The 50,886-nt window shown below is 47.1% G+C and overlaps 1 protein-coding gene across 3 annotated transcripts; it reads right to left on the reverse strand.

Annotated features, from left to right (window-relative positions):
• Positions 1 to 18,374: 18,374 nt before the first annotated feature.
• On the reverse strand, positions 18,375 to 44,078 carry CHST10 (carbohydrate sulfotransferase 10). 3 transcript variants are annotated; one of them, XM_017847806.1, is made up of 7 exons: positions 43,903 to 44,078; positions 41,601 to 41,671; positions 32,579 to 32,710; positions 28,519 to 28,610; positions 24,160 to 24,394; positions 21,749 to 21,854; positions 18,375 to 20,032 (listed from the first exon to the last, which is right to left on the reverse strand). In XM_017847806.1, the coding sequence occupies exons 3-7, from the start codon at positions 32,676 to 32,678 to the stop codon at positions 19,495 to 19,497; spliced, it is 1,071 nt and encodes a 356-aa protein (XP_017703295.1). In that variant the 5' UTR covers positions 32,679 to 32,710; positions 41,601 to 41,671; positions 43,903 to 44,078; the 3' UTR covers positions 18,375 to 19,494. The 3 variants fall into 3 exon arrangements, with proteins under 3 accessions (XP_017703295.1, XP_017703293.1, XP_017703294.1); XM_017847804.1 differs by lacking the exon at positions 43,903 to 44,078 and adding an exon at positions 43,617 to 43,894; XM_017847805.1 differs by lacking the exons at positions 32,579 to 32,710; positions 43,903 to 44,078 and adding an exon at positions 43,617 to 43,894.
• Between the last annotated feature and the right edge of the window lie 6,808 nt (positions 44,079 to 50,886).

Raw genomic sequence — 50,886 nt, forward strand, 5'->3', positions numbered from 1 at the left:
AAAAAAAAAAAAAAAACTAGTAAAATGTAGTGTTACATGTGTGACATTAGTATATGTATAAAAACAATGCCCCAGAAAGTGAGGAAGTGAATAGAGCTATAGTAGTGACATTTTTATATCTCATTGGAATGAAGTTAGTATGAACAAAGTTGTCAAAGCTTTAACTAGAATCGCCAAGAAAAAAAGAGGAAGACAGAAAATACTAGACTCAGAAATAAAAGGACATCACAGAAATAGAAAAGATTATCAAAATATATAATTGTGTCAGTAAATTGGATAATTTAGATGAAAGGGACAAATTCATTATAAACTCATAAACTACAAAAACTGAGAACAAATAGGCAATGTGAAGAGACCTATGAAAAAGAGATTGAATTAGTAACAAAGAACTCTCTACAAAGATAACCACAGGACCAGATGGATTCACTAGTGAATTTAACCAAACATTTAAAGAAGAATTAATTCCAATGATTAATAAATGCTTCCCAAACATTTAGAAAAAGAGAAAACACTTCCCAACTCATTCGACGAGGTAGGTGCTTCCCTGATACCAAACCAAACAAAGACATCATGAGAAATTGATAGACCACTATTTCTTATGAATATAGACATAAAAATCCTCAACAAAATATTGAAAAATCAAATCCAGAATTGAATAAAAAGGATCATATATCATGACCAAGTGGGAATTTTCCCAGGAACCCAATGTTTGTTTAACACTGGAACATCCATTAAATTAATATACCGTATTAATAGAATAAAGGAGAAAACCATTGATTATCTCAATTGATGCAGAGAAATCACGCGATAAAATCTGACAGCCTCTTATGATAAAAAGCATTAAACAAACTAGAAATGGAATAACTTCCTCCATCTGACAAAGGACATCTACAAAAAGTTCATAATTAATATCATACTTTATGGTGAAAGACTGGATGCTGTCTCCCTAAAATCAGGAACAAGGAAGGAACGTTGTCTCTTACCACTTCTACTTGATGTTGATTGCTACATGCTACAACATGGGTGAACACTTTGAACACTTAGTCACAAAAGCCAGACATAAAATACCACATATTGTATGATCTCATTTATATCAAATGTCCACAATAAGCAAATCTATAGAGTCAGAAAGTAAATTAGTCATTTCTCGGTGAGGGAAAAGGGGGAGAAGAAACAGGATAATAGCGAAAGAGTATGGTGCTTCTTTTTGACTTGATAAAAATGTTCTAAAATTGGCTAGGTAGATGGGTGCACATACCAATTATACTCAAAACCACTTAAACTGATGAATTTTATGATATATGAAATATATCTCAATAGAGATATTATAAAATTAGCAAACGCTTTTCAAACAACTTGACATTTCCCTAATCCACGAAGGAAATCTCAGCAAAAAATTAAAAATTTTGTCTACAGTCTGAATTCACTACCACAGTTTAGTGATACGGTAATCATTAAAAGGACTTAACAAGCAAACAAAATTTGAATTTCTAGCAATTATACATATTTATGCTAAAGGTATTTTAAAACATACATCTAAAAAGAAAAAGTAGAAATTCTTTAGGACTAAATAGCAAAAAGACCTACAACTCAAACACTGTGCTGAGAGAAAATTAGAGCCTTAAAGAAAATCTAAAATTTTAAATTTCTCTCAGGAAAAAAAAAAAAGAAAAAAAAGCAAGAAAATAAACTTAAAGAAAGAAGACTAAAGTAATCATAAAGGAATGAACAAAAATTAATAATAGAAAATAAATCAGATTTGACTAATAAAAGTCAAAAGTGCCAGGCATGGTGGCTCACTCTTGTAATCTCAGCACTTTGGGAGGCCGAGGTGGGTGGATCATCTAAGGTCAGGAGTTCGAGACCAGCCTGGCCAACATGATGAAACCCTCCTGTCTCTACTAAAAATACAAAAATTAGCCAGGCATGGTGGTGGGCACCTGTAGTCCCAACTTCTCAGGAGGCTGAGGCAAGAGAATTGCTTGAATCTGGGAGTTGGAGGTTGCAGTGACCCAAGATTGCACCATTGTACTCCAGCCTGAATGATGGAGTGAGACTCCGTCTCAAAAAAATAAAACATAAAAATAAGTCAAAAGACCAACATCATAAGACCAACATTTGAGAAGACCAACATCATAGACAAATATTTAGAAGTATAAGACAAAAACCAGAAAGAAGATAGTAATAAAAACAGAAGGAATGAAGGGAGGCTTAACTACAGATACAAAAGAGTTTTTTAAAATTAGAAAGTAATATTACTTTATTTCATTGAATTTGCAAACTTAGATGACATAGGCAACTCATAGGATTATAAAAATTCCAAAGTTGGTCCAAAGTAGAGTAGAAAGCTTGTGCAAACCAACAACCATAGAAATAAATGAAATAACATTTGAAGAGCTATTCTGTCTGCCAAAGGTTCAAGGCCCATATGGTGGTTTGGGATGTATTTTCTAAAACCTCCAGGGAACAAATAACTCATAGCTTATGCAAACTGTTCCAGGGCACAGGAAAAAAAGTAGGGGGACAGGTGGGTGACACTAACCAGCTCATTAGGAGTCCCGTATAATCCTGTGCTCAAATGAGAAGGACAAAAGAAGGACAAGAGAATTTCATCTTTCTCACTTTCAAACACTGGTTCAAAACTATGGTTAGTGATACTTCTAGTAATTGTCCTATTCTGTCTGCTCTGTTTATGATGCTCCCTCCTGTAGGTTCCTTGTTTTGTGGGGCTTTTGCTGCCCCTGTTTTTAGTGCTGTTTCCCTCCAAATGTCTCATGCTCCTTGATTGTGAGGTTTGAGGTTCCCTGCTCCCACATCATTAACTGCTGTCTCTTTGCAGTGCCCTGCCTCCAGTGTTTGAGGAGAAGGAGGAGACATGTCTCTGGGAGGAAGGTGTGCAGCAGCTCATCTCCTGAGTCTGAGGCTCCCTGTTCCTCTTTTTTTTTCTTTGAGATGGAATCTCGCTCTGTTCCCCAGGCTAGAGTACAGTGGTGCAATCTTGGCTCACTGCAACCTCTGCCTCCTGGGGTCAAGTGAGTCTCCTGCCTCAGCCTCCCCAGTAGCTGGAATTACAAGCGCCCGCCACCACATCCAGCTAATTTTTGTATTTTTAGTAGAGGTGGAGTTTCACCATGTTGGTCAGCTGGTCTCGAACTCCTGACCTCATATGATCCACCCACCTTGGCCTCCCAAAGTGCTGGGATTACAGGTGTGAGCCACCATGCCTGGCCTCCCTGTTCCTTTTGAGTTGTGTGGAATCTCCAGCCCCAGCACACATCCACTTATTAGTTTGAGCTGAGGGCAAACACCTCTGTTGTTACCTACTTGGCACAAGCTTGGCAAAGGACCAGACCTAACTGGGTACTCTGAATGTAGTTCTCGACCCAATCGCTTTTCAGGTTCCCCAGGTTCCCTGCTGTTCCCCATGTCCAATGTCCCTGAACTTGCAATATTCCCAGAGTAGTGGCCACTCTGTGCTGCCACAGCCCTTTCTGGGTGTACTTTGAGGCTATGATTGTCTTCATTAATCGTCTTCTGTCTGTTTTCTGTTTCTCAGGGATTACCTAAAATTTGCCTTCAATTGATGACCCTTTTTTCTTTTTCTGGTACTAACAGCATTGCTATTAATTTGCTTTACTAGAAGGATACTTGGTCACTTCTTCTCCAGCTTGGCCTTTGTTCGATGGGGACCCACACGGGTTCCACATGCTATCGAGAAGTGTTATTTCTGTTCGGGGCCCATCTACCCTGGCCACGGCATGATGTTTGTCTGCAACAATTCCAAGGTGTTCAGATTTTGTAAATCTAAATGTCATAGAAAGACATTCTTCTGCTACTGCTAGGGAATGTTCTTTCTGCTTCACTGTGCTGCTTTGCCCCCAAGTGTCTGATGTTTCTTGATTGCGCATCACCCATTATTGGGACTGAGATTCCCTGTTTGCTTGTTGGTAGCTGCTGCTCGTTTGCTGTCTCCTGTCCCCAGTGTTTTAGGGGAAGGAGGAGGACTTGTTGCCTGGGTAGGTGGGCAAAAAGAAAGTTGCAAAGAAATAAAGCAGAGGGAAGGAGAGGTAGGTGTGTGCGCTCAGCCAGCCTTCTTGATCCAATCTTTACATCTATACTAATTGCAAGGTGCTTTTTAGTTACAAACTACATGTTGTTCTGCCACTGAAATAGTGAACTGCCTTTCTTAGATTGGTAAAATAGGTAGTTATACCAATGTTACTTAAACAATAGTAATACAAGTAATATTATGACTGCTTATCTGGCAGCACAGCTGTCAACTGGTTTCACCTTACCCTCTTAAAGCCTACCTCTTTCTGCTTCTCCCTCTTTTATGTGGCACATTCAGGGCTCCTGGCCTCCTCAGTGAAATCAGCTCTTTGCACATCCAACACATCAAGATTCTCAACTGAAGGAGAAGAGCATCCTGAAATGACTTCCTACAAGAGGTCCAACTTCTCCACAATTGTATTTGCTTAAATTTACATTTTTCTCATTTACCAAGAGGATATACTAAATGATTAGTTGATTTTAGAATGTACATTCTTAAGGGCCAGAGAGTTCCTATAACTAGATAATTAGCTCTTTGTGGATCATATATTATTGAACTCTACAAAGGGGTGTTATTTGATGGTGATGATGACAGGGATGATGCTCTATGCAATGTATCCTTCTGAAAGAGACCCTGGTAGTGTCCATTTATCAACCTCAAAGTGATGAGTAAAACCAAAATATTCTACTCTCATCATTAAATTCTATACTTTATTATTTACTACAGCATCTAAGATCTTATTGATCTTAAGCACATTTTTAGCCTGTATCACCTCCTAAACACAAACATTCAAGGAAATATAATTAGTTTTTATAGCATAATATCCCAGGATGGTAGCTGGCGTTATTGTGTCTACTGAAAAGTACTAAGGAACACAAAGGTGAAGTAATCAATCATATGCCAAGGCAGCGAGAGAACTGCAATGACATGTTTTAGATGTAGAAACCCCTGTCCTACCTAGTAGACTCGGTGCCAGCCCCTCGGCAAACACTGAGCATGCCTGTTCCTCATTTTCACAATTGAACTTACCTACCATTGCATCAAAAAGACATGCTGGACTGAGCGCAGTGACTCATGCCTGTAATCCCAGCGCTTTGGGAGGCCGAGGCAGGCGGATCACGAGGTCAGGAGTTCGAGACCATCCTGGCTAACATGGTGAAACCCTATCTCTACTAAAAATACAAAAAAATTAATTGGACGTGGTGGCGGGCACCTGTAGTCCCAGCCACTTGGGAGGCTGAGGCAGGAGAAGGGCATGAACCAGGGAGGCGGAGCTTGCAGTGAACTGAGATTGCACCACTGCACTCCAGCCTGGGCAAAAGTATGAGACTCTGTCTCAAAATTAATTAATTAATTAATTAATTAAAAAAGAAGACATGCTGATTCCCAAATGAGTAGGACTGGCTGAACGTTAAAGCTGAATGATGGATGAGGAGTCCCTGTGGGATGGTGCTATGGACATGGGCCACCACAGTTAACATCATGATCACTGTCTTTACATACTGGCCCGTGGCAGACAAATTTTTACCATCAGGCCCAGATTTACATGATTCAAAGAGTATAAAAATAAACTATGAACAACATTCCACCTGCCTGGGACACATGCACATTGAACAGGAGATGGCATGGATTTCTGTACGAAGTGGCCATTAGTCATTCTACAAGTACAGACCTTGTTGCCAGGAGTGGAAACAAGCCATCACTAGTGTTGGTGGAGTTATTGGCTGAGTGGGTAATGAGGCTATTGATTGGACAAAAGCCCTGTGGTCTTTTTTCCCTTTTGGAAGTCCCTGAACCTGAGCATGTGCAGCATTACAATGGAAATTTCTCCCACCAAATCCTTCGCACGTGTCCTGGTAAATCTTCTTCACAAAGTAGATCTGAGACGTATCACTCAGTTTCACCTATCTCCTAGATATCAGTTTGCATTCTCCAGAATTGTGTGGCAAAAAAAAAGAAGCAAGCAGGCTAAAAAGAAATTAGACATAGGCCGGGCGCAGTGGCTCACGCCTGTAATCCCAGCACTTTGGGAGGCTGAGGCGGGTGGGTCACAAGGTCAAGAGATGGAGACCATCCTGTCCAACATGGTAAAACCCTGTCTCTACTAAAAATATAAAAATTAGCCGGGCATGGTGGCGTGCACCTATAGTTCCAGCTATCTGGGAGGCTGAGGCAGGAGAATTGCTTGAACCTGGGAGGCAGAGGTTGCAGTGAGGCAAGATTGCGCCACTGCACTCCAGCCTGGGAGACAGAGTGAAACTCCGTCTCAAAAAAAAATCAAAGACGTAAAGCAAGCCTACCCATTTCTACTTCATAGTCACAGCTCTTTCCACACCTGGTGCCCATTTCTCAGATTCCCTCACTATACACCTTCCTGCCCTTTATTCCTGGCATTAAACGATTGTATCTGCCAGGGTGTTCCTGGGTAGGCAGGTTCACATGCAGATTCCCACAAGTAATTGTCACCCAGGCTGGAGTGCAGTGGTGCAATCTTGGCTCATTGTAACCTCTGCCTCCTGGGCTCAAGCGATTCTCCTGCCTCAGTCTCCCAAGTAGCTGGGATTACAGGTGCCTCCCAGCATGTCCAAGTTTTAGTATTTTTAGTAGAGATGGTTTCACCATGCTGTCCAAGCTGGTCTTGAACTACTGACCTCAAGTGATCCACCTCAGCATCCCACCTAGGCATCCCAAAGTGCTGGGATTACAGGTGTGAGCCACTGCACCTGGCCCCTACAAGCATCTTTAAAGCCATCTGCCATTAATACCACAAAGACGGAATCAGCAGGATGCTGTGTCTGTGTGCAGGAGAAACATATCTCAGGTGATACAGGCTGAAAGTGGTCAGTGAAGTGTGTACATGATAACATGGGAAGCAAGAAAGCAGTCAATGTGTGGAGCAGAAGGCTTTCAAAGGAAGAAAAACCCCGCTGCATTACATAAAAGCAAAGTATACATTTTATATCTCTTTGCCCAGAATGGAAGCTATAGCTGTAGGCTTACTGAAACCAACCTGAGTTATATGGGTATGTATATACATGTACACACACATATAAAGCTTTTTCTGCATATCTTGATTTTACTGTTTGCTGGGTTCTCATCAAGCAAGAACATCTTTCTGGAGAATAATCTGCAACTTTGAGCAATCATTGAATAGAAAAACTGCCCACAAATGCTCCGTGCATTTAGTTAGATGGTTTTGTTGAAGCTGATGAACACCATTCTGCCAGGCACGGAGAGGCCTCTTTTTCTAAAACTCCCTCCAAAGCCCTGAGGAGCCTCTACTCAGGCCAAGGTGGGCTAAACCCCCTGTGGCTGACAGTTGCTTTCTTCACTGCAGGCGAAGATGCCCCTTTGTAACTGGAACAGCTGCTCTGGGCCCACCACAGGTCACCATTCCTTTCAGAGGAAGACATACATAATTAGAATGACTTGTCCCAACTATTGCTGGGGCAGGCTCCAGGATGGGTAAAATCATGGTGAAACTGTACTAAGACCAAAGCAAGGCATTCCAGATTTCAAACACATCACCACCACCGCCACGACCACCACCAACAAAACCACCACCGCCACTACCAACAACAACGAAACCACCACCGCCACTACCAAAACAACAAAACCCTCCGGGTTTTAGCAGCCTTTTACCAGGAATTACCTTTTAGGGAAGGAAGCTTTGCACTGTTTTTAGAACTTACGATTTAATAAAACAAGACACAATTTCCGTTCCCACAGTTCTGAGATTTTTGGCGATCTCTGTACACTTGTTTTCCCATTCTCTACCTGCTCTTCACCAGAGAAAAATCTGACCACATATGTCCTAGGCCTAATCTCCGAACAGTGGTGTCTTGTAACTGTCATCGTTGTAGCTCCGGAGAGTACCTTCCTGAGTTTCCCCAAGTGAGTTTACAGAAAAGGGAATCTGGATTTAGCAGGAGCTAGAATGGGAAGCAGCGCCCCCTGGAGGAACATGGGGAAACGAACCTGGCAGAGAAACTTCCATGAGGATAGCTTTGAACGGTAGCCCAAGAACCTCCTTCACTTGTTGCCGTTCCTGTTCTTCGATGCCCCTCACTGTAAAATGGGTACTCTCACTTCTGCCATTCTGTTCATCTTCTTATGCTTGGAAGTGTGTAAAATACTAGGCAGTCAGAGGTTCTCGACACTTTCCTCCTCAGGAACCACTTTGGATTTATCCAAAATTATATACATCTTCGTATTTGCCTCTTTTTAGGATCAATGGGAGGTAACATTAACGAGAATGCTGGCATGGTGAGACATCAGTACTTGGTGAAAGTGAATCACAAGGCTTCACGCAGACATGCTGGGGAGGATTGTCAGCCTCTTCCCGCTCTCCATATCAGCTGTCATGGCGCTACCCAGGGCAAGCATGGCCACACCCTTCCAGACTCTGGTCTAGAAGTCTACAGCTTTTGGTCATAATTACCATATATATATATATATTTTTTTCTTTTCTTTTCTTTTCTTTTCTTTTCTTTGAGACGGAGTCTTGTTCTGTCGCCCAGGCTGGAGTGCAGTGGCACAATCTCCGCTCACTGCAACCTCCGCCTCCTGGGTTCAAATTATTCTCCTGCCTCGGCGTCCCAAAGTGCTGGGATTACAGGATTGAACCAGCGTGCCCGGCCATAATTATCTAATATTTAAGGATCAACTGGAGACCAGAAAATATGTTGTTGCTATTTTTATAATTAACCTTTTAGTTTTCAGATAATTCATCAGTGTAATTTGCCTATGGCTAATTCTTTAGTTCTATTCTCTCTGTAACATGGAAGTCGGACTTGGTTTTGCCCTTTGGAAAAGCCATACATTGATCTGATTTTTCTTTTCATTAGAAAAAAAAAAATCTGTTTATTACCAGCAATTCCATGTCTCAATATCCCATGGAAATGAAAACATATACCTATACCAAGACTTGTATGCAAGTGTTCATAGCAGCATTATTTATAAGAGCCAAACCTGGGAAACAACCCAAATGTCCATCAAATGGTGAAGAGATAAAATTGGTATCTCCATATAATGGAATTCCCACAGCAGTAAAAATGATTTTTTTTTTTTTTTTTTTTTTTTTTTTTGAGACAGGGTCTCACTCTGTCACCCAGGCTGGAGTGCAGTGGTGCAATGTTGGCTTACCACAGCTTCTGCCTCCTGGGTTCAAGCAATTCTCCTGCCACAGCCTCCTGAGTAGCTGGGGTTACAGGCACCCACCACCATACCTGGCTAATTTCTGTATTTTTAGTAGAGACGGGGTTTCATCATGTTGACCAGGCTGGTCTTGAACTCCTGACCTCAATGATCCACCCGCCTTGGCCTCCCAAAGTGCTGGGATTACAGGTGTGAGCCACCACACCCAGTCTACGAACTAAATATTGATACGTGCAGCAATACAGATGGATCTAAAAGACTATACTAAGGGAAAAAACCATACTCAAGCATTTTCACATTGTATGAATTCATTTATGTGAAATTTCTAATAAAGGCAAAAACAGAAACAGAAAGAAGATCAGTGGTTGCCTGGGCCTAAAACTGGACCTCAAATGGGTATTCAGAAGCTTTTTTGGGTAACAAATGTGTTCTAAAACTAGACTGTAGTAATAGTCGCAAAAGTACATTTACTAAAACATAGAACTGCATAGTTATAAAAGGTAAAATTTATGTTTGTAAATTGCATGTCAGTTAAGCTGAAGAATGAAAACTAATTTTTAAAAAATCTATCTTTCCAGCTTATTAAGATTTTGTCCCTAAAATAATATAAGTTTTGATAACTGAACTTCACAGTTATTAAGCTGACTTACTGACTTTTAGGAATTTATTTTTGGCATGCTAGTTTAAATCAATCGTGACAAAATTTGGGTAGCAAAAGCATCGTATTGTTCGGGGTCTGTGAGACAGGGCTCAGCCTAGGGGAAGGGAGTGGCAGAGTATGGCAGGCGCTACTAAGCCCCAGAGAAAGTAGCAAAGTCCGAGGTGGCAGAAAGCCAGAGCCCAGGAAAGATAGCTAAGGCCAGTTCTACATTATCACCTGTGACCAGGGATGGAGGCAGATAATGAGTTTCCAGGTCTCTCTGGGGTTCTGGAAAATGCAGAGGCCAGAGCCCATGTCAGTGTCCAAACAGTAAGGAGTCTGGGGCTCGGCCACAGAGCCTCCAAAAGTCTGGCAGCAACAGCGAGAGAGGAATAATCAGCTTATGGAGACCCTGTACCCAAATCCCACAAGTTCTGGTCTGTTCCTTTCTGTCACTGAGAAAGGAAGAGCACTTAAAACACATGACGCAAAATTAAAGATGGGTGCATATATTTCAGATTTCAACATTAGTGTCAAAAATACACGCTCTGATTTTACATTAGAACACCAGAGACGAACATCATGGGTATGAAGGAAAATAAAATGTTAAATAACTGAGAAATAAAATGAGCAAACACTAAGCTAACCGGGGTTTTTACTGTTGCAGCATGTCTAATGAAGTGGTTTCAACCATACCAAAAGGATCAGGACGTGAGTATCTCCAGTCTACTTGGAATAAATGGATCTCATTCTATGAATCATTTAATCATTTAATAAAAACTGTCCTGGATAACAGGACAGGATCCACTTCCCTGGTTGTTAACTTCGTACATTCTGTTCTATGTTAATTTTTACTTTCAAACTTGAGTACTGAGCAACATCTTGGTGAAAACTGAGGATTTGTGGGCAATTCACTTTCTGAAAAATGCAAGGCCCAGAGCTCATTCACTTATTCGTGTAGGGTCATGGGTACTAGTTCTGAATTTAGAAAATGGAGCAAATGTATTGGTGTAGAACCAAAGGGCCTGGAAGCCAGATGCTCCAAGTCTATTTCTTGCATAAGGGATCTAGGAGGAAGGTAAAAGGAATTCTCTTTTCCTTCCTTAGCACCTGGGTTCTCAGTGGGTTTTCTATGAAGTCCTTGAATGAATGCTTATTAAAGCATATTCTCATCCAGCCACAAAACACCATTTCTAACCTCTACATGTAGCCAAATTTTATTACCAGAACAGTGTGGAGACAGGTGGCCATAGTTTCTTCTTCCTGGTTATGCTCAGCGCATTCCATTCCAGCTTAGCTTGCAGGCATAGCTACCTCTTCCTTTAGAACCTGTGGGCCTGGAGGAACTCATTGGGCCTCCAGGTCTTAAGGTGGAGCACGGCCAACTTGACTGGCTCAAGATGAGATTCCCATGTCTTTATTTCCAAAGCAGTGAGGCCTGACACGAGTTGAGCTGCTCAGTGTTCATAGATAGCTTTGATACTATGTGCGAAGGTCTCTAAAGTACATCGTATACTGAAGTTACTTTGAGATTAATGAAAGTGCAAATTGCTATTGTTGCTTTACATCTGACACTTTTCTAAGGGAAAAGGCAATAGAGGGCCCACAAAAAGAAAATACACATTCAGAAATCGGCAACTATATTTTTGTGGGAGTGCTCTTTTATTTGTCCTCATCCCCATCCTCAAATTATGGGACATGATAAGGCTTTGGAATAGGGTGTTCGTGATAGGGTTCATGATAGGGTTTTGGAATAGTGTGAGGGTAGAAGGAGTTTCAGTTAATAACGTATTCCCTAGTTGAATCCTGGCAGCAGGGGAGGGAGGGAGGAAGATTCAGTGGTTGCTGCAGCCATGCCAAGGTATACAATATATGGGTAACCGAGGAGGTCAATGAATGTCCAGATAGAAAATGCCATATACGCATGACCATAACAAGTCAATTCAACATTTATGAAGTACCTGGTTTTCAGGCTTGGGTGCTGCAATGGTAAATGGAAACATTTCCTGCCCTAACCATCACATAGTGTTACAGCCTGAATGCTTGTGCTCCCGAGAATTACTATGTTGAAGCTATAATCCTCAGTGCAATGGTAGCTGAAGGTGGGGCCTCAGAGAGGTAATGAGGTTCAGATGAGGTCATGAGGATAGGAACCCGTGATGGGATTAGTATCCTTATAAGAGGAGGGAGACCAGAGCATGTTCTCTCTCTGCCACATGAGGACATGGTGAGAAGGTAGCTGACTGCAAGCCAGAAAGAGAGCCCTTGCCAGGAACTGAATCTGCCAACCCCATGTTCCTGGACTTCTCAGCCTCCAGAACTGTGAGAAACAAATTTCTGTTGTTTAAGCCACTCAGTCTATAGTATTTTATTGCGGCAATCCAACTAGACTAAGAAATTACCACCAAGAAGTGGGTTCTACTGTAACAAATAATGTGGAATCAGCTTTGGAAATGGATGATGTATAGATAATGGAGAAGTTTCAAGATACATGCTGACAATATGGACAAGAAATGTGATTCTGACGAGGATTCAGATGGAAAAGAGAGGCTGGGCGCAGTGGCTCACGTCTGTAATCCCAGCACTTTGGGAGGCCAAGGAGGGTAGATTACCTGAGGCGAGGAGTTCGAGACCAGCCTGGCCAACATGGTGAAACCTTGTCTCTACTAAAAATATAAAAATTAGCAGGGCATGGTAGTGGGCGCCTGTAATCCCAGCTACTCAAGAGGCTGAGGCAGGAGAATTGCTTGAACCGGGAGGGGGAGGTTGCAGTGAGCCGAGATTGCGTCATTGCACTCCAGCCTGGGCGACCAAGCAAGATTCCACTGCAAAAAAAAAAAGATGGAAAAGAGGAGAGCTGTAGAGAAAGAATCCATCTTCTTAGAAGGTGAATATACACATAATTACGAACAGAATATTGGTAGAAATATGGATGGTAAAAGCCATTCTAGTGAGGTCGCAGACAGAAGTGAGGAAAGTGACACTGGACAATGTAGAAAGGGTTATTTTTGTTATACAGTGGCAAAGGATTTGCCTGACTTATGTTGACGTTCCAGTGTTTTGTGGAAGGTACAACTTGCAAGTGATGACATTAAATACTTAGCTGAAGCAAGTTCTAAGTAGTGTTGAAGAAGCAGTTTGGTTTCTCCTGACTGGTTATAGTAAAATGCAAGAAGACAGAAATGACTTGAAGACTGAATTATTAAGCAAAAAGGAACCAGAGCCTAAAGATTTTGAGATTCTCAGTCTGTCCGTGTTGCCAAAAGTAAGAAAACACGTGTTCAGAAGAGAACAAGGGTATGGCTGACCTACCATTTGATAAGGAGATTAGTGTGGGTGTGAAGCATGAACCTCACCAATCATCTCAACAGAGATGGCCAGGAACAGAGATGGGATGATATGAATCAACAGAAACACTACCAGCTGACACTGAACACACAGCTGACAGCAGAGGCTGGGCACGGTGGCTCACGCCTGTGATCCCAGCACTTTGAGAGGCTGAGGTGGGAAGTTGGCTTGAGCCCAGGAGTTTGAGACCAGCATGGGCAACATAGGAGGTGGGGTCACCAGGGCAAGCTATGGGAGTGACTTTGCCACCCCAGTGGTTCTGGAAGGTGAGGCCACTGCTCCAGTGGGTCTGGAGGGCAGAGCATCAAACCAAAAAAGATTCATCTTAAGCCATAAACCCTAATGTGATTTGCTTTACTATGCTTTGGAACTGCTTGGGACCCATTATCCCTTTTTTCCCTCTGGCTGCTTCCTTTTGGCATGAGGATGCCTGTGCCTGTCGCACCATCGTATTTTGGAAGCACGTAGCTCATCTGGTCTCATAGCTTCACAGATGGAGAGGAATTTTGCCCCAGGATGAATTGTGTCTCGAGGAAGGGCATCTTGGGCTTAAGAATTCCTAAATGCTTTCCAAGCTGGATATTAAGGGATGAATAGCAGTTAGCTATATGAAGAGGAGGGAAGAGAATCCCAGGTGCAGGGAACAGCATGTGACAAGGTCTGGAGATGACAAGAGGCCATGGTGAACTCATGGAAATGAGAATAGGTGGCTATAGCCAAAGCCTATGGGTGGGGCATGGAGTGAAAGTGAAGGAGATGGTGAGAGATGAGATCAGAGGAACCAGAGTCTAAATCTTTAAAGACCTTGTACTTTATGTGGAAGAAATTGGACTTTTTTTCTAAGAGCAATGGGGAGCCATTGAACAGTTTCAGGTAAGGAGCAACACAATTAGAGTTTTATTTGACAAAACCCACTCTAGCTGTGGGGTATAGAAATGATTGCAGGTGGGGCCAGGCGTGCTGGTTCATGCCTGTAATCCCAGCACTTTGGGAGGCCGAGGCAGGCAGATCACCTGAGATTGGGAGTTTAAGACCAGCCTGACCAACATGGAGAAACCCCTTCTCTACTAAAAATACAAAATTATCGGGGTGTGGTGGCGCATGCTTGTAATCCCAGCTACTCAGGAGGTTAAGGCAGGAGAATCGCTTGAACCTGGGAGGCAGAGGTTGCGGTGAGCTGAGATCGTGCCATTGCACTTCAACCTGGGCAACAAGACCAAAACTCCGTCTCAAAAAAAAAAAAAAAAAAAAAAAGACATGATTGCAGGTGGCTAAAATCAGAGGCGGAGGCAGGGGGAGCAGCAGGGCAGGCGTCTGTGTTTGTGCGCGGGGCCCGCGTGAGACATGTAGTGGCCCATACTGGAGAGGTGGCAATAGGGATGGAAAGAGGTGGCCTGGGACCTGAAACCTGTAGATAATTGAATCTACAGGATGCGGTGACTGATTGGATGTGAGGAGTGAATAAGGAGGAGGAGTCCAAGATTCTGACCCGGATTTCTTGTTCAGACACCTGGATGGTTTGTGTCACTGTTGTCTGAAATCATGGCCATAGAAAAACCAACAGGTTTGAAGGGGAAGATGAAGGTTCTGCTCAGGAATTAGTAAGTTTGAAATGAGTGTGGGGCAACCAGGAGGAAATACCTAGTAGGCAGGTGGTATAAGAGTCAGAAACTCAAAAAAGACATGCAGACAGAAGGTACAAACTTGGGTCTTCTTTGAGAACCTTGTGCCAAGCAGTTTTAGACAGTTGTGCTGCTATAGCGGACAAAACACACAAAAGTGCTTGGGTCTCCATGAGGCTTATTTCCATATAGACGGTGACTGAAGATCTGCAGGGAGGCCTCTTTGCCCAGAGAGCAACGACAGAAAAGAACTGAGCTAAGAATACTGGGAAGCAATAGAAACTAAAGGATGCACAGAAGAAAGGAATCCGGAAAATAGACGGACGGCCCTGAAAATTGCCAGATTCAAGATGGAGTGGGGGCAACAGGTAGGGCAGGGCCCCATGTGGGATGGGGAAAGAGCTAAGGCAGGATGGTCTTAGGATTCGAGAGCCCTGAACGTGCTTGAATGCCACTGGGAAAGAGCCTGGTGGGGAGAAGGGGTGCAGATACAGGAGCTGGCACTAGAGCAGGAGGGTAATTCGGAACCGACGTGGGGAGGTGCGGAGTAAGGTGGGAGGCAAGCCCCGCCCACTGTACTAGAACACGGGGAAAGGGGAGAGGATGTGTGGATGCAGGTGTTTGCAGGTGTGGAGCTAGGATGTTGGAGAAGTGCTCATCTGATGGCACCTGTTCCCTCTATCGAGGACAAGGTCATCTGCCCACAGTAAATGAGAGTGGAGCGGAAGTTTGAGAAAAATGGGCTACGTTGAAATAGACACCATGGTGAATGGTGAGAGCAAATTGAGAAGCCAAGGGGAGCTGCTGGGAGGCACTGGGTTGGGGGCCTCGGTGGGGCAGTCAGATGAACGAAGGGCAATGAACCGAAGAACAGCAGGGTTAAAACAACGGATTTGAGTCAGTAGAATGTAGCTGGCAGTCAACGCTGTGGGCTCTGGTGTCAAAGTACTAGGACTCCAATTCCCCGTCTGAGCTTCTCAGGTGTGTGCACCATACAAGTCATGGTAAGTGAGTGGGGCAAGGGGCAGATGAAAAGAGAAAGGGAACTTGTTATATAAAAACTGTTGGGCCGGGTGTGGTGGCTCACACCTGTAATCCCAGCACTTTGAGAGGCCCAGGCAGGTGGATCACCTGAGCTCAGGAGTTTGAGACCAGCCTGACCAACATGGTGAAACCCTGTCTCTCCTAAAAATACAAAAATTAGCCAGGCATAGCGGCACGTGCCTGTAGTCCCAGCTACTCAGGAGGCTGAGGCACGAGAATCGTTTGAATCCAGAAGGCAGAGGTTGCATTGAGCCTAAATCGCACCACTGCACTCCAGCCTGGGTGACAGAGTGAGACTTCATCTCCAAAACCAAAACAAATATATAAAAAAACAAGCGGTTGAAGCTGAGAGCTACTTGGAGTTCAGTGATCACTGTGACACACACACATTTTTGAGAACGAGTTTCACTCTTGTTGCCCATGCTGGAGCGCAATGGCGAGATCTTGGCTTATCGCAACCTCTGCCTCCTGGGTTCAAGCGATTCTCCTCCCTCAGCCTCCCGAGTAGCTGGGATTACAGGCATGTGCCACTATGCCCAGCTAATTTTGTACTTTTAGTAGAGACGGAGTTTTTCCATGCTGGTCAGGATGGTCTTGAACTCCCAACCTCAGGTGATCCGCTCACCTCGGCCTCCCAAAGTGCTGGGATTACAGGCATAAGCCACTGCACAGGGCCGACATATATTTGTACATTTATTTAGTAAAAAGAAAAAATAAATCCTCCAGAGTCCCTATTGCCCCAATGACACCCAAACTTGCAGAGCACAGCCATTCCTGGTCACATCAAGCTACTTGCCCTCCCCCTCCAGGCGCCAACTACTTGCTGTGGGGGTGTGAGTCTGTACTGATGCATGCTCCTCCCTCAGCCTTGGGGACACCCCCCATCACCCCAATCATCACAGCTGTTGGTTGCCTTGTGCTTGCCCCTCCTCCCGGAGGGGAAGAGCACACCGCTGGAAGCCCTACGTGACGCTGCCCAGCCTTCCTCTCTGGGCGCCCACATTAATCACAGCCAACCCACCATGCCTTGAATGCAGCTTCCATCCCCCTGGGTGTCCTCTCCTCTGGCCAACCCTTCTGTAATGCTCCCCAGTGTGGCTACCTCACCTGCCTGAAGCCGCCTGACTCAAGCTGGACAGGTGCAGCCTTGTCCTGGCACTTCCCAGGCCTCTCATCTCTCGTGAGCCTGCGGTTCTGCTCAGCCCTGGAACTGCACCATCCTGCTGAGGGTCTCCGCATGTCTGGGGGGCTTGGGAAACTATGCTGCATAATTTGAGTTTAGTCCAATAGGCTGCAAGGCTGCCTTTGCCTCACGTGTACCTGCTGTCTCGATTTTGCCCTTTCTGTTCCCTGCTTCTGGAGATTCCAGTTGAGCAAATCAGGCCGGGGTTTAGAGTGAGAAAGCTGGGGGGTGAAAGCGAGGACCCCCCCCCACCACCGCCGGGTCAGAGGCTCTTCTTTCCAGGAACCCAGGGCAGAGGCCACCTGGGTCCCCTGTAGGCCGTGAGCACACATCTTCGTGTGCACCCAGTCAGCCACTGTGAACATCAAATTTCATCTCAGCTCTGGGCGTTTCTCTGTAGTGGTTCTCAACACAAGACCAATAAACCTGACACTTGCTAGGAGTGAAATCCAGTAGGAGAGAAGTGGTCTAAGACAAGCCTGTTAAGTCAACCTCCTATTACTAAACTTCCTAATTTAGGAACTGCACTCGGGGCCCTAACACTTTTTGGAGGCAGGGTCGCTGTTTATGTTTCTCTCAAACCCAGGCTGTTAGTGCAGAGGTCCCCCTAGGCCTGCCTGCTCCAGCTGCCCCCGCCCTGGTGTCACTGCCTGGGAATGAGCTGTGCCACCATCCAGCCCAGTCCTGAGGGACGCCCAGACAGGGCAGCAGACCCCTCCATGTGGTAATGCCTCAGGGGGCAGAAGGAGGTGTACCACCTGCTGTAAGCTGAGGAGGGAGGAAGTGGATCTGGAGCCTCAGAAGGAAGTCGGGGGACAGGGGAGTGGGGGTGCTGGCTGTGCAGAAATGAACAGGGTGGGCCGCTGTGCTCAGAGGCATCCTTGCTCTGGACACAGTGATATGTCTAGGAGATACTACGGTAGCAATCTCCACTTATGTGGCAAAACATGTTAGGAAAATGACCCAAATGCCAAAGGGGAGGAAGAAAACATCTCAGGGGCCAACCTTTTGTTTCTGAGGGAAAACATTATTTTAATTAAGACTAGCTTTAAGGCCTTCCATTCATATACAGATCCACAGTTAGATTCCAAACAGCAAAGAGGTCACCAATCAGCTCTTTTGATCTGAAACTGTAACAAGACTTTGCGAAACATTATAAAAAAAATAACCCAGCATGGTGTCCTCGGCACTGTGCGTCCATGGCGGCTGAAAGCTGGGCCTCCTGTGGTCTGCCTGCCCTAAGCAGCCGTGCATGCACGCACACCTGCCTACCCCACCTGCCTGGGGCACGTGTGCCCACAGGCACCCTTCCCAGAACCGCAGCTCATGTCAGGTTTGGCACATAAATTTTATTTTACTTTCACACTGACACATTCAGGAAACCATTCTGAGAAAAGGCAGAGGCCGCCTTGAAGCAAAGCTTGACTCCCTCCTCTACCCCGGGCTCGGTAGCACCATGCAGGTTCAGGCTGGCACTCACCCCAGGAAACTGTCCTGGGTCTCAGTGGCCCTGGCTGTGGACGGTATCTGAAATGGTCGCTGTGGCTTGCCCTGCACCAGGGCCTACCTCACTGCCAGGAAGTCACGCTGCTGGAGGCTACCTGGGCCATGGGTTTTATTGCTGGTGAACTTGGTTACCCACCTTCCAGTCACATGGTCCAGGATGGTGGCATGATGAGAAATGGCTCTGGCGGTGCCCATTTTGCTGAGATGAAAGGAATCAAAATATGTAAACTACACTGAATCCTGTGACGCTGGCATGTGGCCCCTGCTAGTCTTCAGCCCCAAGGTGGGAGCTCCCTGGAGGAGACAGGTGGAGATGGACCCCCAGACCCCACACCACCCTCTGGCCATCGCTGACCACGGGAACAAAACAGTCATAGAAAGAATGCTTTGCCTCCACAATCGTAGCAGCACCCAGATGAAGGCCAGGGGTGCCGTTTTACTCCTCAGATCTGATGCTGCAAAAGCCTCTGCGGTTTCAGCAGTCCCCTTGCGTCTCTGTCCCTCCTCAGAGTGCTGGATGCTGTTCTGCAACCAACCAGTGACCCAGTGACGGGTGAGGCCACCCCGACTAGCCAGGAGAACCTCAGGGGCCTCCTCTTCCTTAACACCTGAGGGCAATGGCTCCTAACACTGTGTGATGCTTCCTCCCTGCTGGGCTGTCAAACTGCAAATCTTAAGTCTTCTCTCCCCTCTGAGGTAAGCAAAGGCCAGCGACATCCTAATGACAGGGGTGGGGACAGGGTCCTCAGAGCATCTTACATCCGAACTAAGTTGTAACAGTCGGGGTCCTGAGTCGTATGCCGAGGCAACTCACAGCCCCGTGGGAGACCCCAGGCGTCCTAAAAGGAGGGGTGTGGTGGAGAAAGGGTCATTTCTGGGCTCCGACCTCCACCTGGTTAGCCCCAGGTCTAACAAAGATATTTGAATTCATAGGTCCTAGGCATTAGTTTAGCAAAAAGTCTGGTTTCTGGTACCCAAAGAGCTTAAAGTCCCCTTCGAACCGTGAGTACAGGCGTCGGATGTCTCGTTTGCTGATGCCCAGGAAATAGTGCTCCACCTTGGTTCTGTTATACACGGTGATGCCCGGAGGGATGGTCGGGTATGACACCAGGTGGTCAATGCCAGCCTCTTTTAAGATGTAGGGGGCATCGTCCTCCAGGGTCTCGTGGTGCCCAATCACACTGTACATGATCTCACAGGGAGCGCAGAGCTCTACATACGTCACCCAGTGAATGATGTGGTCCCCAAACTGAAGGTCTAGCCATCTGTGGTTCGGGTCGCCCAGGTAGCGCACGAAATCTTCAAACTGGATCCCCCGGGTCTCCGTCCGGTTCCTCCTGTATTTCCTGATGATGCCAGGGGCAATCTCATGCCTGTACCAAGGCTCAAACCGGGGATTGTGAACAAATTTATCCTTAAATGCAGAAATAAGTCTTTCGAAGGGATCTCTTACAATAAAAAACTTGAAGTATGTTTTCAATCTAAGGGAAAAAATGAACAAGAGGTTAACTTGACGCCCCAGGTGGTCACGGCCGAGGGGGCGGGAGAGGAAGAAATGAGTGGAGCGCAGCACTGTGCATGGGACCCTCACCTGCCAAGGCTGCCATGAACGCATTCCACACGTCTCTTACTTAATCTACTCCAAGATCCTGTGGATTAATCCTGTTATTACCCCACTTTGCAGGTGAGGAAACGGAGGCTTGGAAAACCCTACCTGTCCAAGGCCACAGTGCTCATCGTAGGCAGTCACTGTAAAGACATCTATTTAATCTACATTCTGTTTTACTTGAATGATTCAAAATCATTGATTCAATGATTCAAGAATGTTTACGAATTTTGTTCCTGGGCAGAAAATCCTAAGGGCAGGAACTATGAGTGAGTCAGGAATAGATGAGGCCAGGGAAAGTTACTTTAAGGGCATATTTTTAAAAATTCAATTCCAATTGCCAGGGGAAGGGGAGCAAGAGAAAATGGAGAGTCAGGCTTCACACCCCAGTGGGCAGAAGTGGGTCTGGGTGAGCTGCCAGCAGGCGGCAGCAGAGCGTGGCCCTGGGGAAGAGGGCCGGCAGCAGTGACGATGACAACAGTGACATCATGGAACATGGCGTGCTTACGACGGGCCAGAAATTGCTCTCTGTGCTTTGCATGTCTTCACTCACTGAGTCTCACAAAAGCCCGAGTGCTCAAGGCGACAGCAGGACAGTCCTCACCAGGAGCATCTCTGGTAAGGGTTGTAAGGGTGGGCGGGCGCCATGCAAGGCAGGTGGCTGCAGACCCAGGTCTGCAGATCCAGTTGGTGACCTGACGTGAGCTGCTGCTTCTGTATCCTTACTCCTTTTCAGCCTTGCTTTCCCGGGCCACCTGAGAGCTACTACATGAGAACTTTCTCACTTATTAGCTAAGGACTCCATCTTTTTTTTTTTTTTTTTTTGAGACGGTCTTGCTCTGTCACCCAGGCTAGAGTGAAGTGGCCAGATCTCGGCTCACTGCAACCTTTGCCTCCGAGGTTCAAGCAATTCTCCTGTCTTAGCCTCCCGAGTAGCTGGGACTACACGTGTGTGCCACCACGGCTAATTTTTTTTTTTTTTTTTTAGTAGAGACAGGGTTTCTGTCAGTCACATTCGTCTTGAACTCCTGACTTCAAATGATCCGCCCACCTTGGCCTCCCAAAGTGCTGGTATTACAGGCGTGAGCCACTGCGCCCAGCCTGGACTCCATCCTTGCTGCGATCAGGGGTTCTGTCTCTCTACCCTGCCCATGCTGGGTGTAGCCCACACAACCACTCCCGGGGCAGCTCCCATGGCAGGGGGCACAATGCCTCCGGGAGAATCAAATACTCAGTGAGGTCTCCGCAATCCAAATCCCTTTCTTGTAAAGAAAAGATCATATTCAGCAAGCAATCTATAACACTTTACCAAAGGAGAACCAAGTTGTCTGCTCATTTCTATTAATAAAATTATGTAACCTTCATGTTAACGGACTGTGTGAAGGGGAGGCCGGAAATTCTCAGAAGGAACTGAGAGTTGAGAGGAGCTGAATGGGGGGTGAAGTTAGCTGCCTCTCACTGATGCAAACTGACAGCCCTCTGTGGTCCTCCGATCCATCTGGCAAGTACAGGACTGAGCCTGGGGTTTTTCCCAAATTTCTTCCCAGGTTGACAAAAATTCCCCCCTCCGCTTTGAGGAAGCTGCTCTCACCGCTTCTGAATTTCTGCATCACTGAAGGAAGAGAGCCGAGGAAGGCCGTTCTTCTCGTGGTCGTGCACCACGTTTTCGGGGATCTCCTCAATGGAAGGAAAGGCTCCTGGGAAGCAAACAGAAGGGAAGGCGGGTTGGCTGCTCCAGTGCGCCCCTTAGAGAAGGGCAGGTCCTTACCTCGGGCCCCTGTTCCCCACGTGTGCATGACATGCCCACCCCCAATATCCGAGTTTAGGTCTTTGAATTTCAACTGCTTCTGCCAGCACGATGAGAGAGTGAAGAAAAGCTTCTGGTGAATCCATAAGCCAACCAGAGGAGACTGACGATTTCAGAGAGGAGGGGGAGGGAGCAGGAGTGGAAATGCTGGCAGTGCCTACTACCCCTGGCAATGGACCTAACTGGGCTAAATCTGCCATTAGAGGAAGATCGCTGCATGCAAACGGAATTCCTAACACCAGCAACACTTACTCTACTCTGAGACTGGGGGAAAATGCCGGAGAAGCAGGACTTTGGAACGTCGTGCTAACAGGTGCCCGCGGCGGCTTCACAGCCCCATCCCATAGACAGGCTAAGCTCTCCAAGCACCACACGCCGCCCGGCCCACAGTGGCGCTCAGGTACCCGTGGAGCATCCCAGGCTGGCAAGGAGCAAAGGACCTTTTCATGCTGGAAAAATCTGACTAAGCTATGGGAGCTGTGATGCATTTGAGACAGGAGTCGAAAGAGGACAAGGCGTGTCGAGTAGGCAGAGCCGTGCCAACAGCCAGGGTCTGTCATCAGGGACCAGTGCAGGTCCAGGCTGCTGAATGGAACTTGGGCAGGGGTCATCCTCAGCCTGGTGGCCGAGCAGGCTTTTCACTCTTTTCTCAATGCAGACAAATGGAAATATACTATCAGTATGCTGGGGTTTTCTCCAAGCCTCTGCAAACCTTAATATCCATCTCTGTGTTAATCCTGCAGGGTTAAGATTGGAGACCTGGCAGGGAAGACTCTCCCTTGGCCATCTGAGCAGTGGACACAGTCCGGTCTGCTTTATTCATTCCTCCCCCGAGTGTTTAAAGCCCAGTCCAGAACTCTGCAGTATGTACTATGGATGGCTGCAAATGAGGCGTGGGGAGCACTGCTCTCAAGGGGACAACGACAGAACCAGCTCTGTGGGTCCACAGATGGACCCATTCACGTACCTGTCCCCATTCACGTACCTGTCCCCATCCAGGTACACGAGTGGTCACCGAAGACAGCCACAAGGACCACCACCACCCGCTTCTGTATTACATGACACAGCAAGCCCACTCCGATTTCTACACTGCCCTTGTAAGTGGGTGTTTACTTCTTAAAGTATGCTGCTTCACACTGTGGTGGCTGATTTGTGAGCCTTTTGTGTATTTCTTGTTTTCAATTTGATTTGCAGCCTCCTTCTGCTTCTGAAAACCCAACATGCTATCCAATGACTGCAGAAGCACATTAATTACATGTGACAACCAGAAGACGAGGTGCCACCATTCTCTCTCCCAGCCAACCCGTGTGAAGGCCAAACAGCAGCCAGGAGAGACCACGGACTCTGTGGGCAGCATCAGGAGTGGCAAGCAGGACATAGAGCCCCAGGGCCACCCCCCCATGGTGCCCCAACATCTGATTCCTGATCCAGGAGTCCCACTGCTGTTGACAGGAACTAACTTCTGTCTGAAGCTAAATTTCATAAGCAGAGCCCATAATTATCAGGATCGGTTTAGACTAATTGGAATTAAAATAAGCATCTCTAAAAAGAGTAGTGAGTAATCAAAACTGCCGTGTATGAGGTCACTTTGTGATGATCTAATTTGTTCCCTAGCAAACATCAGGTTTCCTGAAGCAAGCTGACTCAATCCTCTGAACACAGATGCTTAGTGTGAAATGGGGTACAATTTCTTCCTGCTCGCTGACAAAGAACGCTTGGTCTGCAGGTAAAGAGGACCCAGGCCCCGGGCCAGGGCTCCCCTCCCAGGATCTATGGTGTGAGCCCTTCTCATTGCAGAGAGGGCAACCGTGAGGCTACCTGGCGGTTCAGCGAGTGTGGGGCTCTGGGGACGTGGGACAGAGTGGGTGACCATAACCATCAGCACAGGGAACCTGAAGAGACAAAGAGGGGGACCTGGGGGTGGGCGAGCACCAAAAGTGAGGATCTGCTGTGACAGGTGAGGACAGCCAGACTGTGGCTGTGCCCCTTTGAAAAGAATCGGTGTCTAAACGAGCCCCCCTAACTTTTAAGGCACAACACTAACAGGAAACAACAAAAGCAAGCCTGACTGGAAGGCCACCAGTCCTTTCAGGAGAAACCAGCCCGTGTGACTCCTCCCTGCCGTCCTCCCCAGCCTCCTCAGCCCCGGCCACCGAGACCCTTCCCAGAGGGACACTCAGCGAACCCACACACACCATTCAGAACAATCAGTACTTTCTTCCACTGGGTGTTGCCCACTTTGGGAGTCTGGCAGAAAAGAATCTTGTGCTTGTCACAGACAAATATTCGGTCCAGGACAAACTTGGAGACGGGAGTGTGCGAGAGATTCTTCAGGGCGTCATCCCTGCAGACGTTTCTGATGAGTTCCAGGCGCTCCATGTAGACCAGGGGCTGAACGAGCCGGCTGTCTGGAAGCTCCTTCCCAGTTAGCTGCAGGTGACACGGAGCAGAAGAGGCCCAGGAACCATTAAAGGAGGCAGGACCCGGCCAAGCAGAGCTGCTCCTGCTGGCCTATCCCCTCCTTTCCATCTGGGGGCCTCTTTTCTTCTGTTCCTTGCCTTTCTACAGAGTGACACTCACTACCCCCAGCCCCCTCCCAAGGCCTTCCTCAGAGCCTCTCCACCAGCCCAATCGGCAGGCTGGGCAAGGAAAATGAATGCAAGCTTGGTTCCTTGGACGTCTCTGGAGATAAGTTTGACTTTAAAAAACAAAATAAGGCTGGGCACAGTGGCTCATGTCTGTAATCCCAGCACTTTGAGAGGCCAAGGTGGGCAGATCCCAAGGTCAGGAGTTCGAGACCAGCCTGGCCAACATACTGAAACCTCTACTAAAAATACAAAAATTAGCTGGTGCACACCTGTAATCCCAGCTACCTGGGAGGCTCAAGCAGGAGAATCACCTGAACCTGGGAGGTGGAGGTTGCAGTGAGCCGGAGATCGCACCACTGCACTCCAGTGTGGGCATCAGAGCAAGACTCCGTCTTGGGGAAAAAAAAAAAGAAAATTAAAAACCAAAATAAGAGGTTTGGAATCCTCTGGCTAGGGGGAAAGAAAATGAAAAAGCTCAAATTCTACATGCTGGTCCTTTCTTTTCAGGGCTGTTTTAGAACCTAAGAGAATACCTGTAATGTGAGAGGCCTTGTGTGTGCGTGGGTTGGAGGGGGCCCAGGGAGATCTACCAGTACACACAGAAGTTGCTCAGAGGCCCCCTGACCTCGGTGAGTTAAAGTCCCCTTGCTGCTCACACCTCCTTGTTTCCCGGGGGTATCCCAAGGGCACTCCTGAATAGCAGGGCTGCCTCCGCTAACACCACTCCATCGGCTTCCTCTAGCTGTGGCCCTGTTTCTCAGCATTTTGAAGGCTTCTGCTGCTACATCTATCTCTTAAAGCTACACAGAACTTCCCAAGATTTCAAAGCAGGCGATCCTGCCAAATAATTGTATTGAATGGACCCAAATGTCCTTGTTATATCTTTTAAAATGCGCTAGGCTTGCCAGGAAATCCATTTATAGGGTAGTTTTAACAACCTGTCCTCCCAGGGGACAATGTCAGTTAGAAAATGGGAAAGATGTAAGCCTTCTAGAACACATTAGAATGCAGACGCTGGAACTATCAGGATGACAGAGGGTGCCCCTCAATGCCCCCTGCCCAGCTCTTCCTTTGTGGATCTACTGTAACCAAACTCCCTTACACTCATGACCTCTGGCCAGGATGCTTTCTCCCTCGTGTGTTTAAGTGAATTTCCTGGGATTCCCTGGTGGTGGGAAGAGCGTCCTGGGGGCTCCTGATTGCTTGCCTTCCGAGATGAAGACACTGGAAGCGAGAGGCCCCTTTGCAGAGTGGCCTCCGTTCCTCCCCACAGGGCATCAGCGGCTGCCCGGGGGCCTCCACCCGCCACAGAAAATCAGGAGCCACGCCAGGCACTCTCCTTGCTCTTAGAAGAACGGGTCTCATTCAACCTCATTTCCGCATCCATCCCACCTCTTGCTCACTGATCCCAAAAAAGCCTCTCTGTCTTCTCCTCCCTCTGTTCCAAACCTAACCCCGATCATGGATGGCACTCAAGAGCAGCGCGTCAGGGGAGAGCACGTCCCAGCAAGTTCCCTTTAGAAAATGCAGAAAACTCTGCACTTTTAAATATTGCTTTCCTTTGAACAACAAAAAAAAAAGATATTAGATATTGCTTTTCTTTGAGCAAAGCATTAAAGACAAAGACAAAAATTCTTCTTTTAAGAGACGAGGTCTCGTTCTGTCACCCAGGCTGGAGTGCAGTGGCACAATCATGGCTCACTATAACCTCCAACTCCTGGGCTCAAGTGATTCTCCCACCTCAGCCTCCCAAGTAGCTGGGGTTATAGACACACACCACCAGAACCACCTAATTTTTGTATTTTTTGTAGAGATGAGGTCTTAGTATATTGCCCAGGCTGGTCTCGAACTCCTGGGCTCAATCGATTCTCCTGCCTTAGCCTCCCAAAGTGCTGGGATTACAGGCGTAAGCCACCATGTCCAGCTAAAGAAAAAAGATTTCCTGTTCAATTGCGTCTACGAATGAGCACTATTTTCTTTTTTCCCTTTGGAAATACACAAAACCAATTTAAAGATAGATATTATTTTCTATTTTCCATTCAAACATTTGGCTACATCATGCACAAAATAGTTTTTTTTTTTTTGAGACTGAGTTTTGCTCTTGTTGCCCAAGCGGGAGTGCAATGGCACGATCTCAGCTCACTGCAACCTCCGCTTCCTGGGTTCAAGTGATTCTCCTGCCTCAGCCTCCCAAGTAGCTGGGATTATAGGCGCATGGCACCACACTGGCTAGTTTTTTGTATTTTTAGTAGAAATGGGGTTTCACCAAGTTAGCCAGGCTGGTCTCGAACCCCTGACCTCAGGTGATCTGCCCGCCTCGGCCTCCCAAAGTGCTGGGATCACAGGAGTGAGCCACTGCTCCCGGCCAAAATAAACTTTTAAAGGTGAGCTACGGAACCTGATCACGTTGATAAATCCCCTTCCTTGTGAGAAGACACATGCTGAGTTTTGGTGTCACCCAAGGACATGTGGCCTCAGCGGACATCACCCCTGACATCCCCCACTTCCCTCACCTCCCATCTGAGTCTCATGAGAATGAATGCGGCAGGGGGTAAGAAGAGAAGGGCACAGCAGACACTGAGTTCAAAGCCCAGGCTTACAACTGGCTGTCCGGGGATACTGACCCAGTGAGCACAGTTGCCTGAGCCTCATGTTTCCCAAATGCAAACTGAGAATAAAAATATACGTCAGAGGGCGGCTCAGAAGACCAATGAGATTGAAACCCAGTAAAGTACACTGCAAACTGTAAAGCACATTCAGGCGCAGTCTTTTTATTTGCAATGACTCCTGCAGGTTGGCAATCTCTCCGGGAGCACCCTCCACCCGGAGAGAGGGAGAGGGAGCACCAAGATGACCGCCCTCTTCCTCACAGGATGTGGCATCCTCGAGGGAACCTTGTTGTGACACTTTGCCGAAGGCTTACCCTGCATTTGTTTTCACCCATGTAACTGATTTCCTATTAAATCCATCCTATTAAAGTCACTCTCCTATTTTCCATAGGATATTCTGGTCTTGTTTCTGTAGCCCATCCAAATTATTTTCTTACCCTGGGATGCCTCAACCTAAAAGAAACACCTAGGCTGTCTCAGAGTTCTGTAGACTTGACTTCCATTCCACCAATGTCGTACGAGAAGTAACCTCCAGCAGCACTCACTCTGACTGGTGTATGTTTTCTATGTTTATTGAGTTCTAATTTATCGTCCTTACACTGTGAACCATGGCTAGGAGCTGTCCCCATCTCTATGGCTTGATTCTGGGCTTAAAAATATGTTTAGGGCTTGCTGTACCCATTTCATTTCTTCTGGCACAATTGCAACTTCAACCCTCTAGCTCCAGAATGGGGGTTAGGAAGTGAGAGGCCTTCCAGAGTGCACCCCTCATCCCAGCTAGGGAATGATTAGGAATTTAGGTGCACAAGAAGCCTGCAGAGAAAGACATGGAGCCAGAATGTCAAGCCAGGCAAGGGCTGGGTGGAAGGCAGCAGCCTTGAGCTCCACTAGGAACTCCATGGGACTGTGGAGGATCTGCCTTTTTCCTAGGCTCAGTTCTCTCCTCCACAGAATTTGGAGGCTGAAATAGTTGCTCTACCGTCCAGGGCCCCCTTTCGCTCTAAAACCCCATGACTTGGTGAGATGTCTTCTCCCACTCCTGGTTTCCTCCTGACCCCGCCCAATACTCTCGGCTACCCCGGCGAGGCTCATGTTCACCTGGTCAGGAATGCCACCCAACCAGCAGTGACAGAGCAGCCCTGATGCGCCAAGCTCTGTGAGGAGCACAAAAACAGACCTGACCTGTGCCTCCCCCAAATGGAAATTAACACCGTGAACTAAACATGGAGAAGTAACACAGGAAAAGGCCCTAACGCAGAGGTGATGACAAGCGGAACCCGCCACAGGGGAAGGCCAGCTCCCCGCAACAGGGGTGCCGTGTTCGAGGGGACAAGGACCACGGCCTGGCTGTGCCCACCTTCAGTTCCTCAGGAATATGCTTCTCTTCTGGCAACTTCCTCACTTCCGGCATGGTTGTCAGGAACAGAAACTCCTGTTTGGCACTGTACACTGGAAGACAGAGAGGTTCAATGTCTTCTCTAAAAGGAAATGGCACACAGGTGGATGGGACAGAACAGAGGCCCCAGAAATAGAAGCTCTCAAAGACGCCGGAATGCCTTTTGACAAAGCCACAAAAGCCATTCGGCGGAGAAGGGCGGTCTGTCCAACAGATGGTGCTGGAGCACCTGGACATCCACACATGGAACAAACCTCGATCCAAACCTCACCCCTTATTCAACAATGAACTCAAAGTGGATCACAGACCTGAATGTGAAACATAAAACCATCAATCTTTTTAAAAAAACAACCAAGGAGAAAATCTGCACTGTGAAAGCCCATTTTAAGAGGAAGAAAAGACAAGCTCCAGACAGGGAAAAAATATTTACGAACCACTTATCTGACCTGAGAAGTTCTTAGCTTCTAAAATATATAAAGAACCCTAAAATCTCAACAATTAAAAACCCAACCAATCCAATTAGAAAATAGGTACGAGACACCCAGACATCTCACTGGGGAGTATCCACAGACGGCAAATAAACACATGCAAAGATGGTCAAGGCTGCAGAGACCTTCACATCACAGGCTCTGCCCTCAGGCGGCTCTGAACCGATGAGGAGGTCAACCGGGAGAGAGGAAAAGCCAGCGCCTACACACACAAACCAGGTCCACAAGGGCGTCATTTTGAGTCTCACCATAGGATTCCATCCCATTCCCTTCACTGAGGGGGATTTATTTTCCTATGAGAAAGTCTAGTTACAACACCTGATCCTTTCAATATGATACTGAAATTTGCTAACTGAGGATAAATCATTGCCACAAATATCACTGGCTCCACTGCTGAGCTGAACAGAAACTGTAACACTAAAAAAAGTACCCGTTGCTTTAAACAGCAACTCAAGACAACCATGCTCTTCCTAGGGGCTCCAGTGGCAGGAGAAACCGGGAAAGGCAGAGAGGTGAGAAGAACACGCACACCACTGACGGGGGTTCTGAGGCCGGCCCCGGCCCACAGGACAGAGCTGAAAGGAGCAGCCCGGGAGCACTGAGGCCAAGGCTTCTCCACGCACTTTCCAGGAAATGGAACTCCCCGCCGAGGACACTGCTGCGTCTGTTATTTCCTCGTCGTTGACACTTCACAATGGGCTTCTGGTTCATAATCAAAAACACCGTGAACGTGTGTGAAATAAACTCCAACACGTGAAAAACCCTTTACGGCCACAAGTTTACAAACCCTTTGGGTTTGGGTTTGGGTTACACAACACTTTGGGTTTCCTGTGCTGCCCAAGATCCAGGCTCCGGGGCGCACTCTCTAAAACATGGCGCTGGAGGGGCGGGCTCCACGGGAGAGGCCTACGCCACCCCAGCCCAGGGCCTCTCTGACGCCTGCAGGGCAGGCTCTGAGTGTAAATGCTCCTGATGCTTCAGCCCGGCCTCGCTGTGCACTGGCAAGATGCTGCGTGTCAGCTCGCATCCTGCATCCAGAACTCGGCCGGCGGACATCCACCTTCAGGATCCTAACCAGGTACTTTGGGACAATTAGGTAACATCCCACGTGAGTGAAGCAGGCTGGGTAGTGCTGTGGTGGCCACCCCGCAACTGGAGTGGGCCCACGACAGAGGATTCTCGCTGAGTTCACTGGACACTGTGCAGCCAACAGCATCCTCAGCACCAGCAACCCCTGCCTTGGGGTCCGGGATAGCTCTCCCATCTCAGTGACCCAGCACCCACACACCACCACACCAGATCTCACAGGGCAGGGGAAACACCCCCTTCCACTCGCCTTCAGGCAGCCGGCTGGAAAGATCTCACAGGCAGTGTTAAGGACCGCTGCGGTGCTCCTCTCCAGGTATAAAATCCAAAAGCCCTTCATCTTTCTTCATAGGTTTTATCTTCTAACACTCCCTACCACGCCTTTTCTCCTCTTCACAAAACCCTGTTCCACGCCTACACTTGCTTTTTTTCTAACTGGGTCCGCCCCTGCTTAGCTTCTAGGATCAGTGTCTACACTGAAAACATTCAGCACGAAACTCAATACATCAAAGGAGACTGAGACCTCATGTACCAGACGCCGCTGAAAAACAAGGCATTCTTTAGAGGCCATTCTGCCAGGTAACAGTAAAACACAAAGGCACACGTCTTATTTAACTATTACCGATGGAAGTCTCACTAACATGCATCACATCTACTCCGACTTTTTTAAGCAAAACAAACCATAAACAATTTCACCTCATGACCTGGCTTTTGAGTGCCTTCCACACCAGGAGGCGACATTTAGGAGCATCCCGAGTTAACACCTATTTCTTATTCGCAGAGCTCTGCTTCTCTTCCGTTCTCCAGCTAGGATCCACACTTGTGCTTCTCAACTGGCCGCACCCCGAGGGATTCTCCTCCACCGGGTCTCATGCACAGCAGGTTTGTAAAATCCCACAGGTGACTCTGAAGTGCTGCGGGGATGAGAACCATGGCGCTAGGGCTTCAGGAGGGATCTCTCAGTGGCATGTCACTGGGCTGAAGCTGCCATGGAAATGTCCAAACTGTCAAACTGAGATCATCGTCTCACATTCCAGCAACCTTCCAAGCATCGACCCTTGCTCTGCTGACGGAACCCCGAGTCCCGGGTGTGAGCTGTCATGCTCCGTGACACCTGCCCAGATACTTGCAGGTGTGATACCACCTCCCAAGGCTGTGCAGACCTCACAGGTTTCTCTTGAGGACTCCTGGGGGATGAGGTGGGACATGCAATGACAGCCGATCAGGGCCCAACAACTGTCATGGGAAGAACCACCATGCCGGCTAATTTCAGGGTGTCCCTCTTTTCCCTGCAGACCTCCCTTCTAACCTTGCTGTCCCTCTGCAGACAGGGTGGGGCACAGAGAGGATGGGGCAGGAGGTGTAGGACATCGGGCAGCCCTTGACACAGCCAGGGATGTGCCTGGGAGCTCTGTGGGGTGGAGCAGGGGCCTGTTCCCCACAGTCACACAGACAACACAGGTCAGTGCAGCCTCCAGGAAGGACTTCTGGCACGGAGGCATCCCTAGCTGCCCCTTCCCAAGGCCACCATTGGCAGGAGGACACACAAAGCGCAGTGCAGAGTAAAGATGCTGTGCTCACCTACATTCCCCAGGATCTCCCCATCAGCCTGAAGGAATGGGTCAATCCACGGCGTGAATGAGGACTTCAATAACTACATGTGTCTGGAATCCTCGTGCTCGCCTGCTTGGCCACTGAATGAAGTGGCCTCGGGGCTGGAGAGCATGTCACACACCTCTTTGGACATATCCAGCACTCCACAGACCACAGAGCGCCTCACCATGCTCAGGGCAATCATGGGCGGTGCCGGAGCAGGCAGGGTGTCCATGTGGTGGGAGAAACATTGCGATGCAGACAAGCCAATGACAAGAGCACGAAGTAGAATCAGAGTAGAATCAGCGTTCTGAGACCCAGTTTGGTGCTCTTTATCCGTCCTCATCTGAATGCCTATGTTCAGTAGAGCTAAAAAAAGCCTCCAAGACAACCTGAAGACATACATTTAAATGACCCCCCTCCACTGCACGGAGGGTGACCTTCACACATGTGGCCATGCCCAGCAGTTGAGGCTGCGCCGGTCATGATGACATGAGGCAGAGAGAATTTCTAACTGCCAGCCTGAGAGGCACCCTGCTGAAGGCATAAGGCCACTGCACTGCTGGGAGGAGGCCCTGCTCCTTGCTCCTCAGGCACCACCCAGGCCTCAGCCACAGAGAGCACCATCCTTCCTCCCTCCAGAGGAGACGCTTGAAAAGACCCTCCAGCCCCTCCCACTCACCTCCCCTCGCACCTCTGTAACAAGAAGGAACGGAGGCCATGGCCTCCAAGGTCCCTGCTGGCATGAGAGTCCTCTGACTCTGTGACAGAAGTCATCTGTGCATGTACCTAGGAACAGTGTTGCAGCAAGGTCTGAATTAGCCAAAATTCATTCCGCCACGAGGCATACCTACCATCTGGGTCTTTAAAGGTCAACGTGATGAACTTGCTAGCCACCATGAACATGAAAATCACCCAAAAGCACGCGGCCAGCAGAAGCCACTGGTGGTGCATGTTGTCACACTGCAGCCATTCACTGACTCTTCCTGGAAAACATAAGCGAGATGCCCCTGCTGCTTACAAATATATCAAGTCAACAAAGAGGAGTGAAGACGGCAGGTGATTTCCGTCAGTTAAGTATCAGCACGAATATTTCCGTTTTTTCCCACTGCTACAATAAGGTAGTTTCACTTGGCATTTAACTTAATATTTCATATTGAATTAATGATATAAATGATGGATTTAATAATAAAATCAAATTCAGAACACCCTAATGGAGAGACACAATAAAGAGAGAAGACCACCTCTGTGTGTTCTTGGAACACAGAATAAGACTCCTTTGCACATTTGCCCCCTGACTCCTGTTGGGCCCAGGCTAAGGTCCCAGTGAGCTCCCACGACGGCCTGGAAGCAGGTGGCAGGAAGAGGCCTGCCAAGGACTAGGCCATAGCTGAGGGTTATTCATGGTGGGCAGAAGCCACGCTGGGGCAATTATGAGCTAGCTGTGTTTAAAATTCTGACTGGCTGACAAGATGTAGCCACACCTAGAGAAGCTCTAAAAAAGCAAAGGAATGAACACTGATGCTTCTCGCCTCTGCCCACTCACCAGCAATGGACTGGGTAGAACACTGAGGTGGGTGTTTTTCATGCTATCACAGCCAGGGAGCAACACGGGGCATGTCGGTCCTCAGCCTGGCACAGAAGCCACACTCTGCTGCAGGAGGCACATAAAGAACTGGGAAGTCACTGTCAGTTCTTGGCAGGTGACACAAGAAAGTGTGTTTCATTTCACTTTTAACACAGTGCTTCTTCAAGCCAAAGCTCTCCACGTACAGACATGACCCTGGGCTGAGCTCGCTTCCACCAACTGACTGAGGCCATCCATCACTTCTGCATGGCAGGGAGAAGTGGTCCCCTCAACACGGTGCTGACGGCAAGTAATTTCAGAGAGAGCCTCCTAACCCTGCGTGGGTCAGAGCTCCAGGAAGACCTACGTAAATCACTCTCCTCCTGGTCTCAACATTTACATCCTAGAATCTCACTGGAACCAGGCATCTGTAATGCAAACACACTCCGTGACACACCCACCACGTGGTGTATCCGGCCACACCTGAATACAGCCTGCAGTGGGGAGCTCACCACCTGCCAAGCTGCCTGGGTTTTCTCTGAATGGCTCATGAGCCACACTCAGGTGCCCGTGTATAAGGCTTCGTGTATCTCCTGGGGTCACCAATAGGGTTGCCTGATTAGACAAATAAAAATACAGGACACCCCCCCCCCAAGTTAAGATTAAATTTCAGATGAACAACATAAAATTTTAGTGTAAGTATAACCTAAATATTGCCTGAGACACACTTATAACCCCCGCTCCCAAACCAGTATTTTTTGTGCCCAGATATTAGGCCCAGCATCCTTCCTGGGTTCCGCAAGACGGGTTGAAGAAATAAAAACATAGGATACCCAGTTAGGTTTAATTTCAGTTTTTTTTTTTAGTATAAAGTACATCCTAAATATTGCATATACTGATACGAAAAAAAAAAAAACAAAACAAAACAAACAAACAAAAACCTATGTGTTGTTTTCTGAACTTCAGATTTAACCGAGCATACTGTAGTTTATCAGCAACACCACCCAGCAGGGGACATGCCAAATTCCTTGGAAGCCAGCTGCCCTGTCTCCTGTCTCCATCCCACAATCCCCTCCTCCTTCCGCCACTCTTTGTCAGAGGTGGTGAGGCACAAAGTACAGAGCCCCAGACTTGGTTCAAATCCCTGCTCACAGCTGTGAGCTCTGTGACTCCGAAAGTCACTCAACCTCTCTAAGCCTCAATGTCCCATCTCTAATAGAAGGCCCTCCTCCTCCCAGAGTGGCCATGAGGATTAAATGAGACAATGTAGACAAAAAACCAGCACCCACCTGGCCTGGTGCAGACCCCCAGTAAAAACTGACAAATCCCTTGGCACTCTTCTTGATTTTCCAGCTTAATCTACAACCTTCTCAGTGTGGTTGCCAGAAATTAATGCAACAGTATGATCTGCCCCAGGAAGAGAGATAAAACAAAACACACTCTTATTCCAGCAACTTCCCTTCTAGAAACTGAGGCTTAGACCATGACCAGAGGATGCAGGGCCCAGCAGTACCGAGTCCACTGAGCTCATCCCTCTAAGACAGTGCACTCAGGAGGATCCATCCTCATCGGTCACAGTGAGAGCACCCCCCTGACAAATGCCAGCTGCAGGCTGTTTCTAACCGGGCAGCAGAGGCATCAGAGTGGGTTGGGGAGGGAGTAAAACGAACAGGATGTACCAAGCAGGTTGCATGCAATTCTGAACAGAGAGGTCCTGGCTCTGAGTATCCTGGGACTTACAACCCACCCTCTCCTAGGCTCAGGGCTATGAAAAAGGGCACAGTGATAAGAGGCACTGCCTCCCTCCTGCACATGATGCCTGACTGCAGAGCATGTGGTGGGAGGACCTGGGAACTGCACACGCCACTGCCTGTCCTGCTCATTGCCTCCGGGCTTCCAACCCCGGAGCACCCCGAGCACTCAGGACAGCACTTGGGAGGTTATTACAGTTTAAGAATCAAGTCTTTCCAAGGGGAACTAGTCTTCTGAAGGAATCTAATACGATTTCGCCCACTGAGCTCATATCTGCAGGTAAAGTGGGAAGATCATGAAGCCTTACCTGGAAACGAAGAGCCCCTCTGCTGCTCTCCAGGAAGCCGGGTGGCCTAGGGATAGGATTTCGCCATCTACGTGAGTTGAAAACTGAGAGGCGCACTATCCTGAAGCCATGTTTGCCTTCCTGAGTATTGGATTTTCATTTAAAGTCAGGAGCTCTTAGCTTCTTTCACCCGGACTGGGGGTCAGGGACTGGTCTGCACTCACCCTCTCCCTAGCTAGGTGGCTGTGGGTATGTCACTGAAGAGCTCTTCGGGCTCCCATTTTTCATCCATGAGAATAAACAACTACCTGCATACGCATTAGCCAGAAGACCTTCTCAACAATCATGCAACTTACAACGTGTCATCCAATGTGTTCTTTCAGATGGGTATTTCATTTTCAAAAAATCCATTTCTAACTTGACTTCTGCAAACTCTTACTAAACTAAGATACACAGAGAGTCTCCCCTTCCCTGGCCACTCCATTAGCACAGGAGAAGGGTGGACTGCAGGGTTCCCACCTCCTTCCCCTGCTTATTCCCTGCTTCTTGTCCCCAGGATGGTGCCAGGGCATGTGGAGACTCCAGTGGGGGCTGTGGATTTGCAAAGCTTCAGGGGCAAAACCCTAACCCTGCCAAAGCCACTCTCTTGAGAAGAGCATTACACCCCACACCCCTATCAGCGTTTCAAGCACATCTGCCTGCCAGCATTCCCATATCTGGCTGTAGGGCCCCTTGCAGGCCACAGAGCCCGTGGGCAGTCACTGTGGAGTCCAGGAGGGAGCTCTTTGAGGAGCCACTCCCGGTCACTGGGCTTCTTGTACACTCGGGGTGAGCAGGGCCTACTCCCTTTCCCGTGGGCAGCAGAGAAAGAGTCAGCTCTGCCTCATCACCACCCAGGTGGCACCCCCAGCACTGCTCTGCGCCACCTGACCTTGCTCCACTTCCTCCACTGCACCTAGCACAGCCCACATGCTCTCGCTGTGTGCCATTTACTCTCCTTGCAAAATGTGGGCTCACGTTGGTCCGGACAGCAGTGCCTGGCACACCACGAGCCAACAATCACTATTTGCTAAATGACTGTGTCAACTGAGCAACTTACTAGAATTCAGGAACGTGGAAAAGTACTTCAGGAGGCAGCCTGCCCAACCCTCTCCCTGAGGGTCTCCAGGCTTTTTCAAGAATGAGGCCCCTTTCAACCTCAAAATATTTCTCCCGTCTCCACAGAGCAGTTCCATGTTTAATATCCATTAACTGAGACTAGAAAACAACCAAATGCTATGAGGACTTCAGTATTACTTGGAAAGAAAATGATCTAAGCCACAGCATGCATATGCATTCAAATACGCTTACTACTTAAAACACATTGGTTGGGGGGGTTAGGAAATCATGCCAAAGTCCAAAAACATTTTCATTTTAAATAAAACTCTATGCTGAAAGGCAAACCAATGACATAGATCCATATCCAAAGTGTCAAGATATACCAGTAAGCAAAAAAGACAAGTTGCAGGATGGAATGTATGATCCCACTTGTTAAAAAAAATCACGTGGCCAGGCACAGGGGCTCAAGCCCGTAATCCCAGCACTTTGGGAGGCCGAGACGGGCGGATCACGAGGTCAGGAGATCGAGATCATCCTGGCTAACATAGTGAAACCCCATCTCTACTAAAAAAATACAAAAAACTAGCCGGGCGTGGTGGCGGGCGCCTGTAGTCCCAGCTAGTCGGGAGGCTGAGGCAGGAGAATGGAGTGAACCCGGGAGGCAGAGCTTGCAGTGAGCTGAGATCTGGCTACTGAACTCCAGCCTGGGCAACAGAGTGAGACTCCGTCTCAAGAAAGATGGAAAAGAATAAAATATAATAAAACATCGTTGCGTTGGCGGGAGGCCCTGAGGACGCGGCGGATCACTGAGGGTGGGGCACCCCGCTCAGGACGATCGAGACCATCCCTGGGCTAACACGGGGTGAAAACCCCATCTCTTACTGAAAAATACAAAAACTACCGGGCGAGGTGGCGGCGGCCCTTAGTCCCAGCTACTCAGCGAGGCAGTGAAAGCGAAAGCCCGGAGCGGAGCTTGCAGAGCGTGATGATCTGGGCCACTGCGACGCGCGAGGCCGGCGCGACAGGAGCGAGACTCCGCCTCAAAAAAAAAAAAAAAAAAAAAAATCACGTATGTGTGAGATAAGAATGATAACGACACATATACAAACATACATACATATATGTAATATATAGCAACAAAATCATGAGAGGTTGGACAGCTAAGGGGTCTTTTTTGTGAGCGTGTGTATACAATTCATACTTAAGTAATAGTTTCTAATAACGTTTTTTTTGTTTTGTGCTTTTTTTTTTTTTTTGGAGGGCAGGTGTGTCTCTCTGTCGCCCCGGCTGGAGTGCAGTGGTGCGATCTCGGCTCACTGCATCCTCCACATTGTGGGTTCAAGCGATTCTCCTGCCTCAGCCTCCTAAGTGGCTATGATTACAGGCATGCCATGCTCAGCAAATTTTTGTATTTTCAGTAGAGATGGGGTTTCACCATGTTGGCCAGGCTGGTCTTGAACTCCTGACTTCAAGTGATCCACCTGCCTTGGCCTCTCAAAGCGCTGGGATTATAGGTGTGAGCCACTGCACCCGGCCTAGTTAAAAATTTAGAAAACTGGGACTTGTTCTACAAGTCACATCCTACATGAGCCAATCAGAACCAGTAAGACTACAGCCTGGTCCTCTCTCAAAATACCTCAGGTCCAGTATCTCTACAGTTTACAAAATACAGTGCTCAAACATGAATAGGTATGTACATGCATACAAGTTAAAGGAAAAAATAGCCTAAAAATAATGACTTCAAGCTCATTATTCATGATCCAGTATCCAGTTTATTCGTTCATCCAGTAAAACAGCTGCCAAGGATATGACCCTGAGTCCCTAACCAAACACACACACAGGTCTTGTCCTTATGGAGCTTGTCGTCTAACAGGCCCACACGAAGGAAACAATCTATCTGAGGAGTGGTACTTGATGGTGTGAGAGGCACATGGTGCTGTGGGGAGAAAATACGAGGGATGTGCCTTGGGCAGAGTGGTCCAGGCCAGCACAGTCACCTAAGGTGAAGGGCAGGGTTCTAGGCCAAGGGAATGGGCCTCTGAGTAACTAAAGGCAGGCCCATGTGGCTGGAGTTCCGGGGCACAGGCTGAGGCAGATGCAGGCCAGACAACATGGGGCCTTCCAGAGCTATTATGGTTTTTTCCTTGCAAGCAATGGGAGCCCCTGAAGAGAGTTTTACCTGAAAAGAGGGGTGGTGATGTCATGATCTGATTTAAATTTTGAAACAATTTCTTCGGCAGCAGAGTGAAAGGTGCAAAAAGCAAATGTCCACTCAGCAACTGCCCGGTCTCAAGGTCATTTTCACTCATGGAGAAGGGAGAATTCTAACGGGGCACAAGCAACCCCAGCTGGGTGCTCCACATCCCATCATCTCTGGCTGTGGCTCTAGAAGCCAGCGGATGAGCTAGGAGGATCCACGTTATCTGGTGTGGCGGGTTTTGATCAATCCTAAAGAGCGGTGTGTCCAGCTAAGCGTGGTGTCATTTGCTTCGGGATTATGTGCCTTCCGAATCTCGACATCTGAAGGTGTCCGGTTTTATGTCTGGGGTGGTGGATCACAGCCCTGGAAACTTTCAAGAAACACAGTGACACCCCGGGCCCCGAGAATATCCCAGCCAAGACAACACAAATCTCTGGAGGCAGTACCTAGGCATTCTTTTAAAGCTCTGTTCGTGACTCTAATGAGCAGCTGGGACTGAGAATTGCTGGTCCAGGACCTCAGCCCTTCTTAAATTTTAATGCCGACACGAATCCCCCCGGGGATCTTGTTAAAATGCAGACTCTAGGCCTTCTGGCATAAATGCCATTCTCCCACCACCTCCTTCCATCTTAAGAAGGAAAATTGGCAGCAAAAAAGCATCTCGTCAACGAGAGTCTATTGATGCTCTGAATTACAAGTGTTCCAAATACACAGCTAAAAGAGGTTTAATTAGAATCTAAGACCTTCCACCACTGCCTTCATCTTACTCTCCTTTCCAGCCCTCCCATCTATGGGTAACTAGACTCTGTAGAATTAGGCTTTGTCTGACTTTGGAAAACAACACAAAACTCTGCCCCATTTTTTTTTTTAGAAGAGAGTCATTCCAGATTCACTTCACCCCAGCTCCTCTAAGGCCGTCCCATTCTCTGCATTGTTTCCTTGAATACAGAATTGCATCATAGGGTTTGCCTCCTACCTGAGGATGACACCACCAAGGCTCATTATTTCGTCTACAAGGGGCCTGGGGCCTGCCACGAAGAGTCCTTCCTCAGGGCTCTGCCGAGGGCTGCTGCTCTCCCTACAGCCAGGTGACAAACGGCCTTTAAAAAGCCTGGCATTTTCTGTAATTAACTCCCCTTTGTTCAAGGAGCCAAGGCAACTCCCAAAGTGCCTCTGGAGCTAATGGTGGGAGCAGAAGCTGAGCCCCTTGCACGCCCTCCAGTTATGGTCATGGCGCAGGCCCTGAGTAGAGCCTCCCCAACCCCTAGAATCTGCATATCTATCTTCAGAGCTTTCCTACTTCCAGTCATTAAATGGGATCTTCACTAGTAAAGATGTCAGGATCTGAAACGCAGCCAGAGGATTTGGTTCCTCAATTCATCCCACAAGGCTGAACTGGCAGCTGAAGAACTTAAGGCCTTATGGGGAAAGCAGGGTCAGGGAAGGAAGAATCCACAAGAAGCCCTAATCTTCCCCCTTCCTCACCTTAAAGAAAAGAAAAATAGCACACATTTTACATGTTTGTAATTACTAACAATGGAAATGTTACTATTACCATCTCTTGATGCAAATCCTTCCTCCCCTGCATTTTGAAAAGGAAACTTGTAAATTCATTTTGCTCAGCTGCCAATCCCATTCCTGCCAGCAGCTTTTCCCCACGTCTGAGTTGTCATGCAGAAGCACAGTGCCTTTCTTACTCTGCTGCTGAGTTTGCCTCCCACCTGCCAGGCCCCACTTCTAATACGCGCGTTCACTTAGTAAACGTTCTGAAAAGTCCCATGGTAAATAAGCCCACTTCACTCTGCTTAACCAGCCTTTTTCCAGACATTCTTTCATTCAGCAATATTTACCAAAGCCCTCCTCTGAGCTGGGGCTGTGCTAGGCCCTGGGGATACAGCAACACACATTCCCTGGTCTCACAGTGCTTCCTTCTAACAGACATAGACAGGCCATAGACAAATCAAGTGATCCATGTATATGATCAAGCCAGGTGACAGGTGCAGTGGCTAATAAACAAGGGCATGGGCAGGACATGTTGAGAAAAGGCAGGACAGAGTGTGGGAGCAAGCCATGCAGACCCCTGGGCAAAGACTGTGGTCTGGGTCCCAGAATTCCAAAAGTGGCAAGAAGGCCAGTGTTCCTCACGCAGAGTGGGCAAGCAGGGACGGGGTGGGTCAGATGAGGAGACCTGAGAATGGCCCTTGACTGACAACCTCACCTCATACACACACCAGGGTTCAACTTTTAAAACACAGCTAGACTCTAAAGGAAACTTCACACACACACACACACACACACACACACACACACACACACACACAAACCCTGGTAATGTACAAGGAACTGGTAACCCCAGGAGGATGACAGGGGTGATAACTAGACAGACCAGGGCCGCAGAAACGGGGACATTTCACCGTCAACCCTGAGCATGTTCTGAACTACAATGCATCACTCTATCATCAGAATCATTAAATTACAACTTCATAATGCAAAGTGTGGCATATGAGTTTCTACTATAAAGTTCTATTGCATGTCACTGAAACTTTCAAATTCACAGTAAAGGTTTCTCTCAATCTGCGTTCAGAAATTTCCTTTGTCTTCTCTGTTGTCATCCTTACAATTTACCACCTTGGAACGATTAACCACCCTTAGGAGAATGAAAACATATTCTTAACTGTCGAATGAGAAACACACCTGTAGTTAAGACAGGTTTTCATGAACAATAATAATAATATACAGTAAACACCTGTATGGGGTTCACTCCGTGCCACGCACAGGTCTCAGCAGGTACTAACTCACATAATCCCAGCCTCAGAACACACTCCTATTATTACATTTAAGGAAACGTTTCTAAGCATACATTTACACACTCCTAATCAAAAGCTGAAAATCTGCACAGGCAAGAAAAAAGGCAGTAACAATACTGAACAGCATGCTCAAATAACTGATGGGCTCACATTCTCCTTCGCGTACCTTCTGCAGCCTGGGGCTCAGATTTCCTAGCTGTGTTTCCCCTGAACTGAGGTTCTTGGTTCCTCTTGTCACTGGATAGGAAAATGAAAAAAAAAAAAAAAAAAAAGCATCATTAAAAGTTACAAGATCAACTTACTTAATACAACTTGGTTTATACTTAGGAAGGAAATAGTTAACCATTTTGATGATTCAAATATATTTGGCAGAATGGGTCTCTTACAAAGGCAGGCTATATTTGGATTTCTTGGTAAATGAATATTCTAAATGTACCAAAACCATTAGCTGTTTAAAAGACTCTTCCATGTAACTCAGGTTGAAAACTGAAACATTTTTTTGTAGCAAAAATAATCAAATCCAATTATGCCCATTTCACATGTTTGAACTAGGTAAAGGATTCCTATCTAAGATGATCAATTCTTCCAATGCAAAATGTTCTCTGGATTTTTGTACAACTTACACCTTTAGCACCTGGAAAATTCTAGCCAAATGTCATATCATAAATAACCAGAAACAAGCCAAATTCATGGAATTAGAGAGACCACGGATTTAGGGGATCTACCAAAATAAACATACAACTCATTTAACATACAATAAAGCCCAAGCTGACTGGGACACATGCAGCAGGGTCCCTCTCTGCCTCCCTTTACTCTAAGAACTCAATGCTAAAATTAAAAGTAATTTCCTATTATGTCGATTGAAAGATCAAGCTTCATATACAGTCATTCATCACTTAACAATAGGGATACGTTCTGAGAAACATGTCGTGAGGCGATGTTCTTCTGCAAACATCAGAGTGTTCTTACACAAACCCAGATAGCACAACTGATCACAAAGCTAGGTTATACGGAATCATCTATTGCTCCCAGGCTACTAACCTGTACTGCTGTTACTGTACTGAATACTGTAAGCATCTGTAATACAATAGTAAGTATTTGTGTATCTAAAATTGGAAAAGGTAGAGTAAAAATAAGGTAGTATAGTCTCATGGGACCACTGTTGTATATGTGGACCATCATTGTCAGAAACATGTACGGCATTTGATGGTCCTCACATCCACGTTATCCAGACGTGTATGAAAAGAAAATGAACTCCTGGGTTTCTGCAATCTCTAAGGTCCTGCAATCACCTCTCTCCCCTGTTTCCATTCCTGGCTCTCTCCCACCTTTTCATTGTATGAACTCCTCAAACACTGAAAAATGATCCGAATATAACTGCAAGTTGCCTGTGATGTTTACAAATTCTTTCCTTTCTTTGTTCAGTTTTGCAAACACCCCAATTTTCATTTCAGCGAAGGAAAGAATTTTCCCCTCAGGTATTTCTTTGAGATTCTATTCTTCAGGGTCAACAGCAATTCTGAATTCTGAATTCCAATTCTGAGCCAAGATGGACTAAGCTCTAATTACAACGGGGAGGGAAGGGGAAAGACCACTTCTCTCTTTGTGTCTTTTCTTTTTAACCCAGTCACTGAAAAGAGTGAAGGAGGAGGTGGTTGGTGATCAGAGAGCCAGAGCTAAACTGAGCTGCCTAATTTTAACCGCGTCTGAGACATTTCTCACTCTGGCACTCTAAGCAATGCAATAACCCAACTCCTCATGGCCCAAAGCCCCAGACTCCGGTTTTCAGACAAAAAATAAAATAAAATAAAAACCTTTATGACAGTCCTGCCGCTGAGCTAACCAGAACCTGGCCGCACTGCTTTCCATTCCCTGCCCAACCCTTTCCTGCCTTGCAGACTTGGAAAGCAAAAATGACAGTTTTTGGAAAACCTGGTTCACTTTCCCAGGCAGAAGTGCAGAACTGCATGCCTCAACCTCCAACTTCGGACAGGCCTCCTGACAGCGAAGATCAGAGGCTCTGGGCACCCCGGGGCCCCTCAGGCAGGGAACGTGCATTCCCACCCCTGCCTCCCCTCGCACTGAGGCTGCACATGCTCCTTCTTCCCTGCCCTCCTCTGCATGCTCCTTGGACCCGAGCGGAACCCTTTCTTCCTCTCTCCATCGACAATTACAAACGCACATTCTCAGCCAAGGATGAAAGAAGTAAATCGTAGGCTCGCACAAGTATCAGTAATTCCGCGGGTCACAGTATCCCGTACAAGGACGCCTTCTTACTGCATAATTAACGCGAGGAAGGCTCTTCCCGCTACTCCCGCGAACTAGGGAGGTCTTCAAGTCGCCAAAACACACCAGGATGTGGCTCGCCAGGACAAAACCCGCAGGTTCTCCGGTTTTTCCGTGCACTCCACGGCAAGGCCAGGGACCCGGGCGCTGAAACCCACCCGCCTGCGCGTCCCCGGGCTCACCCTAGTGGAGCGGCGCTCGTCCGGGTCCTTAGGCTCCTCCCCCGGCCCTGGGGGCTCAGCGCGGGTCGGGCCTCGCCGGGCCTGTGGGCGAAGCGCGCGGGGTCCCGGGAGCGCGGGAGGCCCGCCCCACCCTGCCCCGACGGCCTCCGCCGGCCGCCGCCGGGCAGGCCTCCGCGCCGCGGGCCCGTAGGGGTCCCGTGATGTGGCGGGGCGGGCAGGGAAGGGAAGACTCCGGCGGCGCGGGGACCGGGCTCTGGCAGACCGCCGGCCCGGCCCCCACGCGGGGCCCCCGCGCCGGGCCTATCCGGGGCCGTGCGCGCCGCCTGCCCGCGCAGGCTAACCCGCCCACCGGATCCCCCCGGGCCGTGCGGCGTTCCAGCGGGGCCGCGGAGTTGGGGAGGCGAGCGGGCCGCGGGGAACCCCAGGGCCCGGATCCCGAGGCCTCCCATTCCTGCCGGCTGCAGAAGCGGTTCCTTCTCGGACGGCGACGTGGCGCCGAACGAAGTTACGCTGGGGCCTCCATCCAGAAACAGGGGTTTTCCTTTATGAAGGATCCGGGAAAAAAAAAAAAAAAAAAGAAATCCCAAACTTGGAAAAAAGGCAAAAAACCCCAAACCAAAACAACAACGACGGACAACAACAAACCCGCACCCGCACACTTTTGTGGTTTTTTGTGGTTCTTTTTTTTTTGAAAAAAAAAAAAAAAACACCTTGAAAAATGCAAAAATGGTAAGAATTTTCTTCAAATCCCCGACTTGGAAAAGGCCCACTTGCTTGCGTTAAGGGTAACTTCTAGTATTTTCTAATAAGCCTACTTAATAAAAGGGGGACGTTCTGTTCGTTAAAGAACCCCCTTGGCTGCCTGTCTTGGAAATGTCACTGTTGTCCAGGTATAGTGGACTAACAAAGGACAATGATAACGGCCTCAACAGTTTACAGACCTGAAGACTTGTAACTTCTTAACCTGCAGAAATGGATAAGGCCTGAGTCAACCTCAAAGGTATTAGGATTTTATTGCCCAAAAGAAGGTAAACTAGTTTTATTTTTATACAACCTACATGTTTGTTAACTACCTGAGTATATCTGTGTCTATTTAGCAAACAAGTAAAATAGATACTTGTGTGTATACAGACACACACACACACACAATTTTCGTCAAAGTTTTTAAGGAACAAGCCTTTTTTTAAATTTTCTGTTGGTTCCCTCCTTAATGAGTTAATAATATTGAAGGAGCTGGCTGTTTGAGTATTTCACTTCTGGCACCATTACTAATCATGGTTTAAAGGTTCTGTCCCTCATGCCGAAGATGTTTACTGAGCCCTGTTTTTGGGCCCTGTGGTTGAGATGACACATTGTGTTTCCCTTTGAGGACCTTGAACCAGTGCACATGCATGGCAGAAAAGAAGTAAGTAAATGTGAAGCTTAGATGTGATGCAGCATATTATGCAGGATTTAGGGATCGAGGCTCTGGGAATCAGAACACATGGATTCAGAGCCTTAATCACCACATATGGCTGTGACCTTGTCACACTCTCATTTCTCTGTGTCCCAGTCTTCTCATCTATAAAGGGTGTGGTACTAGGCTGGGCGCCGTGGCCCATACCTGTAATCCCAGCATTTTGAGAGGCAGAGGTAGGTGGATCACCTGAGGTCGGGAGTTTGAGACCAGCCTGACCAACGTGGAGAAACCCTGTCTCTACTAAAACTACCAAAAAAATTAGCCAGGTATGGTGGCACGTGCCTGTAATCCCAGCTGCTCGGGAGACTGAGGCAGGAGAATCGCTTGAACCCGGGAAGCGGAGGTTGCAGTGAGTTGAGATCTCACCGCTGCATTCCAGCCTGGGCAACAAGAGCAAAACTCCAAAAAAAGACAACAACAACAAAAAAGTGTGGTACTAAAGAATATTGGAGAGGATGCATTTAAAGTACAAAGCACAGTTGTCCCCCAGTAGTAAACATTGCAACAAACACACACTATTGTCACCGTTATTACTGCATTCCCAAGATACTGTTCAAAACTTTAAAAGATGGGGTCTGTTTTAGAAGCTTACATATTGACAACTAAGGTAACTGAGGGTTTTTTGGGGGAGTTTTTCCAAATTATTCTAGTTCCTCTTTTTTTCCTATAAATGAACTTCTAGGAAAATATTAGTATTTAGTCTTTTTTTTTTTGAGACAGAATCTCACTCTGTCGCCCAGGTTGAAGTGCAATGATGCCATCCCAGCTCTTGCAACCTCTGCCTCCTGGGTTCAAGTGATTCTCCTGTCTCAGTCTCTCAAGCAGCTGGAATTACAGGTGCGTGCCACCACGCCTGGCTAATTTTTGTATTTTTAGTAGAGACGGGGTTTCATCATGTTAGCCAGGCTGATCTCAAACTCCTTACCTCAAGTGATCTGCCCACCTTGGCCTCCCAAAGTGCTGGGATTACACGTGTGAGCCAAATATTTAGTCTTTATAGCAGGAGGATTGTTTCTAAAATAGCAGTTCTCAAAGAGTGATCTCCAAAAAGTGGATCTTTAGGCGTCTCCAACATCCTTTCGGAGGATCTGCAGTGACAAAACTGTTTTCATGGTTGTATTGGGATATTATTTGTCCTCTTTACAATGTAGACATTTGCTCTGATTGTATAAAAGTAAGCACAAATCCCAGCGGCGGGACAACACCGAATCAGTAGTAACTGCATCCTTCAGCACCCTGCCATTGCAATAAAAGCAAACACAAAGTGTCAGTGAAGAATGTCTCCCGTGAAGCAGTCATGCCCCTCGGGACAGGGTGAGAAATGCACAGAAACACTTCTGCTGCATTCCAAGGATAATGGTTGCTGAAGGCCATGCCCTTGTGCAATGGCCTGCAATGCACAAACTACAGCTCTTTTTTATGGACCACCATTTTTACTTGAAAGCAGAACTGACAGACAAACTGCAGTTAGTCAGATTTGGGCATTTGGCAGACATTTCCTCCAAAATGAATGACATGAGCTTGTCACTTCAAGAAAAACATTGCCAGTGATAACATTCAAGCTTTCAAGTGAGCTTTCAGATTTTGCAAAACCCAGATCCATCACTGTAAGTTTGACAACTTCCCAATATTTAAAGATTTTTCTGATGAGATCACAAGTAGTACTAACAACTAGTTGTAAAAATAATATTGTATAGTGATCAGCGAATTGTAGTGTAATAAGAAATACGTATTTGGCCTTTGATCCTGGTTCCTGACTGATATAGTTTGGCTGTGTCCCCACCTAAATCTCAATTGTAGTTCCCATCATCCTCACGTGTCATGGGAGGGACCCCGTGGGAGGTAATTGGATCCTAGGGGCAGTTACCTCCGTGCTGCTGTTCTCCTGATAGTGAGTGAGTTCTCATAAGATCTGATGGTTTTATAAAGGGCTTCCCCCTTTGCCCAGCGCTCATTCTCTCTCCTGCCGCCCTGTGAGGAGGTGCCATCCACAAGATTGTAAGTTTCCTGAGGCCTCCCCAGCCATGCAGAACTGTGAGTCAATTAAACCTTTTTTCTTTATGAATTACCCAGTCTTGGGCATTTTCTTCATAGCAGTGTGAGAACAGACTAATACACGGACATAAAGCACCTAAATCCCTTGGAGTTTCCTGAGTGATAGGAATGACTTTTGTTCTAATGAAGCAACTCTTGCTGGGCCCCTAAATATTTTCAGATGGGGACTGGTCACTGGAAAAAACAGGCCTTGTATAGAAGCCCGCGATTTTCAGCCCTATACCCGGTCCTCTGGAGAAATGAGAGGGGCTGGAGATGAAGTTAATAATGGATCATGTCTGCGTGATAAAGCCTCCACGGAAACCCCTAGACCACAGAATCCAGAGAGCTTCCAGATTGGTGAACACATTCAGGTGCTGGGAGAATGGTGTGCCCAGAGAGAGCATGGAAGCTCTGCACCCTTTCCACTTTGCCCCATGCATCTCTGCCGTCTGACTGTACCTGAGTTGTATCCTTTATAACAGGACATAAACTGGACACAGTAGGACATAAACTGTCTTCCCAAATTCTGTGAGCTGTTCTATCAAATTACCAAACAAGAGGGAGGGAGTCATGGAACCCCCGATTTATAGCCAAGCTGGAAAGAAGTGGGGTAATCTGGGGACCCAGTTCTTACAACTTTCATCTGAAGTGAGGGAAGTCTTGTGAGACTGAGCCCTGAACCTGTGAGGTCTGACTGTAACTCCAGGTAGTTAGTGTCAGGATTGAATTGAATTGTAGGACAGCCAACTGGTGTGTGGAGAATCAGAGAAAGGGTTGTTGGTGTTGGAAAACATGCCAAACTGATGAATTTTAATGTCACCGAATATAAAATATTCATTGATAGGGTTTTGGATTCCACATTGTACTAACCTTTAAACAGCTACCACTTATTGGGTTTGGGTGTAGAAACTCAAAATACCCCCAAATTATCTTAAAAGATTAAAATATTTCTTCCTTTTTCTACTTATCTGTGTGAGGAAGGAGTTTCTTCATATTCTTTGACCAAAATATTGCAACAGATTGAGTGCAGAGAGAAGTGTATGATTCCAGCTGTCTTCTATTAAGCCAGACATTAAAGAGATTTGCACAAAGGTAAACAATGCCATATTTTGTTTTGAAAACATAGCTATTTTCCTTAAAGTATGCTATCTAAAGTAACGTATAATGGGAATATTCATTTTCTAAAATGGATTAATAAAGGTTTTTAATTTCACAGTTTTAATTCTCATGTTATAAGTATAGATGGATATAGTCCAGATTAACGAAAGCTCTTTGGGTTCCTTGATAATTTTTAAGAGTGTAAATGGGTTCTCAGGCCAAAATGATTGAGAACTTCTGTTCTCAAAGAAACCCAAATTCTTAATAATAAAAGGAAAATATACCAGGTTCGTTAACAAACCCCTACTCCTACCCCACCTACTACGAACTGAATATGTCTGTTTTGAACCAAACTAAGGCCCTTCCTGAAAGTGGAATAATAGAACAGATGCATCTAGAAAAACCAAAATATCTCTTACAGGGAGTGGGTCATGTGGAGAACCATCTCCTACACAGGTAGGGATTTGCCAGTTCCCTTCAGCATTCTATGACAATTTCATACATTTCTCCCCGTTCTTCATTTTGGGTTCAACATGTATGAACTCAGGGTCCTGTAGTGCTGGGTGCTAGAATCTGACATTGTTTTCCCTCTGGCCTCTTCCCCAGCTCCTAGCTGTGCCACAGAGAAGTTCCTGCAGTTTCTGTGTCAGCTAGAGGAGGGGACAATCCCTAGAATCCTGGCCCTCTTAGTCCTGAACTTTCCTCTCAGTATACAGAGTGGCTACCAGTCACTCAGGCTTTCTTGGCATTCCTTTAAGAAATGGGTTTGGAAATGACTTCTTGGCCACTCTTGGCAGTAAATGTAATCGAAAATTGCAGAGAATACATATCTTGGTTTCTTTCTCTGAGCACACTGAAAAGTTCCATTTGGCTCCCTTCTTGGGTATATGAGAAGCTTACCAGAGTTGAAATGAGACTCTGTCCAGGGTGAAGTTGCAGGAGAACTGTAGTGGCCACAGCCAGGCATCTCTGTGTTATACCATAACTGAGAAATGTTCAGCCAGAGGACCCTTTTCAGTAGATGTAGAGTTGGAGGCAGGGATTACAAACCCACACAAGCTGATTTCCCTTTCCTATTTATAGATGGCAATGCAGTTCAAAGACTTTCTGTTTTTAAGTAGGAGATGGCTGAATGAAACAAGCTCGATTCCATACTCTAGTCCTTGGAAACCTTTGGTGTGTTTATTACAGTCTTAATGGGGAGCTGTTTTGCTTTGTTAAGAACTTCTAAATTATCTAAAACATAATAGGGCTGCACATTTGGAAAAAATCAACAAGAGAAATTATTTCATATTTTAAGCCCAAGAGACATTTTCAATATCTACATTTAATTTTTATTTTCACTAGAGGTGATGTTTTGCTATGTTGCCCAGGCTGACCTTGAACTTCTGGCCTCCAGCCATCCTCCTGCCTCGGCCTCCCGAAGTGCTTAGATTACAGGAGTGAGCCACCATGCCCTGCCAAGACCTGCATTTGGAATTCCTGAAAATATATTTTAAAACTTACCAAAATGGGAAAATTTTTAAAAGTGCTGAATTCTTGAGATGAGATCACAGACACCTCCCACTGTCAAGTCAGACTCCATTTCCAATGGAATTGGCTAAGATATAAAATTATGCTGTAAGTGACGTGACCCCACAGAGTTGGTTTGGGCCCCATGATTGGGTTCTGGCTAATGCGATGTGCGTAGATGTGATCTAAGCCACCCCTAGGGCTCACCCTTAAGGACATACCTGTGATCCTGAAGTTTTCTTCCCCTGATGTGTGCCACATGTTCTAGAAGGCGGACACACAAGATGAAAGCAGGTGTGATCCCTACATCACCATTTGGAGGAAAGTTGCATTATCCTCATGGAATGTGATGAGGAAGTAGTTGATACCTATTGTTTTAAGCCAAGGATAGTTCAGGACATATGATTTACACAACACAGCCTGCCCTAATACAGGATACCAGTTCAGTGATGAAAACACTGGACTGAAAGTCAGGAGGCGTGGATTCTTTGATGTTGAACTATAAGAATTTGTTGGTTTTTTGGCCGGGCGCTGTGGCTCAAGCCTGTAATCCCAGCACTTTGGGAGGCCAAGGCGGGTGGATCACGAGGTCAGGAGATTGAGACCATTCTGGCTAACACGGTGAAACCCCATCTCTGCTAAAAATATAAAAAACTAGCTGGGCGTGGTGGCGGGCGCCTGTAGTCCCAGCTACTCGGGAGGCTGAGGTGGGAGAATGGCGTGAACCCGGGAGGCAGAGCTTGCAGTGAGCCGAGATCCCGTCACTGCACCCCCCCTGGGCGACACAGCGAGACCCCCCCCCAAAAAAAAAAAAAAAAAAAAAAAAAATTTTTTTGTTTTTTAACATTTTTTGATACCCAAGGGGCGTTTTCAAATTT

Source organism: Rhinopithecus bieti, unplaced genomic scaffold, assembly GCF_001698545.2.
Source record: "Rhinopithecus bieti isolate Rb0 unplaced genomic scaffold, ASM169854v2 scaffold_28016, whole genome shotgun sequence".
Lineage (NCBI taxonomy): Eukaryota > Metazoa > Chordata > Mammalia > Primates > Cercopithecidae > Rhinopithecus > Rhinopithecus bieti.

What these genes read in the sequence shown, in the direction of transcription:
- CHST10 (XM_017847806.1), bottom strand. Translation starts at nt 32,678, where the DNA reads ATGCACCACCAGTGGCTTCTGCTGGCCGCGTGCTTTTGGGTGATTTTC. An exon ending in GACCTTTAAAGACCCAGATG is followed by an intron (nt 28,611 to 32,578) that starts GTAGGTATGCCT and finishes TCTGTCTTCCAG; the next exon opens with TGTACAGTGCCAAACAGGAG. An exon ending in ATATTCCTGAGGAACTGAAG is followed by an intron (nt 24,395 to 28,518) that starts GTGGGCACAGCC and finishes TGTCACCTGCAG; the next exon opens with CTAACTGGGAAGGAGCTTCC.